At 47.5% G+C, this 71,342-nt stretch overlaps 1 protein-coding gene across 1 annotated transcript; it reads right to left on the bottom strand.

Annotated features, from left to right (window-relative positions):
* Positions 1-14,003: 14,003 nt before the first annotated feature.
* Positions 14,004-70,552, bottom strand: e2f2 (E2F transcription factor 2). The gene is made up of 7 exons (XM_085962804.1): positions 69,960-70,552; positions 25,340-25,445; positions 21,715-21,934; positions 19,616-19,774; positions 18,840-18,954; positions 15,426-15,639; positions 14,004-14,494 (listed from the first exon to the last, which is right to left on the bottom strand). The coding sequence occupies exons 1-7, from the start codon at positions 70,206-70,208 to the stop codon at positions 14,268-14,270; spliced, it is 1,290 nt and encodes a 429-aa protein (XP_085818930.1). The 5' UTR covers positions 70,209-70,552; the 3' UTR covers positions 14,004-14,267.
* Positions 70,553-71,342: the final 790 nt, after the last annotated feature.

Genomic DNA, 71,342 nt, shown 5'->3' with positions numbered 1-71,342 from the left:
ATATGAAGGAGCGATTATATGAAGGAGCGATTATATGAAGGAGCGATTATATGAAGGAGCGATTATATGAAGGAGTGATTAATGAAGGAGTGATTATATGAAGGTGTAGTATATGAAGGAGTGGTATAAGAAGGAGTGGTGAGAAGTGAGGGGGAGGGGAGTGGGAGGAGGAGAGAGAGTGGGCGAGGGAGGGTAGAGGCATTGGGAGGGGGCAGTGGTGAGTGGGAAAGCGATGGGAAGAGGGAGGGGGAGGAAGGAGGGCGAGTGGGGAGAGGGGAGTGCGGAGGGGAGGACAATGGTTTGAATTTTTTTTTTACTCAGCGAGTTGTTATGATCTGGAATGTAGGAAAAGAGCAGGGGGAGTGGGACTAATTGGATAGCTCTGTCAAAGAGCTGGCACAGGCGCAATGGGCTGAATGGCCTCCTTCTGTGCTGTGAGATTCTATGTTTCTAAAATCACAGTGAGCAAGGAGTGCCTGTTTGTTGAGCAGGGCGAATTTCCCAGTATAATTCCGTGGTTACTACACTCTGACATCAATTTCCAATCAGCCTGACTGGTTTTTCTGGTACTGTGCCTGAGCTTGGGCAGTGCAAATACAAGACACAACATGTGCCAACATCGGTTGTACAGTAATAACCAGCAACAGGGAATCTGTTTGTTGTTCCCCCACCCCCCACCTCCTCCTCTCCTGGAGGTGCTGGCTCTCGCTGGGGTCGGTGTTCCAGCCAATGTTTATGCCACAACCAACATCATTCAAAAAAGAGAGACTATCTAGTCATTATCTCATTGCTGCTTGTGGGACCTTGCTGTGTGCAAATTGGCTGCTGCATTTCCCCACATTACAGAGTGAGGTACATGAAGAGTGTGTACATGAAGAATGAGGTACATGAAGAGTGAGGTACCAGAGGGCACCCTTTGCCCATATTTTCAGAAGAGAAAATTGGCAAGAGAACTATAGTCTGCTCCTGACGATTCAGTCATTTGTTGTGCTACAAAAGTTGAATGATCAGATAATTAAATTAAGAGTGGGCTGTAAAGAGAAGACACAATGAAGTATTGATACATCCAAATCGTTGTTAAGCTCCTTACAACTCCTTGAGCAATAAGACACAGTAATGATAATGGCTGTTGTTGCTAGTGTGCAAAAGGACACATTAATCTCAGGAGATAACCAGGCCAAACGCTTTGCTAAGCAGAGACAGGCGGAGCTGGTGTTTGGAGCAGACACCAGTCATTGCCGCGGAGGTTCTCCTGCTTGTGCTGATCTTCTCCCAAAGTTACAGCGGGAGATCGGGAACCCTCGTGGCAACTTGACCTCTAGGCAGCCCAAGATTCACCGTGAGCTTTGGGTCACGTCCACACACAGGTGGGTGAATGAGCCAATCCAGGCTTTAGTTCTGGGGAGAGACAATGGAAACTGAGGGCTCTGTTCGTTAGAGAAGATTCAGAGAGCTGAGAGGAGGTGCTGAAACTGATGAAGGGTTTTGACAAGGGAAGTAGGGCAGCTGAGTCAGTAACTAGACGGAATTAATTTAAGACGTTCACCAAAAGGACAAAAGGGAGCGGGTTTGGAGAAATGAATTTAATTGCAGCGGGCTGTTAGGATGCGGAATGCCCTGCCAGAAACAGTGGTGAAAGCAGAATTTTAAGCCCTTTAAGAGTGAAGGATAATTGAAAAAGAATTTTTTTTAAAGATGTGAGAAAAGGCAGGGTATGGGACTAAGTGGATAATTCTTTCAGAGAGGGAACAGGTACGATGGGCCAAACAGCCTCCTTCTGCATTGTCAAATTCTACAAAAGAAAATTAGAAGACAAAAAACTGGTTACTTTGACAATACGGTGCCCTTTCCATGACCTTGGGCACCTAATCGATACAGATTTAGAATTACAGAGTATTTACAGCACCAAAACAGGCTAGTCAGCCCAACTGCTCCGTGCCGGTGTTTATGCTCCACACGAGCCTCCTCCCACCCCACTTCATCTCACCCGATCAACATATCCTTCTATTGCTTTCTCCCTCCTGTGTTTATCCTGCTTCCCCTTGAGCTATTTGCCTCAACTACTCCATGAATTCCATATGCTAACCACTCTAGGTGAAGAATTTTCTCCTGAATTCCGTATTGGATTTATTAGTGATTATCTTATATTTATGACCCATGTTGGTCTCCCCCACAAGTGGAAACATCTTCTCTACATTTACCCTATCAAACCTTCATAATTTTAACGACTTATATCAGGTCACTTCTCAGTTCTGGTATCATCCTTGTAAATCTTTTTTGTGCCTTCTCCAGTGCCTCTTGATCCTTTTTGTAATATGGAGACCAGACTTGTGTACAGTACTCCAAGTGTGGTCTAACCAAGTTTCACATAACTTCTCTGGTTTTGAATTCTATTCCTCCAGAAATGAACCCCAGTGCTTTGTTTGTACTTTTTATGGCTTTGTTAACCTACATTACTACTTTTAACCATCTGTGTATCTGTACCCCTGATCTCTCTGCTCCTCTACCCCATTTAGACTCTTATTTTCCAAGGAGTATGTGGCCTCCTACCAAAATGCACCACCTCATATTTATCTACAGGAAACTTTTTTTTAATCTGGCACCGACGGGACCAACGTGGGGCCGGTTCATCAAAAATTCCGGATCACCGAGCGCTATAGTAAAAGATACGGAGCTGAGAGCTCCGTATAAAGCAACAAACCCTGTTGCTTAGCAACAGGTTCAGAACAATGGCTACAAGTTACAAGCGTCTCTGTAGCTTAGCAACAGCTGCAGCCACACCCTTGCACAGGTGGAGGAAGGCAAGTAATATGAAGTATGAACCTACTCCTGAATTTTGCCGGTTAACCGAGATTTCTGGTTATTTAGGTGCCGGTAAATCGAAAGTTTCCTGTATATTGAATACGATTTAAAAACTGCACCGTGCATGTCAGAATGTTGGGAAATAGTCTGCAGCACACCCCCATATATTTAAATAAAGCTCCCGTCAGAGACAGGTACATCTATCGTGGGTGTACACAGCACCTCTGCCTGCCCCCCCCCCCCCCCCGGAAACTACATACGAGAAGATGCAAGCCACCAGAACAGAGGCCTGCTTTTCCACAGGATACAGCCGATTGGAAAATCTCCACTCGAGTGTCAGTAATCACAGTGGAGCCCACTACTACCCTACCTTCAGTGTTCACACGCACATAACCCCTAGCACGAGATCAGGTTGCTTCGTTCTAGATCCGATAGGAAGATAAGGAGGCCATTCAGCCCATCGAACCTGCTCCGCTGTTCAATTAGATCACAGCTGATCCCTGCCTCAGCTGCATTGCCCCACCTTTGATCCATTTCCTCGACAGTTGCCGATAACTCTAAGTTAGGAGGCAGAGTGAGTAGTGTAGATGGGAGCAGAAAGGGCCATTGCTAGATTAAGAGAATGGGCAAAACTGTGGCAAATGGAGGGCAGTGTGGGGGAAATGGGAGGTCAGCCACTTTGGACCGAAAAAAGATAGGTCAGAGTATTTTCTACATGGGGTGAAGCTGGGAACTGTGGAGAAGCAGCGAGATTTCAGGGTCCAAGTACAGAAATCACTAAAAGCTAATGGACAGGTACAAAAAAATAAAAAGGCAAATGGAATGTTAGCCTTCAGCCAAAGGGGGGCAGGAATACAAAAGGGCGTAAATTATCCTAAAGTTGTATAAAGCTCTACTTCGATCACATCGGGAGCACCGTGTTCAGTTCTGGGCACCGCACCTCAGGAAGGATAGATTGGCCTTGGAAGGGGGGCAGCACAGATTCACCAGGTCTTTGTGAGGACAGGTTGCATAGACTAGGCTTGTATTCCCTCGAGTATAGAAGATTAAAGGATGATCTAATTGAGGTGTTTAAGATGATTAAAGGAATTGATAGGGTAGAGAGAGAAACTATTTCCTCTGTTGGGGGAGTCCAGACCAAGGGGGCACAACCTTAAAATTAGAGCCAGGCCGTTCAGGGGTGATGTCAGGAAGCACTTCTTCACACAAAGGGTAGTGGAAATCTGGAACTCTCTCCCCCAGCCCCCAGAGATATGAGGGCCAGTATTGATAAGGGAGGTGGGGGTATACCACACCACAATTTTTAAGTGCCTTCCTTTTGCAGGTGTTAAGAGAATTGCACCTTACTGGCAGGTGTGCAAGAGAAAGCACTTAGTCATAGCGGTTATACATTTTACTTTAATATGCTTCCCTTTTGCTGCATGACACCATGCTGACCTCTGACCTGCAGTCAAACCTGTTCCCTGACATGATCCAGCACTTGTTATTTTTGTGTCACTGCCTGTCTTAATCCTCCCACACAGCCTTTATGTGAAAGTTATTACATTCACCTCACCCAAGTCTGGTTATAGTGAAGCACGTGGTCAAGTTAACTTCTTGGCCACAGAAACGGTAACCAACAAGTGGGCCGTGGCTGGGAGTGGGTTTAACGCCGAAAAGGCATTTTCGTGGGGTTAGAGAGACTGCCTCAACAACTCAATTTCACACCCACAGCACAAAGAATCTCCAATTAAAGAGAGAATTGGAGCCTCCTCTCCGCTGAACAATTGCATCCTCGATGAGTCAGCATGCCACAGAAATAAGGGAAGCTGGTCACTGGTTTGTGCTTAGTTAGCTGAAGCCAGCTAGTGCAGCAAATATCCTGGGGATCCCTTTGGCTGTTGGGGGGGGGGGGTTAGATTGGAGGGGAGATGGAAGAGGGGAAAAGAAAATCAACCCCGCTTCCCATTTCTGGTCACAATCCAGTGACACCCAGAAAGTGTGCGCCTGTTGGAGAAGAACGGTATCGGGTCAGACATGGCTCAAGGGTAGCACGCTCGCTTCGGAGTCAGAAGGGTGTGGGTTCAAGTCCCACTCCAGAGACTAAGCCCAAAATCTAGCCCGACGCTCCAGTGCAGTGCTGAGGGAGTGCTGCACTGTCGGAGGTGGGTGTAAAAGTACTACGGCACCATTTTGAAGAGGAGCATGGGAGTTCGTCCCGGTGTCCTGGGCCAACATTTATCCACTCACCAACATCTAAAAACAGATGATCTAGGCAGTATCTCAGTGCTGTGTGTGGGAGCTTGCTGTGCTAAATTGCCTGCCCCGTTTCCTACATTACAACAGTGACTACACTTCAAAAATACTTCATTGGCTGTAAAGCGCTTTGGAACATCCGGAGGTTGTGAAAGGTGCTGTATAAATGCAAGTCTGTCTTTCTATCGGGCTTGTCTTTGATGCCCCTTACCCCAGTTGAATACAATTTTGACACACAGCATCTCCGTCGTCACGAAGAACCTTTGGAACTGCATCCCTGCAACGAGCGTCACCGAAAGACACGAGAGAAAGGGGTAGGAGAGATAGACAGGACTGAGCACAAGACAGGACAAACTAATTGCCCCAACTGGAGGCTCAGACACTTGGAGAATCAATCTTTTATTTTCAATTTTTTTTTGTACTAAATCAAGTGCCACACTTTTTTTTTTTGCATCTTAAAAACACACACACAACTTTTACACATTCAATATTCTAGCATTGCCTTTTTCTGTTTGCTTAAAAAAGGAAACCAACAACATTTAAATACATTAGTGGATACTAAGGCAACAGCTCAAACCTGGCTACATATACAGTCATTCCTATGTACAATTTTACAAATACAGGCCACCTCGAGAGAGAGAGAGAGAGAGAGAGAGAGAGAGAATCCAATCATTTACAGAAAGAGAAATTCAGGCCAATCTGTGATCGCCCAAATCGTTCACTTGCTGTCCCCCGCCCAATGTTTTGGGAGGGGGGGGGGGGGATATGGACAGTTAAGTAGACAAGCGTTCTCCTTGGTTGACCCCTCTGGCTACGGATTGAAAAACGAGAGTGCTGGAGTCAGCGTCCTCAGACAATACCCAGCCCCTCTAGTTGGGCAGGTCATTCGTACTAAGGTGCATAAAGCTGCTGGAGCAATCCGAGGAGTTTCCAGTCACTCACTGTACTCATTCTCTACTCACCCTCCTCTTCTAAAAAGGTGCGGGAAGGTCACATGAGCCATCCCTCGTGCGTGAGCCGAGGCCTCAAGCGTCTACAGGCTGTTTGACCATTTGGGGTGGGGGGGGGGGGGGGGGGGGGGGGGAAGGAAATCACAGTCGATCCTACCCTGGCCTCAATGGCACAGTGCCATAGTATACCAAGGTGCTGCAACAAGGAGAAGTCCTTAATTGTGCCCACGATTTGAGAGCGCGCGAGTCATATTCAGGCCGCTCTTGTACAGGTCAGGCACAGAACTCGGAAAGCCCCCCCCCCCTCCCCCCGACAGAGGAATGGAGGGGCTCAGGAAAGAAAAATACAAATATGTATGAAATAAATAATGCCAATAGCAGGATATTGATCAGAGTGTACAACCAGACCTACTAGATCAATCAAAAGCACCTCTGGATTAGACCCTGCATTTGGTGGGCACAGTAGGAAGAAGACAATTAGTCCCAATCCCCTATGTTGTTAGGTAGGCCATGGATTTGGAGTTTCAGCTTGGATTTCCAGTCAAAACGCTCCCAAGAGAGAACAGAAGCTGTTTCAGGCATTCTTGGGTGAATGTCAGTTCCTGGGCATAAACACCAGAGATAGGAAACAGATACAAGAGATAGGAAACAGATCCAATGCTTTCACGACAGCCAGATACAAAGGGCCAGCACTCCATCTAACAAGACACCGTGGACTCTTCTGTTCATGGAGAATTCGCAGAAAAGGAAGATTACATTTCAACTGGCCTCAAAGTACTTTTTCTTTCAATTAGTTTCATAAAAAATCCAAGTGAGGAGAGGATCAAACTTGGTTGTGATGTCCTCCCCCCCCCGCCCCCCCCCCCCCAGTCGAATAATCTGTCAACATATAATCATCCAGGCACGAGCATGAACCACCACCACCACTGGGCTAAAACACTGGAGGGCAACCACTACCCATGGACCCGCAGCAAGAGGGAGAAAACAACATTCTACACACGTAGACTTTTCAAGCAGAAGTCACTGCAATATCCACCATCCACAGGACACAAGTCAGGAGTGTGATGGAATACTCGCCACTTGCCTGGCATGAGTGCAGCTCCAACAACACTCAAGAAGCTCGACACCATCCAGGACAAAGCAGCCCATTTGATTGGCACCCAATCGACCACATTAAACATTCACTCCCTCCACCACCGGCGTACCGTGGCTGCAGTGTGTACCATTCACAAGATGCACTCCAGCAACTCGCAAGGCTTCTTCGACAGCACCTCCCAAACCCGCGGCCTTTATCACCTCCAAGGGCAAGGGCAGCAGGCGCAAAACACCACCACCTCCAAGTCACACGCCACCCTGACTTGGAAGTATATCGCTGTTCCTTCATGGTCGCTGGGTTAAAATCCTGGAACTTCCTCCCTAACAGCACTGTGGGAGTACCTTCAGCTCACGGACTGCAGCGGGTCAAGGCAGCGGCCCACCACCACCTTCTCAAGGGCAACTAGGGATGGGCAATAAATGCTGGCCTTGCCAGCGACGCCCACATCCCGTGAATGAATAAAATAAAATATGATCAGGAACAGAGTGCTAGCTGATTATTTATTTTGATAGAGAGAGCGTTGTCGTTAGGACACAGAATGCCCCGTACCAGACACTTTGATGGAAGCAGAATCCACAATAGCTTTTTGAAGCGATAAATATTTGAAAAATAAATATTTAAATAGGCATGAAAGTGGATCGCTTTTTCAGAGGGCTGGCACAGGGCATGAGGGGCAGAATGGCCCACTACAATGTTCTGATTCCAACCATTGCCACACAGGGGCCATTCACTTACCAACCAGGAGAATGAAAATACTTATCCATGTGAAATCAGAGACAGATTGGAGAGAAAATGTAGAGAAAAAATGAATTTAACCTGCGAGAGGAGAGACACCAACCTCCACAAGAGTTAAACTCTATTAAACCCAGATACTAAATGCTACGATACACACACTGGGCTTTTTATGATCGACTGTGATATTTAAGCTTTTTATCATTACACAACCAAAAAAATAAAGTTATTAAAAATATTAACATACATTTACAAGTTGAAGTTTGCCCAGTTAGGCCAATTGTTCAACACAAGGGACAGTAAAAAAAAAGTCAAGAGGCAAAATTGATAATTAGGTTTGGATTATATCCAAGTCTGGGACACTTGATAATGGAGGGGCGTGAGAAACAAATGGATACACACCCACTCTCTTAATTCAGACTTTAGCCTGCATCATTTACCTGGAATCAAGTGGACTTGTGTTAATACCATTGGTCCCATCAGAAGAAACTCTATATAGAAAACTCACACGCATATTTATCCACTAACCTAAACAAAATTAAGGACACTGGTTTTGGTCAGTGCTATTAAGACTAGTTTGTAAGCATTAGACTAGGAGGGCCAGCCTATAGAGGGAAGATAGACCGTGTACAACAGAGCAAGAGTCCAGGAAGGGGAGGCAGGAGGAGATGATTAACCCCAAGCTTTTGAGAGAGAGAGAGAGAGAGAGAGAGAGAATGAGGCTGGATTTCATCACGCAAGGTCGTAGGGAGAAAGAAAATTGCACGGCACGGATCAATTGGAACAGGGGAGTGACACGAGAGGTCCTGATCTAACAAATGCTCTATCGCGCCAGAGGAAAATACTTGAAAGCCTTATTTCAACCCAAGAGCAGAGCAAGAGAACTTTGCAATGCGCTCGCCCACAACAGACTGCACACACCAACCCTCCCCTAAATGCAAAAGGCTATTGTGAATGCAACTCTTGTTGCACTTTGAGAGCAACGATCCCTCGAAGCTGCGCAGCTCTCTGCTGGTCCTGCGCAGCCTGCGACTGGTTTTTCAAATGTTAAACCTCACACATGTGCGAAACTGTGAATGGGCCGTGTGAATTGTGAATGAGAAAGTGAGCTGATGCAGTCAAGAAAATTGAATTTGGATAAACAAAATTGTGCAGACACAATTCTGCTCACGTACAGGGATAATAAAGTGCTCCCATAACACAAGGCACGCACCTGCCCATGTCCAAATCTAATCCCCCTGACCCCCAGGAGGGGGGGCCCAGCCAATACTCAGCGGGCTGCCAGACTAGACAAGGGCCATGGAATGTCATGGCTCTCTGGTGGCAAGGAGCCGATACTGCACAAGTACAATTTACCAAAACCTCATCGCTCTCCATAACCAAGCAACAGCTTTGTAAAAGCGAGTTCCGATTAGATTTTCAAATGCAAAATCTAGCCAATGAATTAGTCAGGGATAAGGAAAAATGTTCAGAGACCATTCAACCTAATTTTAAGTGTTTGCAGGCCAGCTTGATTTTTTCCAATAGTTAGCGGTCATTCAGCCCATCGTGCCTGTGCCGGCTCTTTGAAAGAGCTCTCCAATTTAGTCCCACACCAACTTTTCCCAACAATCCTGTAAACATTGATATTCCTTCGTCTACCCAGATCCCAAGGATGCAGGGCCATGAAGCCTGGCACAGTGGCACTTTTCCATTACCCCACCCCCAATTTGCTGCCCCTTCTTTCCTCAAGGTGTTAACTTTTGCTGGGGTAGAGTTATGGCCGACCCCCAGTGTTCACACAAGGTCATTTTCTGACACACGAACAGCGGCAGTGCGCCAAGAGGCTAGTTCACATGTACCCTTCGACAACACATCACTGGACACGGACCAGGAGCAAGAACTCATTTCCCCCTTAAGCTACACTGCCTCCTGCGCAGCCTGCCACCCCCACAATGCGCTGCCATTCAAATTTTCAAACGTGCGGGATTTACAATGTAAAGGTCTGGGCCGGGCCCCTCACACCACTGAGCGGCCACGCGCGCACACCTTAGCGGAAACTCTGGCAGGAACCCAAGCTGATTTCCTCGCCCTCTAAGCCAGAGTACAAAAGCAAGCTCAGACGCCCTTACTGCAAGTCCAGCTACTCAACACAACCAACAAAAACAACTTGCATTTATACAGCGCCTTTAACGTAGTAAAATGTCCCAAGGCGCTTCACAAGAGCGCAATCAGACACAATCTGACACCGAGCCACGTAAAGAGAGATTAGGACAAGTGACCAAAAGCTTGGGCAAAGAGGTAGGTTTTAAGAAGTATCTTAAGGAGGAGAGAGAGAGAGAGAGAGAGAGAGAGAGATTGATCGAGAGGTGGAGAGATTTAGGGAGGGAATTCCAGAGGTTAGGGCCTAGGCAGCTGAAGGCACGGCCGCCAAGGGTGGAGTGATTAAAATCGGGGATGTGCAAGAGGCCAGAATTGAAGGAGTGCAGGGCTGGAAGAGCTTACAGAGATGGGGAAGAGGCGATGTCATGGAGGGATTTGAAAACAAGAATGAGAATTGAAAAATTGAGCCATTACTGGACCGGGAGCCAATGTAAGTCAGCGAGCACAGGCGGAGGGATGGAACCTGGGGCCAGTTATCGGCAGGACATCTCTTGGGGTCAGAATAGCTCCAAGAGTGGCTGGCAACGCAAGTTCATAACTAGTTGACAGATCCAACACTAGAACCAGGCAGGTCCGCAGACTCCAAGGTAGTGTCGATGGTTGGCCAACCTTAAATTATCCAACACAATGAGAGTTCCTCCCTCCTGCCGACAGATAATGGTGGCGGACATTTACAACAGAGGTTCCACCAGAACCAGCTGCTGAGGGGGGAGCCCCTTGAAGTTGAACTGAAGTGCCAGTCAGTTTGAGGATTACCCAATGAAAGATTCCAACAGAAAAAGCCCTGTAAGTGGACTCACCGAGGGAGGGGTAGAGAGAGAGAGAGAGAGAGAGAGAGAGAGAGAGACTTGGTCATGGTGATGGGTTTCACACTCGGATAACCCATGAAAAACAAAAAGACTTGGGTCTGTATGGCTACCAGGCAGTGCCATTCCAATGGAACCATCAGCGAGCCCCTAGCGCGATTCATCAAGATCGACAACTTGAACGGGCTCCATTCAGAACCAATAAGAACATAAGAAATAGGAGCAGGAATAGGCCACTTGGCCCCTCGAGCCTGCTCCGCCATGCAATAAGATCATGGCCGATCTTGGGCTCAAAGCCACTTCCCTGCCCGCTCCCCATAACCCTTCACTCCCTTATCTTGCAAAAATCTGTCTATCTTAGGGCAACTTTTGGTCAGATAAATTCCTCATCCCCTTGGACCATGTACAACAGATAAAAGCAGAACCACACCCACACCAAGGAGCTAATTAAATCACGCCATCTAGACCAAGGTGACGTCAAGCGTAATCAAGTCAGTGAGATCTCACTGGCCAAATCTTCTGTGGGTCAGAGTTCAGAGTTACCGAGAGAGCAAGTGTCAAGTGTAAAGCTCTCGGGAAGGTAGCAATACCGGGCAACCTTAAATATCCAGTACAATGCTGGCTCCTCCCTCCTCTCAACAGATAATGGCCGCCAGCAGTTATAACAGAAGTTCCAACGGAACCAGAGCTGGGACTGGCTGCAGATGGGTAAGGGAAGGAGCCCGTTGTGTTCGACTCTCCTTACAGAGTCTCCAATTTTTGGCTGTCAGTTTGAGAATAACCCGACGGTGGATTCGGAAAGTAGAAGGGAAGCTACGGACGAGGAGAACCTCCACACACCCCACTTGTCCAAAACAGTGGGTCCCCTTTGCCACCCTTCTCTTCCGCACCTCCGCAGAGTGCAGCCCGCTGGCCTCCTGTGAAAACTCAGCAGATAATCGGGACTGTACAACACCTTTAACTCAAACACCACTCGTTAGAAGCACACACACACACACACACACACGCAGAACTCGCACCTCCTCAAACACAACTATACATATTTTATACAAAATCCTACGACTAAAAACTCTGCTCTCCTATGTACACATCAACAATTTTTTTTTGTTAAAGTTTCAAAAAATATTTACAGGTTTTTACCAACTATTTTTTTTGGCAATTAACTAGGTGCTGCTTGGTTTTAAAAACAGGAATGTTCAAACATTGCTTTGGTCAGGCAGTGTATTTGAGCCCCACACACATACACAGGGGCAGGGAAATAGGGCTACGGGTAGCTCTGTCACAGAGCACGAGGCTAGGCTGGGCCAAATTGAGGGGGGGGGGGGGGGGGGGGAAAAGGACTGCTCTTTCCGTGAGTCAGCACAGGCACAACGGAGCGAAGGGCCTGCTGTAAAAACTCTACGACTAATTTAAACAAACATTTGGTTTGTGAAGTTCACCTCAAGTGGCCGACACGAGCGGGTCTTATTCGAGATTCCTCCACCACAGCCCAGGGGGTGGGGCGCAGGTGGAGACTCGCAACTCCCAACCTGCGGAAATTCAAGAAAGCAACACAAGTGCAACCAGAAAGGGGTCGCTGGGGCAGAGACGTGCAAGGGACAGTTTGGACACCACCGCTTTAGTGATACAGTACTTCTCAATGTTGCTTTGGAACGGGAAAGGATTTTTTTTTTGGCCGGGATGAAGTCTAAAAATCAGTCAAGCAAATTGAGGCTCTTCAATAAACAGATCACAGAATGCAAAAAAAAAACACGAGTTAATGCGGTTTCCAACAACTCTGATACATCCGGAGTGATTTAAGACAATTAAGAGTCCACATCTCGGCCCACAGGTAATGATTAGCATCCACACGCCCTCCTCCCCTGAGAAACACAGATTTCGGTAGATTACATTTGTTAAATGTAAGCCGTGTTTTAAAACCTGCATCATTTAAAAGAATTTTTTTTTTTTTTTTTTTTTTTTAAAAAAGCACCATTAGAAATCCATCGAAAATCCATCCAGATCAGTAAACAGGCTACAGAGGAACAATCTGCCACTTGAGGGAGTCTCGCCATCAGCAAACCCATTCCCCCACCACCTACCATCCTCTCTCCTACCGGACAGCCACTGGTACCTCACTCCAAGCAGCCATTCTTCACTGGAGCGCAAGTACCAGCCAGCTACTCGACTGCAAGAGGCACCAGGAGTAGGAACAATGATACACGCGCCCCCCCCACCCCCCGCCTGGACCCAAGGGCGATGAGGCCAATTATAGTATTCTGGCCGAGATTGAACGATGCGCAGCTCAAGGGACAGAACCTGGGAACCCCCGGCGAATGTTGCTCTGTCACACGGGCAGTGCGATTAGGAAACCATGTCACACGGGCAGTGTATGGAGCCTTACTCTTTTAAAAACAAAATTAAAAATTGCTCCGCAATAGTTAAATTACAGCGAATGTGGAGAATTCTGATTGGGGATCGAGTTACCAAGCCAGTAAACAAACCCTTCTCTCTCCGGTCACAGTCACAGTGTAATATTCAGGATTATTGACCATCGACCGAGAGGTTGACTCGGCTCCGGCTCACTGTCGGGCTCAGTGACTCCTCCCAGCCCGTTTCTCACTCCACACAAATGACAATTTAGGCTCGATAATGGACGAGACAATCGGAATCCTGACCACCGACATGGGAAAGTCTCTCATTTTGATTGGCTGGGCATCATACAGAACCCGCGAATCCTAAACATACTTCAACTGAGCCCTCTGAGAGTGCAGCCAATCAGTCTGTGGGGGGGTGGGTGGGGGGGGAGGGAGAGATTTAAAGGGATACCGCCCCGGTAATATATTTCACTCGGTTTCCAAATGGAGCCGCACAGTGACATCATCGCGACACTCGACGTGGGGGCGAGGAGGGGCTGCAAGAAATTTTAAAATAGTCAGTTGTAAAAGACGGATGAGAGAACAAAGACCCGTGAAACAATCTGAGCAAGAACGCAGCTGCAACGCGCAAGATGGAGCAGCCCAACGCATCTTGCTACCCGCCGCCCCCCCCCACCCCGTGTATGTATCAGTTGCGAACGAGGCTTCATTTGGGTGGGCACCACTGGGGTCAGTTGCAATACATTGCTAACAAAACGCAAGTGATGACGGGATGGCGACACTCCCTCTTTGAAATGGCCGCGCGCCAACCTCGAGTACAACGGGCATTTCAGCGCAGACCCCAGGATCGGTTCCTTCGCCACGCCCCCCCCCCCCCCCCCCCCCGCCCAATCCTTTGGATTCCAGCAGCTCGTCAGTACGTCAAGCACCTGCCAACTCCCAAGATGGCACCGTAGTATTGGCGGCAAGTCCACTGGTTGCCCTTTTAAAAAGTGGTCAAGGGTAAATGAATCGGGCAACCGCCTTCCTCCAGTCGGTTAGACGCCGTCGCCGCCACCTTCAGGAAAATAAACTTTGACGGAGGGGTGGGGCTGGGGCGCTTCATTTAAGAGTCCACGCCGGGGGGGAGGAGGGGAAGTAGGGGGGGCTAGTTGCGGAGCAGTTCGTCCAAGTCGAAGAGGTCGCTGACACCTTCCCCGTCCTCCAGGCCCCACAAGTACTCCTCCTGGTCTAAAGGCGGCGAGAAGCTGATGAACGGGGCATCGCTGTAGGATGTGGAAGGGAGCTGGTCCTCCGTCTGCTGGAGGAGGTGATGAGGTAGGCCGAGGACACCATCTTCGCAGTCCAGCAGCGAGCTTGGCAAGACCAGGTCGTCTGAAACAACGAACGGGGTGGGGGGGGGGGGAAAAAGTAATTCATTCATTCTCGGGATGTGGGCCTCGCCAGCAAGGCCGTTTCCAGTATCCCCAGCACCATTAAACAGATAGGAACAGGCCATTCAGCCCCTCAAGACTATTCTGTCATTCAATTAAATCACGGCTAATTTGTATCCGAACTCCATCCACCCACCTTCATAGAATCACAGCGAGATACAGCACAGGAGGCCGCCATTTGGTCCACTGTGCCGGTGCTTTGGTTCTGTAACCTGCAATACACTTGCCGATCAAAAATCTCTCCGTTTTGAAATTTTCAATTGACCCTCAGCCTCAACAACTTTGAGGGAGTGAGTTCCAGATTTCCACTGCCCTTAGTGTGAAGTTCTTCCTGACATCACCCCTGAACAGCCTCAGTCTAATTTTAAGCTTGTGCCTCCTTGTTCTGGATTCCCCCCCACCAGAGGAAATAGTTTCTCTCTGTCTACCCAATCAACTCCTTCAATCATCTTAAACACCTCGATCAGATCACCCCTCGACCTTCCATACTCAAGGGAATACAAGCCTCGTTTATGCAATCTATCCTCATAATTTAATCCTTTTAGCCCCGGTATCATTCTGGTCAATCTGCGCTGCTCCCCTCCAAAGGCCAATATATCCTTGCTGAGGTGTGGTGCCCAAAACTGAACACAGGGCTCTAAATGGGGTCTGTATATACAGCTGTAGCACAAGTTCCAGCCCTTTGCATTGCAGCTCTCTTGCGATAAGTGTCAACATTCCGTTAGCCTTTTAAATTATTTTTTTGTACTAGTTCATGATTTCTGTACAGGGACCTCTAAATTACTCTGTACATCCAGTTGAGAAAATACCCTGATCTACCTTCCTTAGGTCCAAAGTGGTTCACCTCAGGCTTTCCCCCCACATTGACTCACCTTCCTCTTTAATTTCAAGCTTGCAGACAATTTTCGGACAGTCGACCTCGCCCTGGGCCGAAGCCCGTGACCTCGACTCGGAGGCCGAGAACCCGCTGTCCTCCTTCTTGGGCGTGCGGTGCTTGGCCGGGCTGCTCTCCTCCGCCACTTCCTCCGGGCACAGGTACACCTCAATCGGACCATTGGTGCTCTTCAGGTAAATCTGGAGGTTCTCCTGTCGAGGCAGCACAGGGTGTCGGTCAGTCTCTGCAGCCCCGAGACGGGACAGTGCAGCCAAAACCTTCAGTCACATATTAGAAACACAAGGGCCCTGATTTTCCCCCAGCCGTCGGGCGGGGTTTCAGGAGGGCGGGGGCTGAAAATCCCGAATTTGGGGGTCCCGACACCATCCCACCCAAAACCCCGCCCCACGTAAGTTTCAGGGGCGGCGGGTACCCGCCCTGCACTGGGACCCACCGAAACCAGGCGGGAAGGGATTAGTGCCAATTAACTGCCGGTTAACAGGTAGTTAACAGGCAGTTTTTAGCCTAATCCCTATTTTGAGGGGTTTCGTGTGGGTTTCCAGACGGCTCCAAACCACGCCAGGTTAGAGCAGGCGGGCCGTCGGATTGAAGGAGTTGGAGGGGTCGCGATGTTGGCGCTCAGGTGAGTGATGGGTGCATGAGTGTAAAGGTAAGTGTGTTTGGTGTGTCTAAAGAACTTTCACTTACTTGTACTTACCTTCACAGCCTTTCTTCCTGTAGCCGTTGGGAGCGCATCGCTCAGCCGGAACTGAAAGCTGAACGGCTGCGATCTGTGAAAAGTGACAGCCTTCAGCTTTCATTGCCGGTAAGAGTTCTAACTGAGTCTGTGCAGAAGGACTCATGTCAGAACTCAGACTGTCAGTGTTTGACAGCTTCAAACAGCCGTGAAACACTGATATTTCATCTGTCAAAAACTCTTGACAGATGAAATTTCAGTCTGTGATGTCACCTGTTGCCGGGTGGCCCTTAATTGGCCTGCTGAGCCCGCTGGGCGGGCTCAACAAGGTCAATCAAGGGAAAATTGCGCGGATTGGCCGGACGTCGAAGTAGGCGGGTCAAAAACCCGAAAGGGGAAGTCCCGCCTTCTTCCCCGACAGGTTCGGGGAAAATCTACCCCAAGGTGTGGGTTGCAACATTCCCCGCAGTACTGTTACGCAGGTAGGTGGCGCTGCAACGGAACATCAACAACAACTTGCATTTACATAGCGCCTTTAACATAGTAAAATGTCCCAAAGCGCTTCACAGGAGCGTGATCTCGCAAAGGTGGACACAGAGTCCCATAAACAGAAATGCATTTCCTCCTAAAATGCGAAAAATTCAACACATCAAGAAACATATTATTCAACAAGCTAAGCCAAACAACCCCAGATTTCAAGGAATTGGATGACCTGTCAAAATTGAGATTAGTCCTGGGAGAAGGAGACAGACCATACCTTGGGGCCAAATATGTAACAACATGTCACAACCTGAGGACTGTTTAAAAGTAAGACTGTTTAAAATTAATATTGTTTAAAAGTAATATTGTATGTACCCAACAAATGTCAAATCGATTGACACCTACAGAATGTTGGAAAACTGTACCTTTTTGATATGTAAGCTTTGGCAATATGGTTCTCTGTAAACTTTCATGCCAATAAAGCATTTGAATTGAATTGAATTGAAATTGAGTCCCATAAGGAGGTATCAGGACAGATGAGAGACAAGTTTTAAGGAGCGTCTTAAAAAGGAGAGAGAGGTAGAGATAAGGAGGTTTAGGGATGGAATTCCAGAGCTTAGGGCCTAGGCGACTGAAGGCACGGCCGCCAATGGTGGAGCGATGAAAATCTGGGATGCGCAAGAAGGCAGAATTGGAGGAGCGCAGAGGTCTCGAAGGGTTGTAGGGCTGGAGGAGGTTACAAGGCCATGGAGGGATTTGGAAACAAGGATGAGAATTTTAAAATCTCACAGTTAAATTGGTTGTTTTATAAACACAGGCAGTAGCCAACTGTCAGTAGCATTGTGCTGTCATCCCTGGCCACCAGGTGGCCCTACAGCACTTCTACTGGATTGCATGAAGTTTATAAACTGGGCCAATTCTCCATTCTTGGTAAATTAGGATCAGGAGGAGGCCATTCAGCCCCTCGAGCCTGGTCCGCCATTCAATGAGATCATGGCTGATCTGTATCTCAACTCCATCCACCTGCCTCGGCTCTATCATTTTATAGCCTTGTCTAGCAAAATTCGATCGATCTCAAGATTTAAAATGATTAGTTAAGCTATCATCTACTGCTTTTAGTGGGAGAGTGTTGCACACTTCATCCACCCTTTGAGTGAAGAAGTGTTTCCTAACTTCTCTCCTGAATGGCCCAGCTCCGATTTTAAGGCTATGTCCCCATGTCCTAGACTGCCCCTACCAGCGGAAAAAGTTTCTTTCCATCTACCCTGTCAATTCCTTTCAAAATCCCAAATACCTCAATCAAATCACCCTTAAACCTTCTATATTACATCACTTGAATTTATTCTGTGTATAGGGCCATCAATTCATTCCACCTGCCACATCTCCTTTGCCAAGCAGATGCTACCTCTCACCATCCTTCTGTCTGGACCCTGGTATCGGATCCTCAGATACCCCCTCCCTTTTGAAGGAAGCCTTGTTGGTGATGCCTTATGTGCATCAACATCTTGGACGTCACCAATGGACCTTCCCCGCTCCCCAGACCCTCTGCCTCGACTTGGGCTCAGCACCCTTGAGTCAGTGGCCCAAGTGTTTGGTGCGGCCATCTTGGCCGAAATCCTGGGTCAACATTTATCCCTCAGCCAACAGCAATCAAAACAGTATAATTAGTCATGTATTTCATTGTTTGTTGGTGCTTGCTGTGCGCAAATTGGCTTCTGCATTTCCTACATTACAGCAGTGACTACAGGTCAAAAGTACATAATTAGCTGTAAAGCGCTTTGCGACTTTACAGAGCACCTTTCACAACCTCAGGACGTCCCATAGCACTTTACAGCCAATGAAGTACTTTTGAAGTGTAGTCTCTGTTGTAATGTAGGAACTACGACAGGCAATTTGTGCACAGCAAGGTCCCACAAACAGCAACGTGATAATGATCAGACAATCTGTTTTTAAGGTGTTGGTTGAGGGGAAAACTCCCCATCTCTTTTTCGAATAGTGTCATGGGATCTTATGTCCACCTGAGGGGGCGGACGGGGCCTCGGTTTAACGTCTCATCCGAAAGACGGCACCTCCGACAGTGCAGCACTCCCTCAGTACTGCACTGGAATGTCAGCCTAGAATTTGTGCGCAAGTCTCTGGAGTGGGACTTGAACCCTGGACCTCCTGAGTCAGAGACGGAAGTGCTGCCCACTGAGCCACGGCTCGGGAAAGACCCGGCAGGACAGCGTGCCTTACCTCACGGACATCGGGCACCTCCAGCCTGGTCTCCGGCGGCGCTTTCACCGCGATCACCGTCTGGTCCTGGAAGCTGCCGATCGAGCGGATATCTTGGTACGTGACGTACGCCAGCGTGAACGGAGGTCAAGGCGGAAATAACAAACCGATTCCACGTCGCATCGAATGGGCCCTCGCTCGCTCGCGACCCTGCCCCGTGGCAATATAGTCATCCACCGATCAACAGGTGGACGGAGCAACCGCCTTGGGCGTCACCAGCCTCCTGCCAGCCCTTGACCAACCAGTTCACCGGCACTGCACCACCTCCCCAACCCACGATCTTTCGGAGGTCAACGTGCTCACTGGTTACTGTTCAACAATCCTGACTCCTGAAAGGGAGACGCAAGGTAGCCTCACAGGAAGATTCACAAAAAGTAAAAAGGACTTGCATTTATACAGCGTCTTGCACAACCTCAGGACGTCCCAAAGCGCTTTACAAACCAATGAAGTACTTTGTGAAGTGTAGACAAGTCGTAATGTGGAAAACGCGGCAACCAATTTGCAGACAATAACGTCCCTCAAACAGCAATGTGATAATGGCCAAAAAATCTGTTTTTTTGGTGATGCTGGTTGAAGATTAAACATCGGCCCCAGGACCAGGAAGGTGAGGAGAGGAGCACACAAACAAAGAGAGGCACGGACACAACCAGCAAGGAAGACACACACAGCAAGAGACAGGGACAGGCGTGCCCACACACAGTGGAATCTCAGTGCAACCATTAACGGGGAAAGGATATCTCTGATTTTCCTCATCATCAGTCAGCAGTTTCAGCTGCGTGCTGCAGTTCTGGATCAGGTCATCGAGGGACCGCTCCTTCCACGTGAGCTCAGTCAGATCCTGCCTGAGGCACTGCTGCTTCGCCACAACAGACGTGTCTTCAAACAGACTGCGGCCCCTGCAGGAGAGAGAGAGAGAGAGAGAGAGAGAGAGAGAGAGAAAAAAAGAGAGAGAGTCAGTCAGTCAGCGAGGGCTCTGCCCCCTCCTCGGTCAGCAGCTCGGGATGTGTGGACAACACTTGGCTTTTAGGTGTCCAGGATCCGAAACCCAAGTTGTGTTTTGAAATATAAAGATCCACAGGAGGCAATATCGCAGTCGTTGAATGCAGCCGCGATTTACCACACACAAAACCCCGCTTCCCAGCTAGGGTTGCCATCCCTCCAGGATTGCCCTGGAGTCTCCAGGAATTGAAGATTCATCTCCTGGGCACGACTGTGAGCAAAACCCGGGGGAAAAAATCATAGCGGCATTATAAACGTGTGCGTGTGTTTTTTAAAATTTTCTTTGAAAGGTTTCACTTATTAGTTATAAAAAAAAAAACTGGAAATGGGGAAAAGGCTGTTTGATTGAAGAAGAGAATCACCCAATTGGGTAAGAAAAGGTCTCTTCGCTTTCCAACTGGCCGTGGGTAGGTGAGACATCGCAAGGATGGACGTGTTGGCAACACTACCCCCACCCCTTAAAACAGGCAGGGTAAAGGGCAGCGGGGTCGTGACCCCAAGACACAGGTCAGGGCACGCCACACGAATCCCAGCTCCATCTCCCTCCACCACCCTGCTCATCACCGATCTCCTTGAGCGATTGTTAAAGGGCTAATTGTCTCTCAGCCAATTGCAGGTGGGGGAGGTGCTGACCTCTTGCCAGGGAACACGAGGACTGACCGAGGGCCAAGCGACAACAGCAACTTTAATTTATATAGCGCCTTTATAGTAAAACATCCCAAGGCGCTTCATGGGAGCATAAAAACAAAATTTGACACCAAGCCACACAAGGCGATATTAGGGCAGATGACCAAAACCTTGGTAAAAGAGGTAGGTTTTAAAGGAGCATCTCAAAGGAGAGAGGTGGAGAGGCGGGAGAGAGTTCCAGAGCTTAGGGCCTAGGCAGCTGAAGCCGTGGGCGAGCGATGAAAATCTGGGAGGCGCAAGAGGCCAGAATTGGAGGAGCAGAGATCTCTGAGGGTTGGAGGAGGTTACAGAGAGCAGGAGATAGGCAATAAAGGCGGATTGAAAACAACGGCGAGATGCGGAGGGGGAAGGACTACTTTTCCCAAACAGCACAAAGCATTGTGACAACAACATAGGCCCCGGGCTGAATCCTTGTGAAGACAGGCACAATTCATCAGCACAGCGCAGATGTGGCATTAACACACCTCTCACTCACTCTCCCTCTCGTTCATCATCTTCCTTCACATTCCGCCTAGCTTTAGTCTCTTGCTTTTCCTCAAACGTTCCCTCCGCGCGTAATCCCCAAGGTCAGTCAATCCCCGGGTGACAACAGCCAGTCGACACGGGTTACCGGTGTCTGGGTCTATCCAATCCCCCGTCTCACTCAGGAGGGATGTCTGCCCTTTGGATACCGTCCGATAAAATATATTAAAAAGGGGTACTTCACCACCAACCCCCCCCCCCACAAAGTAGGGTTGCCAGCCTTCCAGGATCGCCCTGGAATCTCCAGGGTTTAAAGACTGATCTCCGGGACACTGCTGGGAGAAAAATCATAGGGACAATAAAAATAAAAAAAAAGTGCAATATTTTTCCATCCTCTTCAAATTTTTGTATCACCTATAAAATATATTGGAGATTAGAAAATGGGTGGCTGATTGTTTGCTTTCCAACTGGCCGTAGGAAGCGAGGTTGGACGGGTCAGGCGACCAAATGGTGGGAGCGGGGCGGTTGGAGGAGAGAGGTCACGGAATGAACCCTCCAGGGACACGTCCATCCAGAGTTGGCGACTCTACCCCCAAGAAGCTGAACTCATGACCCATCAGAGGTTCGGACCCTGAAGACCGGCGGCCATTTGGAAACCTGCCCTCAGGAACCCAGTGCAATGACTTACATCCACTGGATGTTATTCTTGGATTTCTTCCTGATGAGCTGAATTCCTTCCAAAACGTTGGTGATGTCGTAAATCCGCCTCTTCTGGACTTCGAGGACCTCCGCGGCTCGATTCAGGTCCAGGACGCCGTCGGGAGACTCGCTGAGCAGGTGGACGAATTTCTTGGTCAGAAGCCCGAGCGAGGTGTCATATCTCGTCTTCTCCCCGGGTGACTTGGGAGCTGCGAGAGGCAGAAAAAAAAACCACAGGCAAGATCTCAAAAAACAATTGTGCAGAAAAACGCCGGAGAAATCCTGACACACGGTGCAACAACTCAGGGTAGCAAAGATAGTCAACTCATCGAACTGTACAGTACAGACGGAGGCCATGTGCCTGTGCCAGCTCTTTGAAAGAGCTCTCCAATTAGTCCCACTCCTCTGCCCTTTCCCATAGTCCTGCAAAATATTCCCTTTCAAGTTTATATTCAATTCCCTTTTGAAAGTTACTATTGAATCTGCTTCCACCACCATTTCAGGTAGTGCATTCCGGATCATAACAACTCGCTGCGTAAAAATAAAATTCCCATCTCCCCTCTAATTCTTCTGCCTGTTACCTTAAATCGGTGTTTTCTAGTTACCGACTCTTCTCCCACTGGTAACAGTTTCTCCCTAACTACTCGATCAAAACCCCTCATGAATTTGAATACCTGTATTAAATCTCCCCCTAACCTTCTCTGCTCCAAGGAAAACAATCCCAGCTTCTCCAGTCTCTCCATGTAATTGAAGTCCCTCATCCCGGGTACCATTCCAGTCAACTGGCACTTTCTAAATGAACATTCGATAGTCGCTCAATAGCTCAGGTCTGGAGACCACGAAGGGCCTCAGGTTTGACCCCTGGTCCGTGCTGGGACAGTTCATCTTAGGTAGGGGTATCCGTTACAGGTTACCACTGGTTCCAGCACCCCTTAGTGAGGGGGTGGGAGCAGGGCAGGGTAATAGTACTCCTCAGAGTTTAGAAGAATGAGAGGTGATCTCATTGAAACATACAAAATTGTTACAGGGCTCGACAGGGTAGATGCAGGGAGGATGTTTCCCCTGGCTGGAGAGTCTAGAACCAGGGGTCACAGTCTCAGAATAAGGGGTCGGCTATTTAGGACCGAGATGAGGAGAAATTTCTTCACTCAGAGGGTGGTGAATCTTTGGAATTCTCTACCCCAGAGGGCTGTGGAGGCTCAGTCGTTGAGTATATTCAAGACAGAGATCGATAGATTTTTGAATATTAAGGGAATCAAGGGATATGGGGATAGTGCAGGAAAGTGGAGATGAGGTAGAAGAACAGCCATGATCTTATTGAATGGCGGAGCAGGCTCGAGGGGCCGAATGGCCTACTCCTCCTCCTATTTATGTTCTTACCTCTCAACTCAATTCATTTGCCTTCCTTCACTTGAAGGCAACGGCTCCTGCTGGAGTACAGTTTGGCTGGCTCCAGCCACCCTCGTCTACCCACCTAGACAGTGAGTGATTGCAGGCTATTCTACCACGGGACTCCTCGTGGATGCCCTCGGCCCAGCGATCAAGAGCAGCAACCCTAGTTGATTTCTTCAACTTCTCCTCTCCTTCCCCCACCCCCCTTTCCCAAGCACAGGGGATGTTTATTGCTCAAGATAAAAAATCACGGGATTGGGGGTAATATTCTGACATGGGTGGAGGATTGGCTATCTAACAGAAAGCTGGGATAAATGGTTCATTCTCAGACTGGCAATCAGTAACTAGTGGTGTTCCGCAGGGGTCAGTGCTGGGACCCCAACTCTTTACAATCTATATTAACGATTTGGAGGAAGGGACCGAGTGTAACATATCAAAGTTTGCAGATGATACAAAGATGGGAGGGAAAGTAGTGAGTGAGGAGGACATAAAAAACCTGCAAAAGGGACATAGACAGGCTAAGTAAGTGGGCAGAGATTTGGCAGGTGGAATATAATACTGGAAAGTGTGAGGTTATGCACTTTGGCAGGAAAAATCATAGAGCAAGTTATTATCTTAACGGCAAGAAACTGGAAAGTACTGAAGTACAAAGGGATCTGGGGGTCCTGGTGCATGAAACACAAAAAGTTAGTATGCAGGTGCAGCAAGTGATCAAGAAGGCCAATGGAATGTTGGCTTTTATTGCTAGGGGGATGCAATATAAAAACAGGGAGGTATTGCTGCAGTTGTACAAGGTATTGGTGAGACCGCACCTGGAATACTGCACACAGTTTTGGTGTCCATACTTAAGAAAAGACATACTTGCTCTCAAGGCAGTACAAAGAAGGTTCACTCGGTTAATCCCGGGGATGAGGGGGTTGACATATGAGGAGAGGTTGAGTAGATTGGGACTCTACTCATTGGAGTTCAGAAGAATGAGAGGCGATCTTATTGAAACATATAAGATTGTGAAGGGGCTTGATCGGGTGGATGCGGTGAGGATGTTCCCAATGATGGGTGAAACTAGAACTAGGGGGCATAATCTTAGAATAAGGGGCTGCTCTTTCAAAACTGAGATGAGGAGAAACTTCTTCACTCAGAGGGTGGTAGGTCTGTGGAATTTGCTGCCCCAGAGAGCTGTGGAAGCTACATCATTAAATAAATTTAAAACAGAAATGGACAGTTTCCTAGAAGTAAAGGGAATTAGGGGTTACGGGGAGCGGGCAGGAAATCGGACATGAGGCTAAGTTCGGATCGGTCATGGCCCTGTGGGTGGCGGAGCGGGCCCAGGGGCCGTGTAGCCTGGTCCTGCTCCTACTTCTTGTGTTCAAATTCTGTGTTAGATTTCAGGAGATGGTTCTATTCACAGGGATTAGTGGAGACCTCGGGAACAGGCTGCCAGCTAGGAGTCCTTCAAGAGTAAATTGGGCCTGTTCCTGGCTGGGGTGGAGATCACCTTTTACAGAAGGTAAGTACTGTAGGAAATACAGGGACAGAGTGATCTCCTGGACGAGTTTCGATCGCCTAGATGGGTCGGAGAGGAATTTCCCAGATTTTTCTCCCAAATTGGCCATTGGGTTTTTTATCTGGTTTTTCGCCTCTCCCGGGAGATCACATGGGTTCGGGTGGGATGGAGAGTGGAAGTAGATTTGAGGTTAGGATCAGATCAGCCATGATCTTATTGAATGGCGGAGCAGGCTAGAGGGGTCGATTGGCCTACTCCTGCTCCTATTTCTTATGTTCTTATGGGAGCAGAGACCAGGAGTAGGGCCCAACCTCTGCCCCCACCCAAGATCAACTGACTCGAGGGGGCCCACACCACACCGGCCTCGCGTTCTACTGAACGCAAAACCTAGCCACCATGTGCTCCTCAGGCAGGGCCCTCGGTGTTTTCCCATCACGCCAAAATGATGACCTGCCTTTGATATTCCTCAGGAGTGACAACCGACCACCATTTTGAAATCAAGTACCCCCACCCCCAAAATGGTGGCCGCAGTCGTTACTTTCACTTGCTGGAACTTTGCAGCAAACGATACGTTGCTGAACTTACAAGAAGATAAAGACTGATCAAGCGGGACTTGCCGGGGGGGGGGGGGGGGGGGCGGGAGACAGAAGAGGGGGCGTGAAACAGTGGCCCCATCATCAATTTTCACCATGACCTATTGCAATGGCCTAAGTCTTACTTTTCGGACTGGGAATCCTGGCCGGCATTTTGCCTTTTCCTTTCGGAGTTCGAAATTCCGGTAAATACTGGTGCCCACTGCCTTCCAGGTCCAGCTTGCGTTTTGCCTGAGGAAAAAAAAAAGGAAATTAATCATGATTTGAGTCTTCAAAAGAAAAAAAATCAACATTATCTCCCTCGCCGCCTTGAAAGTGGCAGGCCAATCCCCCCAGGGCACCCGTTCTTCAACGTGAACCTAGGCAGCAAATATCAGGGGGCTATTCAACTGTGGGAGGCATCAGACAAACACAATCCGGTCCATGCTCGACATGTAGAGACAGAGACACGCAAATCACAAGCAGAATTTCTGCCCAGGGGATTGGAGGTCAATTGTGGAACTGCTACTGCCATCTTGGCACACAAAGTTAGGCAGGGTTAGAATGGGGTCAGGACAGACTAGAGGCCTTTCTGATGAGTATGGCTCAGTACCACACAGGGTGGTGCAATAACCAGCTAAGCCGTGATGGCAACTCCAATTTTGTTATTCAGAGTCAACTCTGGAGAATTTGTATCAGTTAAGAGCTTCTGTACAGAGGTGTCAGTGGGTAGCACTCTTGCCTCAGCCAGAAGGTTGGGGGTTAAAGTCCCTCTCAAGGAGGCTTGAACACAAAAATCTAGGCTGACATTCCCAGTGCAGTACTGAGGGAGCGCAGCACTGTCGGAGGTGCCGTCTTTCAGATGAGACGTTAAACCGAGGCCTCATCTACTCTCGCAGGTGGACATAAACAATCAAACGGCATGAAGTCAAAGAACAGCAGGGGATTTCTCGCTGGTGTCCTGGCCAATATTTATCCCTCAACCAACATGACTAAAAACAGATTATCTGGTCATTATTTTATTGCTGCTTTTGGGATCTTACTGTGCGCAAATTGGCTGCCATGTTTACATAGAATATACAGCACAGAAACAGGCCATTCAGCCCAACCAGTCCATGCCAGCGTTTATGCTCCACTCGAGCCTCCTCCCATCTTTCCTCATCTAAATCTATCAGCATAACCCTCTATTCCCCTCTCCCTCATATGCTTGTCCAGCCTCCCCTTAAATGCATCTATACTATTCACTTCAACCACTCCCTGTGGTAGCGAGTTCCACATTCTCACCACTCTCTGGGTAAAGACGTTTCTTCTGAATTCCCTATTGGATTTCTTGGTGACCATCTTATATTGAGGCCTCTAGTTACGCTTCTCCCCACAAGTGGAAACACTCTCTCTGTATCCACTCTACCAAAACCGTTCATAATTTCAATACCTCTATTCGGTCGCCCCTCAGCCGTCTTTTTTCAAGAGAAAAGAGACCCAGCCTGTTCATCCTTTCCCAATATGTATACCCTTGTATTTCTGGTATCATCCTTGTAAATCTTCTCTGCACCCTCTCCAGTGCCTCTATATCCTTTTTATAATATAGCGACCAGAACTGCATGCAATACTCCAAGTGTGATCTAACCAAGGTTCGATACAGGTTTAGCATAACTTCCCTACTTTTCAATTCTATCCCTCTAGAAATAAACCCTAGTGCTTGGTTTGCTTTTTTTATGGCCTTGCTAACCTGTGTTGCAACTTTTAGTGATTTGTGTATTTGTACTCCGAGATCCCCTTATTCCTCTACCCCACCCAGACCCTTACATTACAACAGTGACTATAGTTCAAAAGTACTTAATTTGCTGTAAAACACATTGGGACGTCCAGAGGTCCTGAAAGGCGCTATATAAAGGCAAGTCTTTACAATTGGCCTTAGTCATGGCCACCATTCTAAGTGTCAACTATTCAAATAGGGCAGTATGAAGGAGACTTGCTGCCGATTTATTTATACACATGTACATTTAAAAAAGGTTTCTATTGAATGATAATATGCAGGTCCAGTTTAAGCACGATTACAAAATGAGGTTGGAAGGTGGGGTGAAGGAAAAAGAGGAGGAGGATAAATTCCAATCACAACCCCGCCCCAGAAACGGGTCCTTCTGACTCATCGGTGAAGTTGGAAAGCAGCAGGAGATTCCTGCAATGGCACAGCAGGGAAACGCACCGCCCCAATGAGCAGGCGAGTCACACAGCTCAGGGGCCACCGCAGGCTCAATCCCTGGCCTGTGCCCAGTTAACTACAGGTGGACTCGGGGCTAGCATCGCCAAACCTAGTTGGACATATTCCTGGAGTGTTCATCAGATGATCTCCAACCACCCCGTCACCCACAGTCCTGTCACTGGTCACCGGACACGCCAATCCTCACGGCGCCCTGCGTTCCCACGGCCAATTGGAAAGCCAACGGACTCTTCCTTACCAGATTGGATGATTCTTCACTCTCAAGTCAAACAGACACTTCTCCCTCCACACCCCCGCCTTCAACATTTTCCAAAAATTTTTTAACGCCTCACTGATTTTTTTTCTCCCAGGTTTACTCGCAGCAGTGCCTTGGAGATTAATCATTACTTCCTGGATAGTCCAGGGCAATCTTGGAGGGTTGGCAGCCCGACTGGGCTAGTAGGGGAAAAACCATCAGCCTGGGTCCCTGCCCCACTATAGAGTGACCCCCCCTGCCGGCAGAGACGTGGACATCGGGTACTGTTGTGATGTTCCACACAGTCAGATAGCTCACACATTACCTCTAGGTGCAGTGGAAAAGTGCAGTCATTTGGATGAGGTTCTGCAGTGAACAAATCCTCGTGGAGCCTTTGAGAAGGGACTGGAGGAAAGGAAGGCTCCGTTGGAGTTCAAAGCACACGGGAAATAACAGTGGTTATCATCAGCATCACCCACTCATTGAGGAAAGCACTGGATCATTTACAGAGCAGGCCCAGGCGCCAGGTTAATTTACATCCAGGCCTGCAGCTCAGCAGGGCAAGGCTTCTGAAGTCATCAGTGTACGGTAGGCCTCACCTTGCAGAGCCCCACAAACCACAACGTCAGGAGACTTGCAGCACCTTCAGAGGGCTTCAAAACCGCAAGAGACACGAAAGGAAACCATTAACTGCAGTCATTCATCATTAAGGGCGTTGCCATGGCAAAAGCCTTTTGAAGGCAGACCTCAAGCCGCTTGGCCGGATTTCAAACCCAGGCCACCTTGTTATTACAAACATGATTACTGGAGTCCATTCTTCACCCAATCTGACACCATTAACGGCTCGCACCCAGTTGCAGTAAATCTCCCGCTGACACATCCAGCTAACCACTCGAGTTGCTGTGGGCCTACATTAAAGGCCTCACTTCTTCACCACATCTTCTGAAGAGGCTGCTGATTATATCTTCGCCATCCGCCCCCCCCCCCCCGCCAAATTGCACAATCAGAGCGGGAACTGTCCTTGGCAGAAGGAGTCCGAGGCTGGAGCTTTTCAACTCAAACCTGTGGACAGTATTGGTCTCCTTATTTAAGGAAGGATGCAAGTGCATTAGAAGCAGTTCAGAGAAGGTTTACTGGACTAATACCTGGAATGGGCGGGTTGTCTTATGAGGAAAGGTTGGACAGGCTAGGCTTGTAACCGCTGGAGTTTAGAAGAGTAAGAGGTGACTTGATTGAAACATATAAGATCCTGAGGGGTCCGGACAGGGTGGATGCGGAGAGGAGGTTTCCTCTTGTGGGAGAATCTAGAACTAGGGGTCACTGTTTAAAAATAAGGGGTCGCCCATTTAAGACAGAGATGAGGAGAAAATTTTTCTCAGTGTCGTGAGTCTTTGGAACTCTCTTCCTCAGAGGGCAGTGGAAGCGGAGTCTTTGAATATTTTTTAAGGTAGAGGCAGATAGATTCTTGGTGAGCAAGGGGGTGAAAGGTTATCGGGGTAGGCGGGAATGTGGAGTAATCAGATCAGCCATGATCTTATTGAATGGCAGAGCAGGCTCGAGGGGCCAAGTGGCCTACTCCTGCTCCTAATTCGTAAGTTCGTAACCCCCCACCGCCCCAGCAACAACTTGCATTTATATACCACCTTTAACGTAGTAAAAACATCCAGAGGCGCTTCACAGGATCAATTAACAAAATCTGACACAGAGTCACATAAGATGATATTAGGACAGGTGAACAAAAGCTTGGGTCAAAGAGGTTGGTTTTCAGGGGCGTCTTAAAGGAAGAGAGAGAGAGAGAGAGAGACAGAGAGACAGAGAGAGGCGGAGAGGTTTAGGGAGGGAATTCCAGAGCTTAGAGCCCAGGCAGCTGAAGGCACAGCCACCAATGGCCGAGAGATGAAAATCAGGGAAATGCAAGAGGCCAGAATTGGAGGAGTGCAGAGATCTCAGAGTGTTGTAAGGCTGGAGGAGGTTACAGCGATAGGGAGGGGTGAGGCCAAGGAGAGTTTTGAAAACTAGGATGAGAATTATTATTTTTTTTTAAAATATATAAAGTGTTGCCGGACCAGGAGTCAATTTAAGTCAGTGAGTACAGGGGCGATAGATGAACAGGACTTGGTGTGAGTTAGGATACGGCAGTGGAGTTTCCACCCCCGCCCCCCAAAAAAAGTTAGCGCTGCCATCTGAGTCAACAAGTTCAGCTGAGCAACACACTCTCCAGACACATCAAGTTGCCGAGATGACGTCCCCAGTGAGACTGGGCCCTACAGACAGAGACCCGAGGCTCAATCCCCAGTCTGTGCCGATTTGGATGGTTTCAGTCACGGAGTGACATCTGTCCTCGGTGTCCCTTTTCAAGGGCGGTGGTGGGCAGGGAAGAACAAGGTTTCTGCTCTAGTATGTACACGGAGAACAGGATCTGGCTCGGCTGTGATGCTTCTCACAGTCGAGTAGCTGATCAACACATGATGGCTCACAGAAAGAATGGCCTCTTGGGTGAGGTTCTGGAGACCGTATCCCAGTAAAAGTTACAATAAATCACTGGTTAGGCCTCAGCTGGAGTATCGTGTCCAATTCTGGGCATCACACTTTAGGCAGGATGTCAAGGCCTTGGCGAGGGTGCAGAGATTTACTAGAATGGTACCAGGGATGAGGGACTTCAGTTATGTGGAGAGACTGGAGAAGCTGGGATTGTTCTCCTTGGAGCAGAGAAGGTTACGAGAGACTTAATAGGTGCTCAAAATTATAAGAGGTTTTGATAAGAGTGGATAGGGAGAAACTGTTACCACTGGCAGGAGGGTTGGTAACTTGGAGATGATTTGGGGGAAGCGAGAGAGAGCATAGATGAACAGGGAAGAAGCGAGGGTAAATGTGTGGGGCGGATTTCACAAGTCACTGCTCTCCTCTCGGTCACTGGCTGCGTGGCTGAGATGCAGGGTGAACCTCCCAGGTTGTGTGTGTACAACACGAGCACAAAAAAAACCCTCCCTCGACAGATCTGCAATCAGGCCTTCGAATGTTTTAGTGCAGTTAAGAAATTGTAGCCAGACTGCAGATTGAAGGGTTTTATTTAAAAGAAGCATTGCCAGTCCACTCCACTCACGCAGTCGGTAGTCTAGCGATACACACTGAACAGACACAGCAGACGAATAAGCTTTCTTGGTTTCGGCTATTCCTCCCACCCTCACCCACTGCAGTTCCTCCGGCACTGCAATTACCATTTAAACAGGGCTTACTGTCCTCGATGACCTCCCTCAGCCGGCAAGTCTTCACGTGAGAGCCCAGATAGCGACTACTGGCTGGCTATCAGACCACAGGAGGCAACACACCCGATTCAGGTTCTCCCATTGCCCAATACCTGCAGATGCAGGCACTTTCCTGCAGGGGTGACTGGACAACAACTTCCATTCATATAGCGCCTTTAACGTAGCTTCACAGGAAATTTGACACCAAGCCACATGAGGAGATATTAGGACAGATGACCAAAAGCTTGGTCAAAGAGGCACGTTTTAAGGAGCATCTAAAAAAGGAGGAAAGAGAGACGGAGAGGTTTAGGGAGGGAATTCCTGAGCTTACGACACATGAACACTGGCTGATTTTTTCCACATTCCCTAACAAAAGGCACAGAGATCCCATTATTTTCCCCACTTCAACCAATTTCTGTTATACCCCATTTCCAGTTTGTTCTCTTCCCTCCCCACCCTGCCAAATCTCCCCCCTCTCCCAACCCCCACCCCACTAAATCTCCCTCTCTCTCTCCCCGCCCCCCCCACCCCGTTTCCCTAATACGTGGTTGGAATGCTCGGACAGGTTACATCTGAAGTCCATTCTCCAGCTGCAGTTTCCTCCTCACTGTCACTGGGTGGCAGTGCTGTGCCGGAGCAGCAATGATTCCTCACTGGGTGCTACCCTCAAACACTCGGTGTCTGTTCACACAGCCCGGACAAGCCCGCTCCATGCCACATGCGCATCGTGAACTCTGCCAGAGTCTCTGTGCGTTAGGATCTCAGGAGCCCCATTATTCAGCTTCCCAACTGCACAATAATTCCCATTCTTCTGCCCCTCCTGTGAACTATGTTGGCGTTGAATAGCGCTGTCACAGTCACACAATCGGCTCTCAGAGACTCCCAGAGCAGCTTGAGCACTTGTCAGGCAAATTTTAGGCGACGGACTTTAGCTGCGGCAAATGAAATAGTTTCCATCGAGCACTCCCATGTCACACAAGCGTGGGTTACATAGAAACGTAGAAGATAGGAGCAGGAGTAGGCCATTTGGCCCATCGAGCCTGTTCCGCCATTTAATGAAATCATGGCTGATCATCCAAATTCAGTACCCTGTCCCTACTTTCTCCCCATATCCCTTGATCCCTTTAGCCTTAAGAAATATATCTAACTCCTTCTTGAATATATTTAATGAATTGGCCTCAACTGCCTTCTGTGGTAGAGAATTCCACAGGTTCACCACTCTCTGGGTGAAGAAATTCCTCCTCATCTCTGTCCTAAATGGCTTACCCCTAAATGGGTTAGAGGCAACGGAAAGCTCCCTTTACTCTCCCACCAAACAAGGCCCAACCTCTGGTACCAGCCATCTTGTACCCTCCGAGGGACGCTGCCAGTTAAGCACCAAATTAGGGGGAATGTTTTGTGCTTTTGGGGCCCTATGCCTACCAGGGACTGGGTTAGAGACACATTCCACACTGGGCCCTTACAGCCAGCAGACAAGACACGGGCAGCACAGTTTTGGATGAGCTCAAGTTTCTGGAGGGTGGAAGAGGGGAGGCCGGCCAGCCATCGGAGTGCCTGGATGGCCGAGTGGGTAAACTCACAGCCCCAGCCCAGTGTGGTCAAGGAGCATGATGGTTTCAGATTCAAACCCTGGACTGTAACCTGGCATCCAGCAGGAGTGCAATGAATGGTTAAAAGGGCCTCACGATCGAAATGGGGGGAGGGGGAGAAGAGAGAGATGGAAGTGAATGAGGGGCTCATTTCTATTGAAACAGCATTGAAAAGCTGAGAAGTTATGTTAAACTTATATCGAACCTTGGTTAGACCACACTTGGAGTACTGTGCAGAGTTCTGGTCTCCATATTATAAAAAAAAAGTATATGGATGCACTGGAGAAGGTGCAAAAAAGATTTTCAAGAATGTTACCAGAACTGAGAGGTTATAACTATCAGGAAATATTGAACAGACTGGGGCTCTTTTCTCTAGAAAAGGGGAGGCTGAGGGGGTGACATGATGGGTCTTAAACGATGAAGGGGCATTTGATAGGGTAGATGCAGGGAAGAGGTTTCCACTTGCGTGGGGGGTAGTTAGTAATAAATCCATTAGGGAATTCAGGAGAAACTTCTTAACATAAGAAATAGGAGCAGGAGCAGGAGTAGGCCATTCAGCCCTTCGAGCCTGCTCCGCCATTCAATGAGATCATGGTTGATCTTCTGCCTCAACTCCATTCACCGGCCCTATCGACATATCCCTTGATGCCCTTACTAGTCAGAAATCTATCAACTTCTGTTTTGAATATACCCAATGACTGAGCCGCCACAGCCCTCTGGGGTAGAGAATTCCAAAGATTCACCACCCTCTGTGTGAAGACATTTCTTCTCATCTCAGTCCTGAATGGCCCTCCCTTTATCCTGAGGCTGTGGCCCCTGGTTCTAGACTCCCCAGCTAAGGGAAACATTCTCCCAACATCCACCCTATCGAGCTCTGTAATCATTTTGTATGCTTCAATGAGATCCCCTCTCATTCTTCTGAATTGGAGAATACAGGCCTAGTTTACCCAGTATCTTCTCATATGACAGTCCTGCCATCCCAAGTATATCCTTCCTTAGGCAAGGAGACCAACATTGTACACAGTACTCCAGGTGTGGTCTCACCAAAGCCCTATATAATTGGAGTAAGACTTCTTTACTCCTGTACTTAAATCCTCTTGTAATGAAGACCAGCATACCATTTGCCTTCCTAATGTTTTGCTGCACCTGCACATTCACTTTGTGACTCATGTACAAGGACACCCAGGTCCCTTTGAACATCTGCATTCCCCAATCTTTCACCATTTAGGAAATACTCTGCCTTTGTTTTTTTTCTACCAAAGTGGATAGCTTCACATTTATCCACATTATATTCCATCCACTCACGGAGCCTGTCGAGGTCCCCTTGAAGCCTCTTCACATCCCCTTCACAACTGACACTGCCACCTAGCTTTGTATCATCAGCAAATTTGCAAATGTTACATTTAGTCCCCTCTTCCAAATCATTGATATAGATTGCGAATAGCTGGGGCCCAAGCACCGATCCTTGCGGTACCCCACTAGTCACAGCCTGCCATCCTGAAAGAGACCCATTTATCCCTACTCTTTGTTTTCTGTCTTGTTAACCAATTCTCAATCCATGCTAGTATATTACCCCCAATTCCATGTGCCCTAATTTTGTTCACCAATCTCTTGTGTGGGACCTTATCGAAGGCCTTCTGAAAATCCAAATACACCACATCTACTGGTTCCCCTTTGTCTACTCCACTAGTTACATCCTCAAAGAACTCCAATAGGTTTGTCAAACAGGATTTCCCTTTCATAAATCCATGTTGACTCTGCCCAATCTTACTATTAGTTTCTAAGTGCTCAGTTGTTGCATCCTTTATAATAGCTTCACATCAGTAGTTGGGGAAAATGCTGGAATCTAATAGGTCTGTAGTTCCTCGTTTTCTCTCTCCCTCCTTTCTTAAATAGCGGGGTTACATTTGCTATCCTCCAATCTGCAGGAACCGTTCCAGAATCTATAGAATTTTGGAAGATGACAACCAATGCGTCCACTATTCCAATGGCCTCCTCTTAAAACCCTAGGATGTAGGTCACCCGGTCCTTGGGATTTATCGACTTTTAGTCCCATTAATTTTGCTAGTACTGTACTGTTTTTTTTACTAATAATTTCTTTACGTTCATCATTCTCGCCGCACCCTTGCTTTTCTCGTATTGCTGGGAGTTTTTGCGTCTTCCTCCGTGAAGACAGAAACAAAGTATTTATTTAATTTCTCAGCCATTTTCTCATTCCCCATTTAACCTGGAGAGTGATTAGAATGTGGAATTTGTTATCGCATGGAGTGGTTGAGGCAAATAGCATCCGTGCATTTAAGGGGAAGCTAGATAAGTCCATGAGGGAGAAAGGATTCGAAGGTTAGATGAAGTAGGGTGGGAGGAGGCTCGTGTGGAGCATAAACACCAATTGAGCCAAATTGCCCATTTCTGTGCTTTAAATTCTATGCAAAAGAAAAGTAACAAAAGAAAGAAAGATGTGTGGAGCAAACAAAGTTCTCCAACGGTTGCCTCTCATACAATAGGGCTGATTTACTGGGTGTCTACACCAAATGACAGTCTGTGGGATCTTGCGGTGTATAAAATGACAGCCACATTCACATCTAGAACAGCAGTCACCCTTCAGTTCCTCCTGTGAAGCGCTCGAAAGACGTGCCATAGCTACAAATAGGATTTAAGAACAGTCCACAGTCGGCAGAGAGTATTTAGTGGACTGCGCAGGGAGGCAGAGTGCTTGGTCAGTACCTGGAGAAAAATCTAAGGTGGGTTCTGTGGAATATATTTCCTGCACATCGGAGACTGGCTAGATAAACTACAATAGTCTTTTCAGATTCTGCATATTATCAAGTTTCTATATTTTTAGAAGCAATTTATTAATATTTAGTCAGTTGGTCAGGCTCTGTGCCTTTAAGAGAGGGCTGACCCCAAGGTTGGCAGTCGAAGGCCGATCGCAGGAAGCAGGGTCATTGTATTGTTAACTGTTGCCAGGAGCTGGTTGCCGTCCACTGGGAGCAGGCTGTAGGCCTTCAAACATTATTGTTATTGTGTTTTCTTTGAGGGGGGAAGGGGAGACACTTTCCATCTCTAACACAAACGGGACCGAGTGTTGGGACTTCACAAGAAGCTCCCTCTCCGGCCTAGCACAGCACTGCCTGGAAACCCATCTCTGGAGCGTCTGCAGGAAGCCTCAGCCTTGAATCACAGCCTTAGTCAGCGTCAGAGAGAAAGACTTGCATTTATATAGCACCTTGCATGACCTCAGGACCTCCCAAAGCGCTTTACAGCTAATGAAGTACAGGAAACTTTAGATTTACCGGCACCTAAATAACCGGAAATCTCGGTTAACCGGCAAAATTCAGGAGTAGGTTTTACTTCATATTGTATTTGCCTTCCTCTGTCTGTGCTGTGCAAGGGTGTGGCTGCAGCTGTTGCTAAGCTACAGAGACGCTTGAAACTTGTGGCCATTGTTCTACAGTTGTTGCTAAGCAACAGGGTTTGTTGCTTTATACGGAGCTGTCAGCTCTCCCTATCTTTTACTATAGCGTTCGGTTATCCGGAATTTTTGATGAACCGGCGCCACGTCAGTCCCGTCCGTGCCGGATAAAAAAAAAAGTTTCCTGTACTTTGGAAGTGTAGTCACTGTTGTAATGTCGGAAACGTGTCAGCTAATTTGTGCACAGCAAGCTCCCACAAACAGCAATGTGATAAAGGACCAGATCATCTGTTTTAGTGACGTTGGTTGAGGGTTAAGTATTGGCCTCAGGACACCGGGGGAGAACTCCCCTACTCTTCTTCAAAATCGTGTCGTGGGATATTTTATAGCCACCCAAGAGGGCAGACTAGTTTAACGTCTCATCTGAAAGACGGCACCTCCAACAGTGCAGCACTCCCTCAGTACAGCACTGGGAGTGTCGGCCTAGATTTTGTGCTCAAGTCTTTGGAGCGAGACGTGAACCCAAGGCTTGCTGATTCAGGTCAACAGAGAGCGATTATCTGGTCATTTAATTCATTGCTGTTTGTGGGATCTTGCTGAGCATTACATTGGCTGCTGTGTTTTCCTACAGCAACGATTGCACTTCAAAAATTACTCCATTGGCTGTGAAGCGCTTTTGGGATGTCGTGAGGTCATGAAAGGCGCTATAGAAATGCAAGTGCTTCCTTTCTGTCTTTCCACCCTTGAAGGCCTTCGCTGTTTCACAGTTCGTAGGGTGCCACGTGTGCTCGGGTACCTCATTCGAGTGGCCATTGTTCACCTGCGAGCCTTGACCTTGTATCAGCTGGCTACTCAACCATAGCGGCATCACAATCAAAACCAATCCTGTGACTACTTCGAGTAAGTGTTGATGAATAGCAGATAAGCAATGGGGATCCTGGTTTTCTCACCCTGCTCAACCTAGGAGCACCAAGGCCAAGTGGAGTTGCCCAACTAATGCCCCAGTGGTTGAACTGGGACTGGGTCTGACCTGCTCCTTGGGGCTCAGAGCACACTTACAAAGGGGTGACTTGCTCAGGGGGGCAAATACTAACACTCTCTTACCCAACAAGTTTACCAGCCTCACACAATGTGTGTCGGCTGTGGCTCAGTGGGAGCACACTCGCCTGAGTCAGAAGGTTATGGGTTCACGTCCCACTCCAGGGACTTGCCCACATAAAGCTAAGCCGACACTCCAGTAGAGTGCTGCCTGTCGGGGGTGCCATCTTTCGTATGAGACGTTAAACCAACACCCCGTCTGCTCTCTCAAGTGGACATAAAAGATCCCACGGCACTATTTCGAAGAGGAGCAGGGGCATTATCCCTGGTGTCCTGGCCAATATTTCTCCCTCAACCAATGTAACAAAAAAAAGAGATTATCTGGTCATTTTCACATTGCTGTTTGTGGGAGCTTGCTGTGTGCAAATTGGCTGCTGCGTTTCCCACATTACAACAGTGACTCCACTTCAAAAGTACTTCATTGGCTGTAAAGCGCTTCGAGACGTCCGGTGGCCGTGAAAGGTGCTATAAAGACACAAGTCTTTCATTCTCTCTCTTTTCAAGTGCGGTGACTTGTCTGAACAAACACGGCAGCCATTTTGCACGCAGCAAGATCCCATCAATAGAAAGTGAGCTGAACAGGCTTGTACATCTGTTTTTGGGTGGAGGTGGTTGGCAGGTGGGTATATGGACACCGGCAGAACTGCCTGCTCCTGCTCGAATAGTCCCGCGGGATTGTTCAAGTGGGCGGGCCTCGGTTTAACATCTCCTCTGAAGGAATACACACTGAACATTAGGAACAGGAATAGGCCATTCACCCCCTCGAGCCCATTCCTCCATTCAATTAGATAGTGGCTGATCTGTATCTCAACCCCATTTGCTCCATATCCCTCGATACCTTTACCCAATTAAAAATCTGACCATCCCAGTCTTGAAAACGCTCCAGTTAACCTCCAGCATCCACAGCCTTTTGGTGGCCGGAAATAGAGTTTTCCAGATTCCTACTACACTGAAGAAGTGCTTCCTGATTTCACTTCTGAACAGCTTGGCTCTAATTTGAAGATTATTTCCTTGCTCTCGATTCTCCCACCAGAGGAAGTAAGTTTCTCCCTATCCACCCTCATGAATCCTTTTAACATTTTAAACATCTCAATTATATCACCAACACCATCTACTTTCACCTCTAATATCATCAGTCTCTGACCCTGCCTCAGTCCATCCACTGCCAAAACCCTCGTCCACGCTTTTGTTACCTCTGGACTGGACTATTCCAATGCACTCCTGGCCAGCTTCCAACCGCCATAAACTTATCCAGAACTCTGCTGCCCGTGTCCTAACTCGCACCAGGTCCTGTTCACCCATCACCCCTGTGCTCGCTGACCTACATTGGCTCCCGGTCTGGCAAAGCCTCCATTTTAAAGTTCTTCTCCTTGTGTTCAAATCCCTCCGTAGCCTCGTCCCCTCCCCAACCTCTTCCAGCCCGACCTCCCTCCAATTCTGGCCTCTTGCTCATCCCCCGATTTCAATCGCTCCACCACTGGCGGCTGTGCCTTCAGCTGCCTGGGCCCCAAGCTCTGGAATTCCCTCCCTAAACCTCTCCGCCTCTTTCTCTTCCTTTTAAGATGTTCCTTAAAACCAACCTCTGAACAAATATTTGGTCACCTGTCCCAATATCTCATGCGACTCGGTGTCAAATTTTGTTTGGCAACGCTCTTGCGAAGCACCGTGGGACATTTTACGACGTTAAAAGGAGCTATATAAATGCAGGCTGTTGGTGTATACATCCCTTCGCACCTTCCTGCTCCCATCTGCACGACTTATTATCCTCCTCAACTTAGGGAAGGTTGGAGTCCGCAACGGCAGGCAGACACTTTTAACAAGAGCTGGATCTTTGAGCTTTAAACAGATGAACTGGCAGTGGTTGGTGTGTCGCTGGCAGGATTCCATCGGGCTTGATCCATCGCCAACACTGGGACGTGACTGGGCTGCACCTGTTGGTAGCAATCAGCTTCAACAGGCGTCTGTGACACATCAGATAACAGTGGTGGCGGGCGAGGTGCAGGGGTGGGGTGCGGAGAGAAGCTGATAAACCACTTGCAGGAGACAGGGAACATTTTCACAGGCAACAACTGAGGCTCCGATGGTTTGCCTGGAGCTATTTTGCATAATTTTTGTAGACTTCAATGCAAATCACTGGCGCTCTGTCTCTCTTCCCACCCCCACACCCATTCCAACTTTACGGGTTTTCAAAGTCTCCGTATAAATAAAAAGCACTTTGTGGGAGTTGGAGGGGCACACGTGGAGACTTCCATCCAATAAGTCTCCTCACAAACCCCGCTGAAGGGATCCTGCCCACACCCCCAGGCACCCGCCCTTACCGTCAATGAAAGCATTCTTCTCACAGGTAAGTGGTTCTATTCGCACATTTAAAATTCACCACAAGTGTCCGAATCAATTTCGCACAAAAAATAATTACCACCAGACTTTCAACCGTCACATTTTTATCTTAAAAACAGTTTCTGGGTTAGCGGCCGGACCAGACCGGCCCCGTCCCAGACTGGCCAGATGCCCGGTCCCAGACACCGAGCCGTCCCAGACCGACCGCAGCCAGACACACCAGCCGCAGACAGCATTGTGGGGGGGTGGGGAAGGGGATTGGGGGGGGGGGGGGGGCTGGAATTTTCCCCAGAGGGTACTCCTAGAATAAGCCAGGCCACTGAGAAAAACACAAACGCCCAGCAGACGACTGGGGCTCCTCGATGCAGAGGGGGACGAATCATTCAACTCCAGGTTTGTGGCGAGTTTGCAAATAGCCCAATTAATTACCCCCCCCCCCCACCAAATGGCTTCAACATGGTTCCATAATCCATCCTCTACAACTTCGTCCAAGTGACCATTCTTGATGCGAAAGCCAAGATAAGCACCCATCAGCTGGCTATTCGACTACAGGGAGCATCACCGCTGACCCCCTATCCCATCCTCACTAGACGTCCTTGCATATTTCAGCGGGGGTCACTGGGCAGCACGGGAGCAGGAATCCTGGCTGATGTGCCCCCCGCCCCCTCCCCCAACTTCCCTTCTTAGTTGGAGGAGTGGCAGAGAGCAAATGCAGGATCCCCATCAGCAGACCAGACAGGACTAGGCTCGAACCCAGGATAATCCTGCTCAGTATTGCAGCATGCCAGTGCATTTATCCACAAGGCCATGGGGGGTGGGTGGGTGGGGGGAGGTTTCCTGTTTAAATTGGAATTAACCTCGTAAACTGCACAATTTCTCCCGGACAAACCAGGGCCTGAGCAGCAAGGCAAAAGTCATAATTCTTTTAACTTTATTTCCAGCAAGCAGCCTTTCCTACTAATATCTGGCACCAAGGTAGGTGAGCTCACTAGCAGGGCTGCAAGGTTAAGCAACTGCGAGACTAGTATAATCACAGTGTCAGCCGTGGCTCAGTGGGTTGCACTCTTGCCCCAGAGTCAGCAGGTCATGGGTTCAAGCTCAGGTCCAGAGATTCTCTGGCTGAGGTCAGTTAACACTGCCGGGGCGACTGCTCTCCCACATTGCCACCCAGCTTCTCTTCCGATCTCGAGGCTAGAGCGACAAAATCCAGGCTGACACTTTGTGGAGGGGGAGCTGCACCGTCAGAGGTCATTTTTTACAAACTGGGACTTCTACAAGTCTTGCAAGGGCATTTGAACAGGCCCATCAGCAGAACCACAAACAAAGCTGGCACTAGGACCCAGTGGAAGCTTTGCTTACTTTCCTCCCGAATCCCCTCCTCCCTGTGTGCTGAAGCTGTTAACTCATTCCTGCCTGACACACTCCAACATGAATGCTGTGTCAGGAAGATATTCCAATTGTCTGCCAATTGGGCAGGAAAGGACAGGGAACTGGGTGGGGGCAGAGAGAGGGAAAGAGAGGAGATGGGAGAAGGGAGGAAATTGCTCAATTTAAAATGGTCATTAATGGATTATGGAACAGGGTGCCAGTCATTCCTCGGAAAGAGAAGCCGGGTGGCAGTGGGAGAGCAGCTCCAGTCACGCTCCTCCTTTCGCACCCCCCCCCCAGTCATTTTCATAGGATTACATAGGATATACAGCACAGAAACAGGCCATTCGGCCCAACCAGTCCATGCTGGGGTTTATGCTCCACTCAAGCCTATTCCCAACATTCCTCATCTAACTATCAGCATAACCCTCTATTCCTTTCTCCCTCACGTGCTTATCTAGCCTCTCCTTAAATGGATCTGTACTATTCGCCTCAACCACTCCCTGTGGTAGGGAGTTCCACATTCTCACCACTCTCTGAATAAAGAAGTTTCTTCTGAATTCCCCATTTCATTTCTTGTTGGCTATCTTCTATTGAGGCCTCTAGTTATTCTCTTCCCCACAAGTGGAAACATTCTCTCTGTATCCACTCTATCAAAACTTTTCAGGATTTTAAATACCTCTATCAGGTCACCCCTCAGCCTTCTCTTTTCAAGAGAAAAAGGGACCCAGCCTGTTCATCCTTTCCCGATAGGTTTAACCTCACATTTCTGGCATCATCCTTGTAAATCTTCTCTGCACCTTCTCCAGTGCCTCTATATCCTTTTTATTATATGGAGACCAGAATTGCACACAGTACTCCAAGTGTGGTCTAACCAAGGTTCGATACAGGTTTAGCATAACTTCCCTACTTTTCAATTCGATCCCTCTAGAAATAAACCCTAGTGCCTGGTTTGCCTTTTTTTTGCCTTTTTTTTTTTAATGGCCTTGTTAACCTGCGTCATTATTAGTGATTTGTGTATTTGTACTCCGAGATCTCTCTGCTTGTCTACCCCATTTAGATTCTTATTTTCCCCAAGTACTGTAATATGTGACCTCATTTTTCTTACCAAAATGTAATACCATACATTTATGTGTTGAAATTAATTTGCTAATTATATTTTCATTCCCTCCCAAGGGCGCCCGGTCTGCCCTCCCGAGCGTGCAATTTTGAATAGCGAGAGTGCGGCGGCCGTTTGACACTGGAAGGCACTACAAGAGATCAGTCGCCTCCCGCCAGTGGGTAGCATTCTCTCTCGCCTTGGAGTCAGAGACCCACGCACAAAATCTGGACTGACAGGCCCAGTGCAGTACTGAGGGAATGCTGCACTGTTGGAGGCGTCTGGCTTAATGTCTCATCCGAAAGATGGCACCTCCAACAGTGCAGCACTCTCTCAGCACTGCACTGGGCATGTCAGCCTGAATTAGGTGCTCAAGTCTCTGGAGTGGGGACTTGAACCCACAACCGTCTGACTCAGGAGGCAAGGGTGCCACCCACTGAGCCACAGCTGACACGTAACAATATCAAGATTAAAAACAGAAAACGCTGGAACTACTCAGCGGGTCAGGCAGCATCTGTGGAGAGAGAAACAGAGTTCATGTGTCAGGGTTAGCTTGGTTATCCTGCAGCTCGATAAAGACACCACACCCTGGCAATGTTTGATGTCAGGGTGTCAAACAAGCCTCTGGTTATAATCTCACATGGACAGCAAGCAGTCAGAAATGTATGACTGCAGACACTTCACAGTTACAGAATCTCCACTCCACCAACTCAACCGGGCACGCGAGTGTAATCCTATAATCTAATTGAATGGCAGGACAAGGCTTCGATGGGCTGAATGGCCTACTCCTGTCCCTATATTCCTAGAACATCCAGCCTGATGGCAACGCCCCCTGCGATGGCCTCAGCCGAGATCAACTAACTGAATACAGACCCCCCCCCTTCCCCCGCTCGAGCGTTGGACGGAGAGAAGATTGGAATTGGCTCCGTGAGATGAACAACCTGTCTACACGATCCAGGTCCTCAGGAAAGTAGTCACTCGACGGAGGGTGCCTGACCTCGGAGCAACCATGAAAGACTCAACAAATAAAAAATGATCTGCTCGTCATCACATTGCTGTGCGCACATTGGCTGCTGCGTTTCTCTACATTACAACAGTGACTACACTTCAAAAAGTACTTCATTGGTTGTAAAGCGCTCTGAAAGGTCCAGAGGTCCTGAAAGGCGCTATATAATGGCAAGTCCTCCTTTCTTTTCTTATCCGGAGGAAAGGGAAGAAATAAAGTCTCAAAATGGCAAAACAACCTTCCTGAAATAGAAAGGCTGCAACATGTTGGAACATTACGCTGAAATAGCTCAAAACTCTACCTCTGGAACACCCACACCTGCCCCCAACTGCACAAAGCAAGCCACTTCACACAACTCTCATTATCCTGCCACAATACCACACACAGTCACAGTGGCTCCAACATCCCTTTCATCTTCGATTCTTCGTAAGGTCCCCTCGAATCACAGGTGATACAAACCGATGGGCCTGTAAAGAAAGAAAGAACGTGCATTTCTATAGCCCCTTTCACGACATTCCAAAGTGCTTTACAGCCAATGAAGTACTTTTGAAGTGGAGTCACTGTTGTAATGTAGGAAACGTGGCAGCCAATTTGCACACAGCAAGCTCCCACAAACAGCGATGTGATAACGACCAGATAACCTGTTTTTTGCAAGGCTGATTGAGGGATAAATATTGGCCAGGACACCGGGGAGAACTCCCCTGCTCTTCTTTGAAATAGTGCCACGGGATCTTTTACGTTCACCTGAGGGGGCTTCGGTTTAGCGTCTCATCTGAAAAATAGCATCTCCGGCAGTGCAGCACTCCCTCAGTGCTGCGCTGGGAGTGTCGGCCTAGATTTTGTGCTCAAGTCTCTGGAGTGGGACTTGAACCCACGACTTTCTGACTCAGAGGCAAGAGAGAGTGCTACCCACTGAGCCACGGCTGACAGACAGGAGGATGCAGAAGGGCATAAATCACTCGGGAGGTCGGGGCTCGCAACCCATTACAAGACAGTGTCTGGTGCAGTTAAAGAAAAGACTCAAAAACAAGCGAGTGGGAAAATATATATACTGTATATATTTTTAAAAGCACGGAAAGAACTGAGAAACTAAGGCAAGCAACACGCAGGGTCTGTTTTTCAGCCTCGCCGAGTTCCAGCGATCCCGAATACAGACGCCCCTCCGCAGGGTGTATAATCACTGGGACGACAATACACCAGGCCACAAACTGCAGGCGCAAGTGTTTAGAAACAGCTGCCACTCATTCCGGCAAGCGTGAATCCGCTCGGTGCTCCTGGCCAGTTACCATGTGATGTCATCGGGTTTGAGAGGAGCATCTATGTAAATTCCTTCCATCAGTGCACTTGCTGGCAGAGAGCTTACGTTGCAGCGAGTCAGAAACTGGCCATCAGAGCAGCCCCAGCAGCCAGCATGAAATCACACCGAGTTGGCTTTCAGTGCTCACTCGTGCTGGGCGGGCTACTCGAGGGCACAAGTTCTACTGGCAGGGGAAAGGAGGAGGAGGAGCGTGGAATCGTAGCTAGCTCAGTGGGTAGCTCTCTTCCCCTCGGAGTCAGAAGGCTGTGGGTTCAAGACCTCACTTCAGAGACTTGAGCACATAATCCAGGCTGACACTCCCAGTTCAGTACTGAGGGAGTGCTGCACTGTCAGAGGTGCCGTTAAACCGAGGCCCCGCCTGCTCTCTTGGGCGGATGTAAAAGAACCCCATGGCACTATTCGAAGAGGAGCAGGGGACTTCTCACCGGTGTTCTGGTCAATATTTATCCCTCAACCAACAAATTATCTGGTCATTTATCTCATTGTTGTTTGTGGGACCTTGCTGTGCACAAATTGGCTGCTGCGCTAACAACAGTGACTACACTTCTAAAAGTACTTCACTGGCTGTAAAGCGCTTTGGTCCCGAGGTCGCAGAAGGCACGATATAAATGCAAGTTATTTCTTTCTATAAGTGATTGACTTATTTGAAGAAAGCTCCCGTGGGATCTATAAACTCGCAAGTGGAGGCCCTGTGGTCTGGCTGTGCACCGGCAGTTAACAGCCCCCTCCCCTCATGGTCAGACGGACATTGCCACTGGTTACTTGGACTAAGAAATTCCATTGTGCTCCAGAGGTGCGGGCAAGGGGCCAGATAGCAGTGAGATACAGAGTGTCCGCTCGATTCTCTAACTCACCCAGCAGACCCAAGTGGCACTCAAATCCACACTGCACCACTCCGCTCGCAAAAGGGCCAGTCAGGCCTCCTGCATTTTTGGAAGTGATTTTTGGATCCTTCTTTAGACGACACTCATCATTAAACCAAAAAAGGGTGGGAGGCAGAAACAGACGGTACAACCCTCAAGCACCACTGCTGCGCGATGCGTTACCCAGGGCCTAAATCAGGGGCTGCCCAAACTATTTTGAACGACATCCGAGAGCCTTACAGCACAGAAGGAGGTCATTCAGCCCATCATGCCCGCTCTTTGAAAGAGCTATCCAATTAAAGCAAGCAATCAAAACTTGCATTTCTATAGCGCCCTTCACAACCACTGGACATCCCAAAGCGCTCTACAGCCAATGAAGTACTTTTGGAGCGTACTCAGTTATAATGTAGGAAATGCGGCAGCCAATTTGCACACAGCAAGCTTCCACCAGCAGCAATGTGATAATGACCAGATAATCTGTGCTAGTGATGCTGGTTGATGGATAAATATTGACCAGAACTCCTGCTCTTCTTCGAAATAGTGCCATGGGATCTTTTGCATCCACCTCAGGGAGCAGTCGGGGCCTCGGTTTAAAGTCTCATCCGAAAGACGCCACCTCCGACACTGCAGCACACCCTCAGCACTGCACGGTCAGCCTAGATTTTGTGCTCAAGTGTCTGGAGTGGGGCTTGAAACCACAACCTTCTGACTCAGACGAGGGTGCTACCAACTGAGCCACAGCTGAAATTATGACAATTAGTCCCACTCCCCCTCCTCTTTCACCAGAGCCCTGCAATTTTTTCCTTTTCAAGTACAGTATATATCTCTATTTGGGATACAGTATGTGAGTAATTTGAGACATGACACGTAGTTAAGTGTAGCGTGCTTGTGAGGAACAGGTGACTTTGGGCCTACGGTTCCCAAAGCTCTCCACCACTGGGGTTTTTCTCGCCTGATGTCTGGGTCTGTTGTAGATTAATCAATGGAGATTGGTTGCTATGATTAGTCAACAACTCCATTATCATTGTATCATGCGACTAACAGGATGGTAGGTGAACTAGTAGGGCCATGGCCTTTTCTCATCTAGCAATTCCTATATATCCAATTCCCTTTTGAGAATGAAGCAAACATCCCAAGACAGTTCACATGGATTGGGGGGAAGAGATGAACAACGAGAAGAGTTGAGGAAATAAGACTAGAAATTCCAACAACAATTTGCATTTATATGGCACCTTTAACATAGTAAAACATCCCAAGGCGTTTCACAGGAATATTATCAAACAGAATTTGACGCCGAGCCACAGAGATATTGGGACAGGTGACCAAAAGCTTGGTCAAAGAGGTAGGTTTTAAGGAGCATTTTGAAGGAGAGAGAGAGAGAGAGAGAGAAACAAGAAACATATATTTTGACAAGCTCAGCCTTACAACCCCAGATTTCAAAGAATTGGATGACCTGTCAAAATTAAGAATAGTCCTGGGGGAAGGAGACAGACCATATCTTGGTGCCCAATATGTAACAACATGTCACGACCTGAGGAACAGTGAGTGACTAACGAGCACACCCATAGCATATATACTCTAAAAATGTTTAAATCAATACCGAATGTACCCAACGACTGTTTAATTTAATACTGAATGTACCCAACGAGGGTCAACGACTGTTTAAATTAATACTGTCTGTACCCAACGAAGGTCAAAATTGTTTGACACCTACAGAATGTTGGAAACCTGTACTTTTTGTTATGCAAGCTTTGGCAATATGGTTCCCTGTAAACTTTCATGCCAATAAAGAATTTGAGAGAGAGAGAAGTGGAGAGGTTTAGGGAGGGAATTCAGAGCTTGGAGCCTAGACAGCTGAAGGCACGGCCACCAATGGTGGAGCGATGAAAATCAGGGATGAATGAGAGGCCAAAACTGGAGATCTCGAAGGGTTGTAGGGCTGGAGCTGTTTAAAGATAGGAAGGGGCGAGGCCATGGAGGGATTGGAACACAAGGGTGAGAATTTTAAATCTGAAGCATTGTTGGACCAGGAGCCAATGTAGGTCAATGAGCACAGGGTGATCAGGAGAAGATTGCAGCTTTAGGAATAGCTCCCAACATTGCGACTCTTCATTATGGACATCGATCAGGAGACAACAAAAGCAGCGGGGAACTGCCACTTGTAGGCGGCTACCACAGCACTGATGTTGAACCAGGTGTCGAAGGACATTGCTAACATAACCGAGCCAGTCCCAAGTGTTGCCATCGTGCAATCCCACGGCATCGCCAACTGGCTGTAAAGGGGAAGGAGGCCACTCTCCAGAGAGAGGACCAATGTATGGAAAATAAAAAAAAACATATCTTGAGACGCCCATGAAAAGTGCCACAATATGATTAAGATTTTCGCTCTGGTGCGGTTTGCGTTGAACTCCCACCAAAGTTTGTCAACTTGGGGTAGGTTTGGTCTTGCCGTAATAACAGAAACTGAGAAACACCACCACTGAAACATGCAACGAGGCCGACTCAGCCTTTGCAGCTGCTGAGAGCATTCCGTTTGCAATTCAAATCAAGAGAACTGTAGTGTCCCCAGATTAACAAAAAAAATGAATGAGCAAAGAGACAAAGACACAACACAGCGAGATCCCAGTTAGTGCGTCAACAAGAATGTCAGCCCTTTCATTGTTCTCCATGGTTGGTGGTCATTTGCAAGTTGTACAATTTTTCCCCTTCCCCAGATCTCCGATTCACTTTACATATTCAAACACGCACTTTGACCTGAATAATACATTAGCTCCTTCCTGCTCGACGAGCTATGGGATGCCTGCTCAGTTTCCCAGCTTGTCTCAAAAAGTTGCCAAGGCACTTGGTGGGCCCCAGTCAGCACAACAGCAGTCACAGCACAGCTTGGAAAAAGGATCAAAAATGAATTCCTGCCCTTCTCCAGAGCTCACCCCATGCATCAGCTGTGGCTCAGTTGGTAGCACTCTCGCCTCTGATCAGAAGGTTGCGGGTTCAAGCCCCACTTGAGACTCCAGCACAAAATCTAGGTTGACACTCCCACTGCAGCACTGAGGGAGTGCTGCAGTGTCGGAGGTGCTGTCTTTCGGAGGAGACATTATACAGAGGCCCCCCTGTGCCCAATATTTATTCCTCAACCAACCTGAAGACTTCACAGCCAATGAAATACTTTTGAAGTGCGGTCACTGTTGTAATGTAGGAAACGCGGCAGCAAATTTGCACAGCAAGCTCCCACAAACAGCAATGAAATAAATGATCAGATCATCTGTTTTTCGGTGTTGGTTGAGGGATAAATGTTGGCCAGGACATCGGGGTGAACGCCCCTGCTTTTCATCGAAATAGTGCCATGGGATCTTTTACGTCCACCAGAGAGCCTCGGTTGAATGTCTCATCCGAAGGACGGCACCTCTGACCAGTGCAGTGCTGAGGGAGTGCTGCACTGAGGGTCAGCCTAGATTTTTGGGCTAGAGTCTCTGGCGTTAAGACTTCAACCCACAACCTTCTGACTCAGAGGGGAGAGTGCTACCCACTGAGCCACGGCTGAACAATCACCAGTAGCAACCAAGGCATTCGCCAACCCAGAGGGTGACATAGAAACATAGAAGATAGGAGCAGGAGTAGGCCATTCGGCCACTCGAGCCCGCTCTGCCATTCAATGCGATCATGGATGATCATCCAAATTCAGTACCCTGTCCCTGCTTTCTCCCTGTATCCCTTTAGCCTTAAGAAATATATCCAACTCCTTCTTGAATAGGCCTCTACTGCCTTCTGTGGTAGAGAATTCCACAGGTTCACCACTCTCTGGGTGAAGAAATTCCTCCTCATCACAGTCCTAAATGGCTTACCCCTTATCCTTAGACTGTGACCCCTGGTTCTGGACTCCCCAACCATCGGGAACATCCTTCCTGCATCTAGTCTGTCTAGTCCTGTTAGAATTTTATAAGTTTCAATGAGATCCCCTCTCATTCTTCTAAACTCCAGCGAGTACAAGCCCAATCGACCCAATCTATCCTCATACGTCATTCCTGCCATCCCAGGTATCAGCCTGGTGAATCTTCGCTGCACTCCCTCCATGGCAAGGACATCCTTCCTCAGATAAGGTGACCAAACCTGCACACAATACTCAAGGTGTAGTCTCACCAAGGCCCTGTACAACTGCAGCAAGACATCCTTGTTCCTGTACTCAAACCCTCTCCCTACGAAGGCCAACATACCATTTGCCTTCTTAACCGCCTGCTGCACCTGCATGCTTACCTTCAGCGACTGGTGCACAAGGACGCCCAGGTCTCGTTGCACTTCCCCTTCTCCCAAGCTATTGCCGTTCAGATAATAATCTGCCTTCTTGTTTTTGACACCAAAGTGGATAACCTCGCATTTATCCACGTTATATTGCATCTGCCATGCTTCTGCCCAATCACAGCAGTGGCTGTCTGTCCATAAAGTGAGGTATCCTCCCTCGTGAACACGCCGTTCAATCGAGTCACAGCATTCTGAATAACCCCCCACCCAGTGGGTTCGAAAACCTAGCACCCAAGCGGTTCAGTGGGTTAAAGCCCAGTGTGGTACTGAGTCACATCTACCAGGAAGGTCCCAAGGTTGAGTTTACTGATCTCAGCTGGGCCTCAGGAGGCCCTTGGCCAGGGATTGGGGTGGGAACAAACCCGAGCTCCTGGTCCTATCCAGAGAGCAATTCCTGGTTGCAAATATCCCACACCCCACCCACTAGATGCGGAGGGGGGGGTGGGGGAGGTATTGCAGGACCACCAGTGTCGTGGAACATGTCTGAGCCCTTTGGGTTACCTGGAAATTTGGTGAAATAAAAAGTAGAACTGAATCTCAGCTGCAGGCAACAAATATCATAGAACACAGAAGGAGGCCATTCAGCCCATCGTGCCTGCACTAGCTCTTTGCAAGAGCTATCCAATTAGTCCCATTCCCCCTGCTCTATCCCCATAGCCCTGCAAATTTCCTCCCCTTCAAGTATTTATCTCGTATGGAGAGGAAAACAAGAGAGAATGAGACAAAAAAAGGCAGATTTGAGATCCATGTTGAGGAAATCACAATGAAATAGGTACTGGAGACCAGACCGCCTTCAGTTTTTAATCTCCACAGCCTACCCCAACCCCAAACAAAAATGAACAAAATTCTGATAAACATTCCAACAGTGTACAACAAGCTGAAGAGACACTGATTTCAGGAGATAAGCTCACACCAGATAAGGTAGAGCCCAATACAAGTTACTCAATGATCGCCACTGTGCGTCTTCAGAATAAAGAAAAGGCCCAATTACAATCCTAGCATTAACAAGGAAGCACTGTGTGGACAGAGAAGGGGAGAGACACACAGTCACACCAGCAAAAAATAAACCAGGGCAACTCCCTGCACGCCTGCCCTTGCATTCTACCTTCATCACCCAGCTAACTACCCCCTAGTTCAGATGCTGGTGCTCAAGTTGAAACGCGTACTTTCCAGATTGGAGGAAGATAAAAGAATGTTTTCAGCCAAACACATACCATGTCCGGCCGCTACCAAGACACTGGTTTACAATCCACCAGGTTCAAAGTTCCCAATCCCGCGCGTTCCTTCCAGGACAGGCCGAGGGGCAGAAATGGAGTGTCACTCCAGGCCACTCCACCACACCCAAGCAACCTGCTTTGGAGACCTGTGATCAAGGCCTAGGCTTGGAATAGGATGAAGAGACCCAGGATCGAGTTGGGAGCATAAAATACAACAACTTGCATTTATATAGCTCCTTTAATGCAGTAAGATGCCCCAAGGCGCTTCACAGGAGCGCAATCAAACAAAGGTTGGACGCCGAGCCACAGAAGGAGATATTAGGACAGGTGACCAAAAGCTTGGTCAAAGAGGTAGGTTTTAAGGAACGATTTAAAGGAGAGAGTGAGGCAGAGAGGTTTAGGAAGGGAATTCCAGAACTTAGGGCCAAGACAGCTGAAGGCACAGCAACCAATGGTGGAACGATTAAAATCAGGAATGTGCAAGAGGCCAGAATTGGAGGAGCGCAGAGATCTCAAAGGGTTGTAGTGCTGGAGGAGGCTAGAGATAGGGAAGGGGCAAGACCAAGGAGGGATTTGAAAACAAGGATTAGAATTTTAAATATCTAGACATTGCTGGACTGGGAGCCAATGTAGGTCAGCGAGCACAGGGGTTGATGGGAGAACGGGACTCGGCGTGAGTCAGGTGACAGGAAGCAGAGTTTTGGATGAGCTCAAGTACTTTATAATTACAAAATACAGGAAACTCTTTGGTATCCGGCACTGACGGGACCGGGATGGTGCCGGTTGATTAAAAATTCCGGATGACAGAGGGTTATCTGCCGAGGCTATTTTTAACAAAGAGTCAGACTCCTGTTATTGAGGTGTTCAGACTTCCGACAGCGCCAAGAAGCCGAGTAGTGGCAATTTGGAGAACTACCCCCCACTGACTAACTCGGCCACCGCGGGAGACTCGGACTCGGCAACATTTCCGGTTATTGAGGTGTTGTTTTCGGAGTATGAATTTTGCCGGTTAATAGAGAATTCTGGATATTTAGGTGCCATTTCAACGAGAGTTTCCTGTACTTTATAATGTGGCCAACACTGCTAGCCTTCACTAAAAGAAGACTTCATGCAGATATTTAGGTTCAGACATCTCAGTTTTAATGAAACAGGAATGGAGAGGAGGTCAATAGTAGCCTCCTGGGATAGATTAAGGTCCCGACAGGTAACGGAGTTTATTGCAAGGCAGGAAATGAGATCAGGACCAGACCAAGGTACCGACCATCCAGAGGGCAATCCAGCAACTGCACCCTAGCAAACACTCATCTTACTGCACAATCTCAACCGTTATTGGAATTTGAACAGATTCCAAACATTCTCATTCTCCAGTCAGCTTCCAGGACTGCACCGACGTGGCCATTCCTTAACTGTGAGCGGAGATAGTGGTTCGGCAGGCTATTCAACATGGGAGCGGCAGGGAAACAAAAATCACAGCCAAGTCCAACCCTGTTGGTGCTCCATGCCAAGTCTTGCTCTTCCAGCCATGGGCTTGGGAGGGGGGGGGAGGGGGGGGGGGGGTGGGGGAAAGGTGATGAAATGTAGAGAGGTGTGAATTTTGGTTTCCCACGTTAGTGTCAAAATGCCCCAATTTTCACAGACATTCTGTAAAATTATGAAGGGGTTTCGAGAAGGTAGATGTGGAGATGCTTCCACTTGTGGGAGAGTCCAAAACTAGGGGCCATAAATATAAGGTAGGCACCTATAAATCCAGTAGGGAATTCCGGAGCAACTTCGTTACCCAGAGAGTGGAACTCGCTACCACAATGAGTAGTTGAGGCAAATGGCATAGATGCATTTAAGGGGAAGTTAGATAATTACATGAGGGAGAAAGGAATAGAAGGGTATGTTGATGGGGGTGAGATGAAGAGGGGAGGGAGGAGACTCGTGTGGAGCATAAACACCGGCAGAGACTTATTGAGCCTGTTTCTGTGCTGTAAATACTTCGTAAAATCAGAGCCAGGTCCAATCCTGTTGGTGCCCCAAGCCAAGACATGCCCCCCCCCACCCATTGTGGGGGGGGGGGGGGGGGGGCAGCGAGGGAAGGAAGAGAGGGGTGAATTTTGGATTCCTATTTTACTGTCAAAATGTCTCCATTTCCAGACATTCTTTGGTTGTAAAGATACGGAAAGGAAAGGGGGGCAGGGGGGAAAGAGTGTCTAGGGAGGCCCCACCTTAACCAACCGGTTATGGCACATTTTATATTAAATCATTCAGAGAATCACAGACGAGATGGTAATTAGATTGACGACAAAAAAAACCTGAAGTTTGATTTTGTGGTCGAGGGTTGGGAGCAGTCTGGACCAATCAGATTCCAGGGGTGACAGCCAGCCATTTTCTAGCCTCGGTTAGGAACATTCTTCCTTCTCCAAATCTCCCTCGCATCTGACAACTTTCCCTCAACTAGAAGATTGGCTGGAGACCTGCAGTGAATGCAGCTGAAGCTGCTTTTATATTAGTGCAGCTCTCTCTCTCTCTCTCTACTCACCCCACCCCCTCATCTATCTCTCCATTTCCCTTCCCTCTCTTCCTCTAGCTATACCTATCCCCTTCTCCCTCTCCCTCTCAAACAATCCTAATGAAGATAATACACTTCTTTGGGGGGCACAATTCATTCACACAAATTGTTCCCATCAGCACTTCACCTTAGTGTCATGGCGATGGCATTCAAATTGGGAAGGACAATAATTCATACATCACAGGACACAAGGGCTAATTTTGAGAGGCTCCAATCCCAGCATGCAGCCTCACTAGATGAGCGCACAGGTTGCAGAATCACTCACAACGTTACAACCCTACCTCAGACCTACACTCTCATCTAGCAAGGCTCCAGGCTGGGAGCCTCATCCCCCAAAGTAACTCCTATATGCAAAAATGTCACAAGCCTTGGTCATCCTTCCCCCACCCCATCACCCCCAAGAACAGAGCCTATCGGTGGTGGCCCAAGGGTTTTATGAACCTCCAAAACAAGCGACACAGATTAAGAGCTTCCATTTGCTTTGTATGGAGCACAAACTCTTCCCCCTCAGCCCCAAGGGACATAACTCTCTCACACAATTCCAGAGAACTTGTTACAGATTGGCAAGAGCCAAGCCTCAGGGTGTCCAAAGTGCACGTACAGAGCACGCTCGTAATGAAATGCTACTTTTCCAAACTATAACAACTTGCATTTATATCTGGCCTCTAACGTAATAAATTATCCCAAGGTGCTTCACAAGAGTGTTATCAGATATAATTTGACACCGAGCCACATAAGGAGCTATTAGGACAAGTGACCAAAAACTTGGTCAAAGAGGTAGGTTTTAAGGAGCATCTTAAAAAGTTGAGAGATAAGAGAGGCGGAGAGGTTTAGGGAGGGAATTCCAGCGCTTAGGGCCTAGGCAGCTAAAGGCACGGTGGAGCGATTAAAATCAGGGATGCGCAAGAGGCCAGAATTGTAGGAGCGCAGAGATCTCTGAGGGTTGTCGGGCTGGAGGAGGTTAGAGCAATAGGGATGGGGCGAGGCCTTGGTGAGATTTGAAAACAAGACTGAGAATTTTAAAATCCAGGTGTTGCCAGACCAGGAACCAATGTAGGTTAGCAATCACAAGGGTGATGGGTGAATGTGACCTGGGGCAAGTTAAGATACGGGCAGCGAAGTTTTGGATGAGTAGGACCACCAAACTCGCTTGGGCATTCCCCCGCAGGATCATCTAGCGCGGAGTGGTAAGAATAACAGATCGGACCTTCTGGGTCCCCAACAAGGAGTCACGCTGGTTGGTAAATCATCGACAGCAGGTACAAGATTAGCATATGAATGGACCGAATAGGAGGTCTTTAAAATTATGAAAGGGTTTGATAGAGCAGATGTTTCCACTTGTGGAGGTAGACCAAAACTGGGGGTCATAAATATGAGAGAGTCACTAATAAATCCAATAAGGAATTCAGGAGAAACTTCTTTGCCCAGAGAGTGATGAGAATGTAGAACTCACTACCACAGGGAGTAGTTGAGGCGAACAGCATAGATGTATTTATGGGGAAGCTAGATATGTACATGAAGGAGAAAGGAACAGAAGGGTATATTGATGTGGTTAGATGAAGTAGGGTGGGAGGAGGCTTGTGTGGAGCAGAAACACTAGTATGGAGCAGTTGGACCGAATGGCCTGTTTCTGTGCTGTAAAATTCTATGTCATCTTCACCGACCTCTTGCCAGGTGAGTCATCTTAATCCCAAGAGACTTTCCCCGTGGGTCAGGTTGGCTCCTAGATGTACCTTACCTCCCAGTCCCAACCCATCCCTCCTCACCCCAGCAGAGCTCTGTCACCCAGTTAGTTACACTCGCATCTACGCACAGTGACAACAGCTGTGTCCTGAAGCCAGGGGGAAACGAGAAGGCGAGATAGAGTAAAGAGTCAGAGCCCATCTGTTGTGGTTTCACGGTGTCCACCCACAAGCTCTTTGCAGATGATCAAAGTATTTGGAAAAATACATTTTATTTATTTATTTTTTACCACCACCTGGCTCATTAAAACCCAAACAACCCTCAACATCTCCAGGGCCAGTTTCAGAGAACTTGGGCCATAGTAAGCAGTTAATCTCATTGGATGGTTAGCTGGATGTTCTTGCAGGAATATTTCCAAGAGGCCCTGTGCAGTCACTCAGTCACTGGCCCACAAGTAATTAACTGCATTGGAAAGAGTTTGGAGGGATACGTATGACATAACTGGGTGTAAATGCACTAAATTACATCCATGCCTCAACGCCATTTACTGCCTTTGCTCCATATCCCTTGATATCTTTACCTAACAAAAAATCTATCCAACTCAATTTTGAAAGCTTCAATTGACCCCCAGCATCTACAGTCTTTTGGGCAAGAGTTCCAGATTTCCACTACCCCTTGTGTGGAGAAGTGCTTCCCGATTTCACTCCTGAACGGCCTAGCTCTAATTTTAAGATTGGGCCATCTTGTTCTGGATTCCCCCACCAGAGGAAATACTTTCTTTCTATCTACCCAATCGAATCCCATTATCATTTCTAACACCTCAAGTCCGATCACCCCTCAACTTTAACGATTTTAAATCGTTCCGCCATTAGCGGCCGTACCTTCAGCTGCTTAGGCCCAAAGCTCTGGAATTCCCTCTCTGCCTCTCTTTCTGTCTTTAAGCCGCTCCTTAAAACCTACCTCTTTGACCAAGCTTTTGGTTACCTGTCTTAATATCTATGCAAGTGGCTCGATTTCAAAATGTTGTCTGATAATGCTCCTGTAAAGCACCGTGGGACGTTTTACTACCTTAAGGGTGGTATATGAATGCAAGTTGTTATTGTTGTGTTCAAAATGGCTGCGACGTTTGCCTACATCACAGCCACTGCACTTCAAAGATATTTCTGAGAGATGTGACGAGGCGCTATATAAATTCAGGTCTTTCCAATAGCAATACTCTGGTCAGTAAAAAGTTACTCTGCTGAGAAGCTGAAGGCCCAGGCTTTTCATCACCTCAAATGGCTGTCATCGGGGCCCGGGCGCTGTTTGAAAAAGAGTAGAGTTTGTATTCTGTACATTTTCAAGGGCCAACACCAAACTATCAAAGCAAACAACTGCCTTGGAACGTGGGAACGAGAGAATCAACACAAAGAAAAGCGCCAGCTTAAAAATTCTTTGGGGAAAAAAAAGTATCCGCTGTTCAAACAGCAGCAGCAGCAGTGGCAGTTTCGCCAACTGGCTTACGTAGGATAAGGGCGAAAGAGAGCTAGACATTCACCTACTCCTCCTGTCCCACTGTTGTTCCAACTAAGGGTTGCAAACATTTTCCAGCCGTAATTTAAACATGAGCTGAACACCTCACCAGACGCATTCTGTAATAATCGATGGTCGGCAAGCATTTGAATGCACTCAGTTTTTATTGTGCTCACGCCTAGTGTATTGTTGTGCACCCTAGTGGCAGTAAGTCAACCATTGCCAACATTTCACACCGGGGGGGGGGGGGGGGGGGAAGGAGGGAGTGAAGATGGGGTTATTTTTCTGTCCCAACAAGCAGCCATTTTAGTTACCCCTCAAAAGATGAGAAGTAATTCAGCATTCACTATGGCTCGGCTAAAATGGATTCCTTCCAAAACCAGCCCATGGGTATTGGTGGAACATAGAAGTATGCAGCTAATGCACACGGCCAATTACGACATTGGGAAATCTGGGAGATCAGGAGGCCGTTAGGCCCAAAACACGAGCCACTTTTCCATAGCCCACGGCCCCAGCTGCTCACCAGCGCTCTCTATCCCAACTGCTCGCCATATCCCTCACTCCATTCTTTCCAAAAATGCACCCAATTGACTGTTGAACACATTGATACTGACTACTTCAATGCCCCGCCCTGGTAATTATTATTGCACAATGCCCTTGGGATGAAGAAGTTCCATTCCTCTTCCCATTATACAGTACTGGTATCTGTGATATTTTAGCTCATGTTCCATCTCCCTACAAGTTCCATTCATTGCTTCAAAATACCAGCACAGCAAACCTCACGAATTAGGAACAACAACTGACAAACTCCACCAAGCCTAACAGGCAACACCAGCTGAATTACAGGGGGAGCGATAATACAACAGGTGTGTTAAACTAGCAATCTGGCTCTCAAAGTTCAGACAACATAGAATCTTACAGCACAGGAGGCCCATCCCGCCTTTGCCGACTCTTTGAACGAGCTGTCCAATTAGTCCCACACCTCTCCAAAAGAAATTTCCATTTCAAGTATATACCCAGTTCCCTCTAGAAAGTTACTATTGAATCTGCTAGTCCTACTTGTGCTTTTATTTTTTATTTGAATGTCATGCATCTGGAGATTTGGAACGAGCACCTCTTAAGACTCTATGTACAAAAACCTGAAATCAGAATACTCTCCACACGCAAACAAGACCCTCCACTCAACACCTGTTTAAAATGTTTAAGAAGTCTGAATGAGCCCCACTAATAAATCAGAAACTGGATAATTATGGTGCAAATGCATAGAACAATAACTCTTAACCTAATAAAACATCCCAAGGTGCTTCACAGGAGCATTATCAAACTAAACTTAACACATAAGGAGATATTAGGACAGGTGACCAAAAGCTTGGTCAAAAGATGTAGGTTTTAAGGGAGCATCGTGAAGGAGGAGAGAGGGGCCGAGAGGTTTCGAGGGGGAATTCCAGAGCTTAGGGCCCAGGCAGTTGAAGGGACAGCCACAAATGGTGGTGCGATGAAAATCAGGGTTGGACAAGAGGCTAGAATTGGAGGAGTGCAGGGATCTTGGAGGCTTGTAGGGCCGGAAGAAGTTACAGAGATAGGAGGGGCGAGGCCATGGAGGGATTTGAAGACAAGGATGAGAATGTTAACTCCAGGGCTAGAGAAAAATGGGAAGAACTAGTTTTGTATTCCCTGGAAATTAGAAGGTTAAGAGGTGATTTGATCGATGTTTTCAAGATATTAAGGGGAACTGGGGATAAAAAGTAAGTAGGATTGTAGTAAGCCAAAGAATTGGGAGGATTTTAGAATTCAGCAAAGGAGGATCAAGAAATCGAAAATAGAATGAGAGTTGAATCATAGAATGGTTACAGCTCATTTGGCCCGTGCCGGCTCGCTAAAAGAGCACTTCAGCTAGTCCCACTCCCCTGCTCTTTCCCTGTAGCCCTGCAATTTTTTTTCCCTTCAGGTACTAACCAATTCCCTTTTGAAAGCCATGATTGAATCTGCCTCCACCATCTTCTCAGGCAGTGCATTCCAGATCCTAACCACTCGCTGCGTAAAAAGGTTTTCTTCATGTCGCCTTTGGTTCGTCTGCCAATCACCTTAAATCTGTGTCCTCTGGTTCTCGACCCTTCCACCAATGGGAATAGTTTCTCTCTATCTACTGTCTAGACACCTCATGATTTTGAATACCTATCAAATCTCCTCTCAACCTTCTCTGCTCTAAGGAGAACAACCCCAGCTTCTCCAGTCTATCCACAAAACTGAAGTTCCTCATCTCTGGAACCATTCTTGGAAATCTTTTCTGCACCCTCTCTAAGGCCTTCACATCCTTCCTAAAGTGTGGTGCCCAGAATTGGACACAATGCTCCAGTTGAGGCTGAGCCAGTGTTTTATAAAGGTTCATCATAACTTCCTTGCTTTTGTACTCTATATCTCTATTTATGAAGCCCAGTATCCCGTATGCTTTTTTAACCACTTTCTCAGCCTGCCCTGCCACTTTCAACGACTTGTGCACATATACCCCCAGGTCTCTGTTCATGCACCCCCTTTAGAATTGTACCCTTTAGTTTATATTGCCTCTGCTCGTTCTTCCTACCAAAATGTATCACTTTGCACTTTTCTGCGTTAAATTTCATCTGCCACGTATCCGCCCATTCCACCAGCCTGTGTATGTCCTCTTGAAGTCTATCACTATCCTCCTCACTGTTCACTATACTGCCAAGTTTTGTGTCATCTGCAAATTTTGAGATTGTGCCTTGTATACCCAAGTCTAAGTCATCAATATATATCAAGAAAAGCAGTGGTCTTAGTACCGACCCCTGGGGAACACCACTGGAAACCTCCCTCCAGTCCGAAAAACAATCGTTCACCACTACAGAATAGCAAAATACTGCGAATGCTGGAAATCTGAAAAAGCAACAGAAAATGCTGGAAACACTCAGCAGGTCAGGCAGCATCCGTGGATGTTCACCACTACTGTTTCCTGTCACTTAGCCAATTTTGCATCCGTGCTGCCACTGTCCCTTTTATTCCATGGGCTTCAACTTTGCTGGCAAGCCTATTATGTGGCACTTTAAACCAGCAAGAGACATAAAAAAAGATTGTAATAGGCATGTAAAAAGGAAGAGATTAACGAGTAAACGTGGGTCCCTTTGAGGCCGAGACAGGAGAAATTATAATGGTGAAGAAGGAAATGGCAGAGACATTAAACAAATATATTGTATCTGTCTTCACGGTAGAAGACACAAAAAACATTCCAGAAATAGTGGGGAACCAAGGGCCTAGTCAGAATGAGGAACTTAAAAGAAATTACAGTAGTATTGGTAAAGAAATAGTACTGGAGAAATTAATGGGACAAAAAGCCAACAAATCCCCTGGACCTGACGGCCTACATACTAGGGTTTTTAAAAGAGGTGGCTACAGAGATCGTGGATGCATTGGTTTTCATCTTCCAGAATTCCCTAGGTTCTAGAACGTTCCCTGTGAATTGGAAGGCAGCAAACGTAACCCCGCGATTCAAGAAAGGAGGGAGAAAGAAAACAGGGAACTATAGGCCAGTTAGCCTGACATCAGTAGTAGGGAAATTCTACAATCTATTATTAGGGACGTGATAACAGGGCACTTAGAAAATCATAATATGATTGGGCAGAGTCAACATGGATTTATGAAAGGGAAATAGTGTTTGACAAGTATAAACATTTTTTGAGATTGTAACTAGCAGGGTGGATAAGGGGGAACCAGTAGATGTAGTTCCTCTCCGATCTCCCCTCATGACCTCTCTGGGCTCATCTTGTCCACGAAACCCACTTCCTGCTCCCTTGACCCTATTCCCACCAAACTGCTGACCACCCAACTTCTTTTTCTGGCTCTCACGTTAGCTGACATTGTTAACAGTTCCCTCTCCTCAGGTACTGTCCCCCTCTCCCTCAAATCTGCCATCATCACCCCTCTCCTCAAAAAACCAACCCTCGACCCCTCCGTCCTTACAAACTACCGCCCCATCACCAACCTCCCTTTCCTCTCCAAAGCCTTTTAACATGTTGTCGCCTCCCAAATTCGTGCCGACCTTTCGGACAATTCCATGTTTGAATCCCTCCAAATCAGGTTTCTGCCTCGCCACAGTATCGAAACGGCTCTCACCAAAGTCACAAATGACATCCTTTGTGACTTGTGATAAAGGTAAACTATCCCTCCTCATCCTTCTCGACTTGTCTGCAGCCTTTGACACAGTTAACCACTCCATCCTTCGCCAACGCCTCTCCGTCATCCAGCTGGGTAGGACTGCACTCGCCTAGTTCCATTCTTATCTATCTAATCATAGCCTGAGAATCACCTGCAATGGCTTCTCTTTCCTCTCCCACATCATTATCTCTGGTGTCCTCCAAGGATCTATCCTTGGCCCCCCTTCTATTTCTCATCTACATGCTGCCCCTTGGCGACATCATCTGAAAACACCGTCAGTTTCCACATGTACGCGGACTACACCCAGCTCTACCTCACTACCTCTTCTCTCGACCCCTCCACGGTCTCTAAATTGTCAGACTGCTTGTCCGACATCCAGTACTGAATGAGCAGAAATTTTCTCCAATTAAATATTGGGAAGACCGAAGCCATTGTTTTTGGTCCCCGCCACAAACTCCGTCCCTCTCCCTAATATCTGTCTGAGGCTTAACCATACTGTTCGCAACCTTGGCGTCATATTTGACCCCGAAATGAGCTTCCAACCACATATCCGCGCCATCACTAAGACCGCCTATTTCCACCTCCATAACATCGCCTGTCTCCGCCCTTGCTTCAGCTCATCCGCTGCTGAAACCCTCATCCATGCCTTTGTTACCTCTAGACTTGACTATTCCAACGCACTCCTGGCTGGCCTCCCATGGTCTACGTTTCATAAACTTGATGTTATCCAAAACTTGGCTGCCCATGTCCTAACTCGCGTTCACCCATCACCTGTGCTCTACATTGGTTAAGCAATGCCGAGATTTCAAAATTCTCATCCTTGTTTTCAAATCCCTCCATGGCCTCGCCCCTCCCCAACTCCAATCTCCTCCAGCCCCACAGACACACTCCACCCCCCCAACCCCCGACATAGCTGCACTCCTTTAACTCTGCCCTCGAGCATCCCGATTATAAATCGCTCAACCATTGGTGGCCGTGCTTTCTGTTGCCTTGGCCCCAAGCTCTGGAACTCCCTCCCTAAACCTCGCCGCCTCGCTTTCCTCCTTTAAGACGTTCCGAACAACCTTCCTCTTTGACTAAGCTTTTGGTCATCTGTCCTAATTTCTCCTTATGTGGCTTGGTGTCAAATTTTTGACTTATAATTACTCCTATGAAGCGCCTTGGGACATTTTACTACGTTAAAGGCGCTATATAAATACAAGTTGTAGTTGTGGTGTATTTGGATTTTCAAAAAGCATTCGATAAGGTGCCACACAAGAGGTTATTATACAAAATTAGGGGTCATGGGATTGGGGGTAATTTTAGCATGGATTGAGGATTGGTTAACGGACAGAAAACAGGGTAGGAATAATCAGGTCACTTTTGGGTTGGTAAGGCTGTACCTAGCGGGGTACTGTAAGTATCAGTGCTTGGGCCTCAGCTATTTACAAACTATATCAATGACTTGGATGAAGGGACCGAGTGTAATGTATCCAAGTTTGCAGACGATACAAAGTTAGGTGGGAAAGTAAGCTGTGAGGAGGATGCATGGAGGCTACAAAGAGATTTAGACAGGTCAAGCCCGAAACGTCAACTCAAATTTCTCTCCACGGATGTTGCCTGACTTGCTGAGTTTTTCCAGCATTTTCTGTTGTTATTTCGGATTTCCAACATCTGCAGTATTTTGCTATCGTAGACAGGTTAAGTGATTGGGCAAGAACGCAGCAGATGGAGTATAATGTGGAGAAATGCAAAGTTATCCACGTTGGTAGGAAAAATAGAAAAGCACAATATTTTTTAAATGGAGAGATTGGGAAATGTTGACATTCAGAGGGACCTGGGTGTTCTTGTAGACGAATCACAGAAAGTGAACATGTAGGTACAGCAAGCAATTAGGAAAGCAAATGGTATGTTGGCCTTTATTACAAAGGGATTGGAGTACAAGAGTAAAGAAGTCTTACTACAATTATATAGGGCCTTGGCGAGACCACACCTGGAGTACGGTGTACAGTTTTGGTCTGCTTACCCAGGGAAGGTTATACTTGGCTTAGAGAAAGTGCAATGTAGGTTTGCTAGACAGATTCCTGGGTTGAGGGGATTGTCCTATGAGGAGAGATTGAGTAAACTGGTCCTATATTCCCGCGAGTTTAGAAGAATGAGAGGTAATCTCATTGAAACATAAAATTCTTGAAAGGCTTGACAGGGTAGATGCTGGGGGATGTTTCCCCTGGCCGGGGAATCTAGAACCAGGGGTCACAGTCTCAGAATAAGGGGTCAGCCATTTAGGACAGATAAGAAATATCTTCACTCAAATGGGTTGTCAATCTTTGGAATTTTCTACCCGAGAGAGCTGTGGATGCTCAGTCATTGAGTATATTCAAGACAGAGATTGCTAGATTTTTGGATATTAAGGGAATCAAAGGATATGGGGATAGTGCAGAAAGATGGCACTATCTACATATTGACTGGGCAAATCAAATTACCACTAATGGTGTGGAGGACGAATTCTTGGAATGCATGAGAGATGGTTTCCTGGATCAGTATGTGGCAGAACCAACCAGAGAACAGGCTATTCTGGATCTGGTACTGTGTAATGAGAAAGGGCTAATCAATAATCTTGTGGTAAAGGGGCCTTTAGAGACAGGTGACCATAATATGATTGAATTTTACATTAAGTTTGAGAGTGATGTAGTCCAATCTGAAACTAAGGTCTTCAATCTAAACAGAGGAAACTACAAGGGTATGAGGGACAAGTTGGCCATGGCAGATTGGGAGACTACACTAAAAGGCATGAAGGTGGACATGCATTATTTCCTTGAATGTTAGCCATTGTATCATTTGCAACAAACATATATTCCTCTATGGCATCAAAACCCAAAAGGAAAAGTGATCCAACCATGGCTAACAAAAGAAATTAAAGCTAGTATTAAGTCAAAGGAGGAAGCTTATAAAGTTGCCAGAAAAAGCAGTCAGCCTGAGGATTGGGATCTTTTTAGAAATCAGCAAAGGGGGACCAAGAAATTGATAAAGGAAAAACGGAATATGAGCACAAACTAGCAAAAAATATGAAAACGGATTGTAAAAGCTTCTATTAGGTATGTGAAAAGGAAAAGACTGGCGAAGGTAAATGTAGGTCCTTTACAGTCAGAGACGGGAGAATTTATAATGGGGAATGAGGAAATGGTGGAGAAATTAAATAAATACTTTGGCCCCGATTTTCAGCTTGTGTGGGAAATGGTCGGGTTTCCCCGAGTTGGATATATTTCTTGAGGCTAAAGGGATCAAGGGATATGGGGAGAAGGCAGCCATGATCTCATTGAATGGCGGAGCAGGCCCGAAGGGCCGAATGGCCTACTCCTGCTCCTATCTTCTATGTGGGGTTTTTGACACAAAGTGTCAGCCAGCTCCACGCAATTTTCCCTCAAGTGGCCAATTAATTCCCAGCATGTGGGAAGCCTTGCTAATTGTCCAATTTGAGTCAGAAATCCCCACAGTATGATGTCATCATTCATGGTGCTTTCAAGGTCCATAGCAAGCACTGCATCCTCTGAAGGCTTCCAAACGAGCCATACAGGATGGCAGAGGAGCCTGCAGCAGCTGTGGCCAGTGCCAGACCCCGAGCTGCCTCCAAATTCGACGAGGCTTCACTGCAGGTTTTATTGGATGGGGTTACGGCCCACAGGGAGGTTCTCTTCCCTAGGTCAGGGAGGAAGAGGCCTCCCACTGAGACCAATGCTGCATGGATGCAGGTGTCAGCAGATGCCAACTTGCTGGGAGTCACCAGAAGAACCTTGGTGTTACATCTCTAACTCCTTCCTTTACTCCCCCACAGTACCATCCAGAGCCCCCGTCCTCACTGTGGAGGAGGAAGAAGCAGCTGTGCAGCCAGACTCCTCAGAGGAAGCGCCAACCTCTGAGGGCGCAGCCTCAGCAGAAGTAAGCGCACCCAGCACCAGCGCAGACACTCACACCTCGGCGGGGGGGGGGGGGGGGGGACCTTCGGGACATAGAGTAGTGCTGTCACCTGGTGTTTCACAGCTCACAAGTGAGCCTCAGCAGATTCTGGAGACAGGGGCAGCAGTGGAGAGTCCTCGTCGGAGGGCGCAGGACTCTGCCAGCTCAGCTCAGCTGCATGTCGACCCTCTGCCTCTGGGTCCATCCGCAAGAGAAGAGGTGATGGATCTGCATCTGTGCATGGAGGAGTCTCTGGCAGGTTTTGTCTCCAGGGTCGCTGCGAGTGTGTAGCGAATGTAGGAGTCCATAGCAACCATGAGCAGAGCCTTTGTGGACTCATTGGCGCATGAACGCATCACCATGGAAAGGTTGGCAACCTCCATGGAGGAGATAACTCGCCAGGGTACGGAAAACATGGTGAGTGCTCATAAGAGAATGACATCTCTTGAGGAGCGTTGGCCATCTGTTGAACAGAGAAACCAGATCTTCATGGCAGTCCTTCTGAGTAGGACTGCCAGTGCAGAAACGGGTCCCCATGGCCCCCTAAAGCGCAGCAAGGTGCTCTCCAGCCACTTCCAAGCGTTGGCCCCTTCTGGCCTGTGCAGCTTCAGGTGAGTGAGCAGCAGCCTGGTGCTCCTGCTGCTGTTCCTGGTTCCGGGACTGAAGCGGGTCGCGGGGAAACGGCGGTCCGACAGTCAGGGAATCAGGTGGGGGGGTCCCGACCCGCTTTTTCACCAATTTTCGGCCCCCGGCCGCATGAAAAGCCACCCGACGGCGGCCAGAAAATTGACCCCTTTGTTTCTGTATTCACGGAGGAAGACACAAAAAACCTCCCAGAAATACGAGAAAACCAAGGGTGCGGCGAGAATGATGAACTTAAAGAAATGATTAGTAAAAAAAAAAACAGTACTAGCAAAATTAATGGGACTAAAAGTCGATAAATCCCAAGGACTGGATGACCTACATCCTAGGGTTTTGAAAGAGGTGGCCATTGGGATAGTGGACGCATTGGTTGTCATCTTCCAAAATTCTATAGATTCTGGAACGGTTCCTGCAGATTGGAGGATACCAAATGTAACCCCGCTAGTTAAGAAAGGAGGGAGAGAGAAAACGGGGAACTACAGACCTGTTAGCCTCACATCAGTAGTTGTGAAAATGCTGGAATCTATTATAAAGGATGCAATAACTGGGCACTTAGAAACCAATAGCAAGATTGGGCAGAGTCAACATGGATTTATGAAAGGGAAATCCTGTTTGACAAACCTATTGGAGTTCTTTGAGGATGTAACTAGTGGAGTAGACAAAGGGGAACCAGTAGATGTGGTGTATCTGGATTTTCAGAAGGCCCTCGATAAGGTCCCACACAAGAGGTTGGTGAACAAAATTAGGGCACATGGAATTAGGGGTAATATAATAGCATGGACTGAGAATTGGTTAACAGACAGAAAACAAAGAGTAGGGATAAACGGGTCTTTTTCAGGATGGCAGGCTGTGACTAGTGGGGTACCGCAAGGATCGGTGCTTGGGCCCCAGCTATTCACAATCTATATCAATGATTTGGATGAGGGGACTAAATGTAACATTTCCAAATTTGCTGATGATGCAAAGCTAGGTGGCAGTGTCAGTTGTGAAGAGGCTTCAAGGGGATCTCGACAGGCTCAGTGAGTGGGCGAGAACATGGCAGATGGAATATTATGTGGATAAATGTGAAGTTATCCACTTTGGTAGAAAAAAAACAGAAAGGCAGAGTATTTCTGGTCATCTTCCAAAATTCGATAGACTCTGGAACAGTTCCCATGGATTGGAGGGTAGCTAATATTACCCCACTATTCAAAAAAGGTGGTAGAGAGAAAATGGGGAATTATAGACCGGTAAGCCTGACTTTGGTAGTGGGGAAAATGCTAGAGTCCATTATAAAAGATGTAATAGCAGAGCACTTGGAAAACAGTGACAGGATCGGACAAAGTCAACATGGATTCACAAAAGGTAAATCGTGCTTGACTAATCTACTGGAATTTTTTGAGGATGTAACTGGTAGAATAGATATGGGAGAACCAGTGGATGTGGTGTATTTGGACTTTCAGAAGGCTTTCGATAAGGCCCCGCATAAGAGATTAGCGTGTAAAGTTAAGGCACATGGGATTGGGGGCAAGGTACTGACTTGGATAAAGAACTGGTTGGCAGACAGGAAGCAAAGAGTTGGAACAAACGGCTCTTTTTCCGAGCGGCAGGCAGTGACTACTGGGGTACCGCAGGGATCGGTCCTAGGACCCCAGCTATTCACAATATATATAAATGATCTAGACGAGGGAACTAGATGTAATATCTCCAAATTTGCAGACGACACAAAGCTGGTTGGGCGTGTGTGCTGGGAGGAGGATGCCGAGAAACTCCAGTATAATTTGGACAGGTTGGGTGATTGGGCAGAAGCATGGCAGATGCAGTATAATGTGGATAAATGCGAGGTCATCCACTTTGGTGGCAAAAACAGGAAGGCAGATTATTATCTGAACGGCAATAGATTGGGAAAAGGGGAATTGCAACGAGACCTGGGTGTCCTTGTGCACCAGTCGCTGAAGGTAAGCATGCAGGTGCAGCAGGCGGTTAAGAAGGCAAATGGTATGTTGGCCTTCATAGGGAGAGGGTTCGAGTACAAGAACAAGGATGTCTTGCTGCAGTTGTACAGGGCCTTGGTGAGACCACACCTTGAGTATTGTGTGCAGTTTTGGTCGCCTTATCTGAGGAAGGATGTTCTTGCCATGGAGGGAGTGCAGCGAAGATTCACCAGACTGATACCTGGACTAGACAGACTGGATGCAGGAAGGATGTTCCCGATGGCCGGGGAGTCCAGAACCAGGGGTCACAGTCTAAGGATAAGGGGTAAGCCATTTAGGACAGAAATGAGGAGGAATTTCTTCACCCAGAGTGGTGAACCTATGGAATTCTCTACCGCAGAAGGCAATGGAGGCCAATTCATTAAATATATTCAAGGAGTTGGATATATTTTTTAAGGCTAAAGGGATCAAGGAATATGGGGAGAAGGCAGGGACAGGGTACTGAATTTGGATGATCAGCCATGATCTCATTGAATGGCGGAGCAGGCTCGAGGGGGCCGAATGGCCGACTCCTGCTCCTATCTTCTATGTTTCCTAAATGGTAAAAGATTAGGGAATGCAGATGTTCAAAGGGACCTGGGTGTCCTTGTACATGAGTCACTGAAAGTGAATGTGTAGGTGCAGCAAGCCATTAGGAAGGCAAATGGTATGCTGGCCTTCATGACAAGAGGATTGGAGTACAGGAGTAAAGAGGTCTTACTCCAACTATATAGAGCCTTGGTGAGACTACACCTGGAGTACTGTGTACAATTTTGGTCTCCTTACCTAAGGAAGGATATACTTGCCATAGAGGGAGTGCAACAAAGGTTCACGGGATTGATTCCTGGGATGGCGGGACTGTCGTATGAGAAGAGATTGTGTAAACTAGGCCTGTATTCTCTTGAATTCAGAAGAATGAGAGGGGATCTCATTGAAGCATACAAAATTATTACAGGGCTTGATAGGGTGGATGCTGGGAGAATGTTTCCCTTGGCTGGGGAGTCTAGAACCAGGGGCCACAGCCTCAGGATAAAGAGTAGGCCATTCAGGACTGAGAAGAAATTTCTTCACACAGAGGGTGGTGAATCTTTGGAATTCTCTCCCACAGAGGGCTGTGGAGGCTCAGTCATTGGGTATATTCAAAGCAGAAGTCGATAGATTTCTGACTAGTAAGGGCATCAAGGGATATGGCGATCGGGCCAGTGAATGGAGTTGAGGCAGAAGATCAGCCATGATCTCATTGAAAGGCGAAGCATGATCAAAGGGACAAATGGCCTACTCCTGCTCCTATTTCTTATGTTCTTGATAGATAGAGAGAAACTATTTCTGCTGGTTGGGGAGTCTAGGACTAGAGGACATAGCCTAAAAATTAAAGCCAGGCCTTTCAAGAGTGAAGTTAGGAAACACTTCTACACACAAAGGGTGGTAGATATTTGGAATTCTTCTGCAAATGGTAATTGATGCTAGGTCAATTGTTAATTTCAAATCTGAGATTGATGGATTTTTGTTTACCAAAAAAGGTATTAAGGGATATGGAGCAAAGGCGGGTATACGGAGTTAGGTCACAAATCAGCCATGATCTCATTGAATGGCAGAACAGGCTCAAGGGGCTGAATGGCCTACTTCTGTTCCTATGTCACCTTGGGGGGTGGGCGGTCAGGGCAGAGAGTGCTGTGGGACCCAGCACCTTCAGGGGAGGAACAGCAATGAGAAAATGGCAAAGGAGCAGCATGCACACAGCACTGAAGAGAAGAGAAACCAACTGGATCACCATCCATATCGCACAGGAAACACTGTACCCTGTAAATAAACTCCCCAACTCACCGCAGGAAGAAGCTTCTGCTGCTTACAAAATACAGAGCCCTTCCCCAGAAAAGCCGCTCAGTCATTAAGAAACTCCTTCCCCACCCGCAAAAAAAAAGGGTAGGTCATGCACCAAATTAGAAATTGTTAAAAACTAGGAACAGTTGGCACGTTTTGAGAATATAACAGCACCTCCAATACCCAACCTCCCCACCCATGAGGGAACTTTAATGAGCTCAGTAATAAAGATATTACAGGTGAGTATTTTCTGACTTAAAAACATGGTTATACTATTACACCATCAACAAAGGAGGGGTGGGGGCATTCTTTAGTCAGGGGGTCTGTACAGAGCCCACAATGCTGGGTTTAAATGTTAAGCGACACCAGATACTTAAAACTGAAACAGGTTCTTTTTACAATTAAAAAAAGTTGAGAAGTTAGCAGCACCTTTCCTTATGTTTTGAAATTATTCACATTATATTTTCTGTGCATTTCTTTACTTGAAATTTCTGGTTTCTGTTCCAAACTTACTTTCGAACCACAAGTTGTCTGTATTGTAGAGTTGGCAATAATTATTCTATTTTTAATCCCCCCCTCCCAAATCAAATAAAAATATTAATTGATGAGGCCATAGGTTTTGTGACAATGAAGTGCCAAAATCTGGTTAGTTTCACTTTCATTAAATTTTTATTTCATAGTGCAAAGTCCCCAAGTACACTCTGACGCCCAAGGTTAAAATATAAATATTTAGAAAGTCCTTTGAACTGAGAGCATCATCGCTCAGGACAACCCCAGCAACATTTCAGGCAGTGACAGCTTGATCATCTTTAAGAAAAATGACAATGCGTTTTGATAAGAAATCTGGGAGATTTAGAAACTATTATTTCTTTGCATTTAAAAAAAAATGCAAAAATAAGACAGCGAAGAGTTGCAGCAAGCAGCCATCTGACCCACCTCGATATTACAATAGAGCCAGTTACACAGCAAGAAAGCGAAACCTGCTTTCACCTCCCCCCCCCCCCCACACACATATATAATATAAATATATAATAATGGGGGTAATTTTTAAATGCTATATATTTTTTTTAATGTTAAAGAGTAAATTTCCTTGGATGAGAATGTAGTGATCTGGGATTTGCATTAACTGGGTTAGACACACAAGTACAAAATCCACGTTTATTTCAAAATGAATAAATAAATTATAAATTACACTTACCGGCAGGCGTCCTGTGCTAGTCCTTATTGTTCTAACTTCAGGTCCATGAGGGGTCGTATACAAACAGTCCCCACTGTGATCAGAGTACATTGCTCCTGCAATCTGGGTGAAATAACTGGCAGGGATGGTGGGGATCGGGGGGCTACATAGCCCCGTGCTCCCATTTTCAACATTAAGAAGTTTCTTCTGAGAACTGGACACCACCCCAATGATACCCCTGCCTGGGGCTGGGGAAACTCCCTTTGGCATTTTCTGCAAGGCAGCAATCTTTCCCCCACTCTCCCCCTTTTGTTTGCAACGAGAGAGAGAGAGAGGGAAGAGGGGCAAAAAAATGATTAATTTCAAGCCGGGTTTTGGATGCAAAATAAAAAGCAAAGTCAACAAATGCAGACATATAAATGATCAGCAAAGTCCCGGGTTTAAACTGGAGGGTGTCTCGCACCTGATGTTGCTTTGGATGCAGCAGGATGCAATGGATTGTGAAAAGGTCCCCTCTGAATCAGAGGGGAAAAATGGCTGCAGAAACTGTACCAGCTCCTGAATGCAGCCTAATTCACAGACTCTGAGACTCAGCCTCTGGCGCCAAAGCCTGTGCCGCGAAATTCATATTTCCCGCCATCTGCTGGAAATGCCCGGCGCTGATTGGTGGGCAACTGACTCGGATACATGTAAGATACATGCAGCAGCGACCAATCACAGCGCTCGGGCCGGCTTCTTAAAGCGACAGGCGCAAGGCAGACTTTGAAAACTTGGTTCCAGCTCAGGATTTTAGAAGATCTTTACTGATTTCATTTTTTGCCATTAGAAGTTTCTGTTTTTAGATACAATGAAAATTATCTCAGAAACAAATTAAATTTATTCAACCTGCAATTCATTCATTTTATTTATCTGCATACCCACCTTCATTTTTAGCAGATTGGTGCATAAACTGTTTTGTTGTTGTTGCTAATTTCCGCCCTTTCTCCCCTGAAAGTGCTGACTGGTGATGCGGTGCCACGACAGTGAGTGCCTGCAGGTTATTCGACCATGGAAGGCTTCGCAGTTCCTCCCTCTCATTAAGACTGACCTTATCGTTACTTGATATTTACACACACAACAACAACTTGCATTTATATAGCCCCCTTAACATAGTAAAATGTCCCAAGGTGCTTCACAGGAGTGTTATCAAACAAAATTTGACATCGAGCCACGTAAGGAGCTATTAGGACAGGTGACCAAAAGCTTGGTCAAAGAGGTAGGTTTTAAGGAGTGACTTAAAGGAGGAATTAGAGGTACAGAGGCAGAGATTTTAGGGAGGGAATTCCAGAGCTTAGGGCCTTGGCAGCTGAAGCCACAACTGCTAATGGTGGATTTTCCAGCAAAGTTCACTGGAGGATAATCGAG

This window comes from Somniosus microcephalus, chromosome 20 (assembly GCF_052327205.1).
Source record: "Somniosus microcephalus isolate GS21.2 chromosome 20, FLI_Smic_1.0, whole genome shotgun sequence".
In the NCBI taxonomy this organism is placed as follows: Eukaryota; Metazoa; Chordata; class Chondrichthyes; order Squaliformes; family Somniosidae; genus Somniosus; species Somniosus microcephalus.
Note: the sequence above shows the minus strand (reverse complement) of the source record. Positions and strands in the feature narration are given on the sequence as shown.

Coding starts and splice junctions, on each gene's coding strand:
- e2f2 (XM_085962804.1), bottom strand. CDS start 70,208: ATGCCAAAGGGAGTTTCCCCAGCCCCAGGCAGGGGTATCATTGGGGTG. Junction 21,935..25,339: donor CAGGATTCCCAGTCCGAAAA/GTAAGACTTAGG, acceptor TGCCTCTCGCAG/CTCCCAAGTCACCCGGGGAG. Junction 19,775..21,714: donor AAGAATAACATCCAGTGGAT/GTAAGTCATTGC, acceptor TCTCTCCTGCAG/GGGCCGCAGTCTGTTTGAAG.